At 39.2% G+C, this 57,323-nt stretch overlaps 4 protein-coding genes across 6 annotated transcripts; all 4 read right to left on the minus strand.

The window, feature by feature from the left end:
• Nucleotides 1–825: 825 nt before the first annotated feature.
• On the minus strand, nucleotides 826–1,759 carry LOC100994396 (olfactory receptor 143-like). Its single transcript, XM_008973358.2, is given in 2 exon segments — nucleotides 826–1,728; nucleotides 1,730–1,759. Coding segments are annotated over 2 exon segments (933 nt in total).
• A 4,584-nt stretch (nucleotides 1,760–6,343) lies between these two features.
• LOC100973530 (olfactory receptor 8B2-like) lies at nucleotides 6,344–8,450 on the minus strand. The gene is made up of 2 exons (XM_057299283.2): nucleotides 8,325–8,450; nucleotides 6,344–7,310 (listed from the first exon to the last, which is right to left on the minus strand). The coding sequence occupies exon 2, from the start codon at nucleotides 7,291–7,293 to the stop codon at nucleotides 6,352–6,354; it is 942 nt and encodes a 313-aa protein (XP_057155266.1). The 5' UTR covers nucleotides 7,294–7,310; nucleotides 8,325–8,450; the 3' UTR covers nucleotides 6,344–6,351.
• A 9,352-nt stretch (nucleotides 8,451–17,802) lies between these two features.
• LOC112441186 (olfactory receptor 8B3) lies at nucleotides 17,803–33,947 on the minus strand. 3 transcript variants are annotated; one of them, XM_055095021.3, is made up of 5 exons: nucleotides 33,895–33,947; nucleotides 30,875–31,011; nucleotides 30,128–30,259; nucleotides 22,636–22,765; nucleotides 17,803–21,316 (listed from the first exon to the last, which is right to left on the minus strand). In XM_055095021.3, exon 5 carries the CDS (start codon nucleotides 21,297–21,299, stop codon nucleotides 20,358–20,360), a length of 942 nt encoding a protein of 313 aa, XP_054950996.1. In that variant the 5' UTR covers nucleotides 21,300–21,316; nucleotides 22,636–22,765; nucleotides 30,128–30,259; nucleotides 30,875–31,011; nucleotides 33,895–33,947; the 3' UTR covers nucleotides 17,803–20,357. The 3 variants fall into 3 exon arrangements, with proteins under 3 accessions (XP_054950996.1, XP_034789832.1, XP_057155265.1); XM_034933941.4 differs by having other exon boundaries at nucleotides 27,699–30,259; XM_057299282.2 differs by lacking the exons at nucleotides 30,128–30,259; nucleotides 30,875–31,011; nucleotides 33,895–33,947 and having other exon boundaries at nucleotides 22,636–22,855.
• A 14,128-nt stretch (nucleotides 33,948–48,075) lies between these two features.
• LOC100994056 (olfactory receptor 8B4) lies at nucleotides 48,076–49,008 on the minus strand. The gene is given in 1 exon segment (XM_008973357.4): nucleotides 48,076–49,008. A coding segment is annotated over 1 exon segment (930 nt). The 5' UTR covers nucleotides 49,006–49,008.
• Between the last annotated feature and the right edge of the window lie 8,315 nt (nucleotides 49,009–57,323).

The raw sequence follows: 57,323 nt of genomic DNA on the forward strand, positions 1-57,323 counted from the left end.
TGGTATTGTTACTGGCTAATGTTGTGAAGTCCCAGGTTCTTGGTGCCATAAACAAAGAATTGGACATGACACACACGCAAATAGCAAAGCAGCAAATGGTTTATTAAGCACGGTATGATCCGCAATGGATCAGGCTGACCCACAAGTGGTATCAGCCCTGGTTTGTTACATTTCATGGCCTTTTACTTGTTTTTTTCCTCACTTGCTTAACCTCACCTTCTCTCCCGTAAATGAATTGCACATCCTTGCCTTTCCCTCATTGTGCCTTAACCTCACTTTATTTCTCATAAGCTAATTGCTCATCCTTGCTTAACCTTACTTTATCTATTCTGACCAAATTGCTCATCTTTACTTTTACTTCTCATGACCAAATTGCTACTACAAGTCCCTCCTACTTACTTCCCTTACATTGCGTGTTCCAACTCACTGCTTACTCCCTTATCTACTTGCTGCTTACGCCCTTACTTCAAATGTTCTATTGCTGCTGTCTTGCAGGTTTTGCTTTTGCTATTGCTTAAGCTAACCTACATCCAACAGGTCTTCTTCACCCCCGACTTCCTCTGCTATTCTCCTGCCTCAGTATGGGGAACAAAGCTCAGGCTTGGGCCACCTTGGGACTAAGGACAACTCTTCTGTCCAAGGATAGACCCACACAGTTACATTGCATAGTGAGAGAAGAAAGGCAGAAACCTTGCCAACACGACTTTAGAAAGAAAGATGGAGAGAAGGCAGAAAAGATTAGGAGGAAGCAGATGAGGAGGAGCAGGAAGAGGAGAGGAAGACTCAGCAATTGGAGAGGGGCTAAGGCAGCACCATTGGCTCTACTCAGTTTGTAATTTTATTTAGGGTTTCCTTTAGAGCAAGTTTGACATCCTTGTTCCTGAGGCTATAAATGAGGGGGTTCAGCATGGGTACCACATTCGTGTAAAACACTGAGAGAAACTTCCCCTGACCCATATACCAATCAGATGATAACTTAACATGAGTGATCAGCCCAAATTCATAGAATAGGCCAACAGTTATTATGTGGGAGCCACAGGTACCGATGGCTTTGAACCAACCCTCGGCTGAGGACATGTGAAGGATATTGAAAAGAATCAAAGCATAAGAGATTAAGATAATGAGGCTTGATACTATAACAACTGTGCCTACAATAACAGACATCACCAGCTCATTGGCATAGGTGCTGCTGCAGGAGAGCTGGAGCAGTGGGAAGATGTCACACATGTAATGGTTGATGACGTTGGAGTCACAAAAGATGAGCTTCATCATACACTCTGTGTGGACCATGGCCCCAGCAAACCCCATCACATATGAACCAAGCATCAGTAGAGAACAGATCTGAGGGGACATGGTGACCATGTACAGAAGGGGTTTGCAGATGGCCACATAGCGATCATAGGCCATGGCTGTCAGCACATAGCACTCAGAGTGGACAAAAAAGCAGAAGAAAAAGAGCTGAGTTATGCATCCTGGAAAGGAGATGATGTTCCTCTCTGAAATAAAGCTCATCAGCATTTTGGGGGTAAAGACAAATGAATAACAGAGATCAATGAAGGACAGATTGAAAAGGAAAAAATACATGGGAGTGTGAAGGTGTGAATTCAGGCAAATTAGATTAATTAAACTCAAGTTGCCCACCATGGTGGTCATATAGTTCACCAAGAACAGGAAAAACAGGGGCAATTAGATCTCAGGCTGGTCTGTTAATCCCAAAAGAATAAACTCTTGTCACTGAAGAGTCATTTTCCACAGCCATTAATTTGCTGGGTGTGATCTGTAGGAACAGGTGTAGAAAACATTAATAATGGATCCTCACTCTTTATCTCCAGAGGGAGAGCTGAATCTCCTGGTTTACAAACCCAGGGATGTCTGAAGACACATAGCAAGGCATCCAAGGCTTAATATTTTCTATGATGATACCTGAGAATTTCCTTTTCCTGCTCTTCTCCCCCATCATGTTTTGTGTCTGTCAGTGAGAATGCTGGTAGACCTCCCAATGTGTCTGCACATTATTCCCTCCCTTCTCCTCAAACTTCTCTAAGGATTAAAGCTGGAAAAAGCAATGAATTGATGGTATTCCCCCAGAATCTTTGATTTATATAGTTTTGAGTTTGAACGGAAATTATCAAGACAAAAGTGATTCAATGCTTACCTTTCTATCCTTGGAGGACTAACTGCTGCAGGACCTTCAGGGTCCTTCCTCCCCACTGTCCTGAGAGGGTCAAAGTTGCTGATGATGAAGGAGGTAATTGCCAACAGCACAGACCTCCATCTTCGACATGCTAGAAGAGGTATTCTAGGGAATATGCCATAATATCTGTCTGAGAATTTTCCCAGACGGTTCTCTCCTCCTGCATGCAGGAAAACAGCCACCTTATAGGAGCCTCCTAAAGTCAGATGACTCAAATAAAAATCTATTTCATGTCGCATAGTTCTGGGAAAGTTGATTAGAAGCACAAAAAATTATTATCTGTTTTATGATTTCCTCCCAAGTTTAATGAGCCCCTCAAGGGTAGATATTACCAAACCTGTGTTTACAACCTGTGTCACAGATCCAGCATTGGCTCCTTTGGGTCTCAGTGTTCCACTCAGTTCATAATTTGGCATCAAGAAGTCCTAATCCCCACTGCAGAAGGACGAGCTCCTCCCTTTGTAATCATTCCCTGGAGTCTATGCACAATTCTACAGGGGAAATGTCCAGGGCACAGTCACTTGCCATTTCTGCTACCTTCCTACAAGACCCCTGGATTGTGTTAATAAAATATTAGATCATACCCTTAACACTATACATGCTTGTGGATTCCACCTCAATAGAGATGTAGCAAAATGGTTGAGGGAATGGGAGCAGGCCCTCAAGTCAGGTTGAGTTTACATCCAGGCTTCTTAACTTTCTCTGAGACCTCAGACAAGTGATAGAACTTCTCTGCCCCTTATGTATGTATATTTGTATCTATATAACCTATGCATATCTACAAACTAAGGCTAATTTTAAAAAGCTATCTCATAGCGTTTTGTGGGAATTACATGAGTTAATTCACATAAAGTGTTAGAAATGTGCCTGACACATAATAAGAACCTGATAGGTGTTGGCACCCCTGCCCCTGTTACTCATCCATATATATAAAAATCAGGATTTATTGATCTTGGTACTTTTTACATTTTGCATAAGTTTTGGTTGTGGGGCTGTCCTGTGTAGCACAGGACTCATAGCACAGCATCCCTGACCTTACCCATTAGATGCCAGTGATAATCCCCCCACCATACAGACACACCAATCATTAAATCAAAATATTCTCCATTGTCGGACATCACCTGGGGAGCAACATTGCCCATATTTGAGAATCGCTGCTCTGTCTGTATAGCCTGGACTTCTGCCATAACTGTTTTTCGGAAAGTTCTACTTTATGTCTATTTATGTGTCTCAAGTTCAAAGTGCTCCAAATTGAATTCAGTGTTTTCTTAGGCTTCCCAGGGCTGCTCCTTCTCAGGTCATCATTTTATAAATTATTTTTACCACCGTCTGGGCATATAATCCACAAAGTAAACTTAAGCACCTCCTTCTCCCTTACTATCTCTTCCAGTCTCCAAGTCCCAGAGAATCCACCTCTTTGAATGATCTGGACTTTCTCTCAATTCTACAGCTTTCACAGTCCCTCTTCATCTCAAATTTGGATTACTCTAATGGTTTTCTAACTTAGACTCCTTAAAGGTGAGAATTTGGACCTTTCAGGTCTATCACCACCACTGAAAACACACACACACCTCCTCTTCCTGGCCCCCAGTACCAATTCCTACCAATAGGATTATAATTATAAATTCGGTTGTAACAGTATTCCTCTGTTACATTATTAAGCCTATTTTTAAACACTATTCACAAAAAATTCATCAAGTACTGTAATTGTTTGTCTTTTTTTCCTATAATTCCATATATTTTTTCTTATTTCTTTATATATTCTTACCCTTTTTTTTTTTTAAATCTCTTCTCAGTACATGCCGTCATGTAGATTCAACTTCATATTTTTTTATTTACTTTTTTTTTAGACACAGTCTCACTCTGTCACCCAGGCTGGAGTGCAGTGTTGTGATCTCACCTCCCTGCCACCTCCACCTCCCAGGTTCAAGTGATCCTCCTGCCTCAGCCTCCCACGTATCTGGTATTACAGGTGTGTGCCACCACACGCATCTAATTTTTGTATTTTTAGTGGAGACAGGGTTTCACCATGTTGGCCAGGCTAGTCTTGAACTCCTGACCTGAGGTTATCCACCCACCTTGGCCTTCCAAAGTGCTGGGATTACAGGCGTGAGTCTCTATTCTATCCCATGGACTTGTTCACCTGACTTTATAACAAAACCAATCTGCCTTGATTGTCACGGCCTTATACTAATTTTTAAAATCAGCTAATGTAAGTCTTCTTTGTCATTTAGGGTCCCTTAAGTAGGAGATGTCAAGAAATGATAAGACTTGCAACACATATTTTGTTATAAATGCCTATTAAGGATAAAACTGGAGGGAGCAAGAGTCAGCGATGAAGGCCTTAGACCAGGATGAAAGTCACCTACGAAAGGAGAAAAAAATGGAAAGATCGGGTAGGAAAATCTCAGACCATAGAGCAGTTCTAAAAAGTCTTGGTCAGGAGGATAGGAAGTCTCTAAACAAAGATTTCCTATCAGAAAAGACATATGTTAGATGGAAATTGCCAGCTCTCTTTAAGTCCCACCCACCCTGCTGAGTCATTGGCTCAGGACATCTCAGAGTAAGAATGGACTCTGCCTAAACACCATTGTGGATCCAAAGCAGTGCAGCTATAGACTTTCAGTCAGCTATGCACCCCACTGATGGGTCTCTTCATGGGGAGCTGAGCTGTTCTTCTCTGAGACTACCACACTCCACCTCCAAAAATATAAATTAAACCCCAAAGCTGTTCAGATTTATAATTGTCATTATTTTTGTATGTTATTAATTATTAATTAAAATAATACATTTATTATTGGTGTAAGAAGCAAGGTACTCCAATTCAGCCAGGCACAGTGGCTCACACCTGTAATCCCAGCACTTTGGGAGGATGAAGCAGGAAGATTGTTTGAGGCCAGGATTTAAATTTTTTTCTCCAAATATTTAAAAATTAGGGAGGCATGATGGTGTGTGCATGTACTCCCAGCTACACAGGATGCTGAAGAAGTCCTCTACCGCATGCTGTACACAAAAGTTAATCTAAAAATGGACCAAAACCATACACACACAAAAAAGCTTAAACTATAGGCTGAAGTGGAAGAATTACTTGAGCCCGGGAGTTGGAGGCTGCAGTAAGCTATGATCGAATCACTGCACTCCTATCTGGGTGACAACCTTTATATAAAATGTGTTTCATGTCTTATTGGTGAGATAAAGTTTAAGTAGGCTCACAAAATATTTGTAGAAATATAGTTTATTAACATTAATATACATTCCTTATGATAAACCACACTGGATAAGGAAAATGTTGTATAAAATATTTCTACTAACAATGTGCAGTATTTACCTATAATGAGTAAAAAATAACATTTACAGTAGGAACTACATGCTTTTTTTCAAAATTTTCAGTGCTGTTTTAGACAGTAATAAATGAGGTTTTATAATGTAAACTATATTCCCCCTTACTGGAATCCTGAGGTGCACATGTATTATTTCTCTAATCATCCTCTGTTAATGCTGCCTTTGGCAATAAAAGGTGGAGATACACATATTCTCTGCTGTATCAAATGGACTGGAATGATAGAGGTTCTCAAAAGCAAACGGCATGTGGTACAAATTTTGCCATTCTCAAAGGGAACAAGAAAAGTCAGAATAATAAAAGGCAAAATGGTGACAACATAGAACAAAAGGACAAGATCAAGGGGAACTGATTCTGCTTTAAATTACCTACCATTTGTAGTGGATATATTTCATCAAATCCAGCTGCCTATATCTGCAACAATGTTGATAAAAATAAGAATGCTTCTATCATATTTGGCACTTCTGTGTTTAGGTGAGAAAGCCATGACTTTGACATTTTTATAATTCATGAAATTTACCACATTTTTCCAATTAAGAATAGCCCAGGAGAGAGGAAAGGTAGAAAATGATGAAGAAAAATATCAGTGCATATGTTCCCTTTACAAATATGCCATGACCTCTTTAGTAATATTGCGAGAAGTGCCACAGATGCAATAACAAAAAAGAAGACACAAGATGATCTCATAAGAGAAATGATAAGACAAGTTTATTAAATCACACATAACACCATCTGTAGAAACAACAAAATCTCTTCATGAAAAACACTAATAAAAATTTGAAGCCCTTCAATTGTTTTACATCATTACTGCTTCTAATTAGAATATATTTCTTCTCTGAATTTTAATCAGACCTTTCCTCAGTGCAACTTTGACATCCTTGTTCCTCAAACTGTAGATGAGAGGATTGAGCATGGGCACCACATTAGTGTAGAAAACAGAAGAAACTTTTCCCTGCTCCATAGATCCAGAAGAATATTTAATATACATGAATGCCACTGACCCAAAAAACAGAGACAGAGCAATGACATGAGAGCTACAAGTACTGAAGGCTTTTGATCTTCCTTGAGTGGATTTGATATGAAGAATGCTAGTGACAATGAAAACATAAGAAATGAGGATGGTAAAACTGGGTACCGTGATATTAGTACCCACAACAATGAGAACAACCACCTCGTTGACATAGGTGCTGGTGCAGGAAAGCTGGAGGAGGGGGGGTATGTCACACAAGTAATGGTTGATGATATTAGCACTGCAGAAGGTGAGTCTAAGCATGCACCCGGTGTGGGCCGTGGCTCCAGCCAATCCCGTTATGTAAGCAGCAAAGGTGAGCATAGAACAGACCTGATGGGACATGGTGACCTTATACAGCAATGGATTACAGATGGCCACATAGCGATCATATGCCATTGAGGTCAACATGTAACATTCAGAGATGACGAAAAAGAGAAAGAAAAACAGCCGAGTCATGCACCCAACATAGGAGATAATATTCTTTTTTGACACAAAGTTCATTAGCATTTTGGGAGTGAAAACAGAGGAGTAACAGAGATCAATGAAGGAGAGATTGAAGAGGAAATAGTACATTGGTGTGTGGAGGTGAGAATTTAGACCGATAAGAGTGATCAAGCCAAGGTTGCCTACCATGGTGACAACGTAGATCACTAGGAACAGGAAAAAGAAGGGTTGCCGGAACTCTGGACGATCTGTTAATCCAGCAAGAATAAATTCAGTCACTAAGGAGTTGTTTCTAGCCAGCATTTTTTGTCTTCAAAAATCTGGGAAGACAAAAGAAAATTCTATTAGGAACACAGATTTCTTTTTACAAAATCTCGTTAATGAGGAGGGGACTCAGGCTGTAGGAATTTGGGTGAGTTCTTTGTTTCATGGGATCTGAATGTACTGAATGTACTGCCACTCCCACTCTTCAACATTTCAGTCACTGTCTTTTGACTGTACAGACTGAATGTGACAAACAATTGCTCCTGTCCTTACTAGAAGACAGAGAGGTGGAGTAGCTGAGGCACAGGCCTACCTGCTGTTGAGCTTGGGTTATATGGATGTGTCTCATCTCCCTCACTTCCATCTGTCCCTTCACTTCCTAGTTTCTACTTATGTTTCCATTATTCTACTAGACACTTCAATTTCCCTGTGATGACCACCAGGTAAGGGAGGATTCCTTTAGGGCGGAGACCATACTGATATTCTGTTTTCTAGACAGGGGTCTCCTATAGGGTTTCTAGATACCTTACTATAAGAATCCATGAAGTCACCGGGTGATAAAAGAAGACCCTTAGTAGTCGAGGCCTTATGATTCACCACATACAAATCACGTTAAGTGTTTCTACACATTCTCCTCTATTCCATCCTAGCTAGGCAGAGGATGAAGAAAGGAAGCTGAATGTGCTTTCACAGGTCATTGTAGGAAGGCATAAGAGAAACATAATTAATTTGGGTACAGTTATATTAGTTGTTAAGTTTGTAAAATTTTACCAAACTGGTATTTTTATGACACTTAAACTCTTCTATATGTATAGCACATGTCAATATATTTTTAATAAAGAGACAAATCTCCTTTCCTGGCATTCCTCTGTTCTGGATGTGTCACTTGGAACTGCTATTGCTATCCTGATACCAGGATGAGAATGAAGCCAACAGAGAGAACAGTGTGAGAAAAATGCAAGCCCGAGAGTCAGAGCTCCATACCACTAAGTTTCTTGCTATTGAATAAATACTTTTCCCCATTTTTCAGCAACATCCAGGAGAGAGAAATAGAAACTTGATTAACTCACCTTCCTTCCACTCAGAGAACTCAGTGCTGACCATTGATATGTGTTTCACCTCCACTGCCCTGGAGGTAGAACTGGTGGTGAAGGTATCTACGTTGACCACATGTAGTCAAAGAATCTTCTTCTTCCTTACCTGGCAAAAGCATTGAGCATAGATTTCAGAATCTGAATGTTCTGGGAATCATTCTGAGGTGTAGATCAAACTATTTATAAATTTGCCAAGAGGATTTGTTAGAAAATCGGACTTCACACCAGACCCACCATGTCTACCGTCATAGAGACATGGCATTTGCTCAAGGCTCATAATTCTTAGACCTGATTACATACCAACAGTAAGTCTCTCTCAGGACCTCCCCTACCATGACACACTCTGCAGGGAAGAAATTATATGCCTGTGTTTACAGCCTAACTTGTTGTTGTAGATGTAAACTTTTCATCAGGGATTATACAATCCACAGGGCATAGGAGAAAGAGCCTCTGCTGTCATGTATAAAGATGTAAACATAAAGATTGTCAGAATTTTTGCTAATTATAATTATCGGTAGTATTAGCTTTAACAAGTATGTATGTATAATTTAGTAAAGTTTATTGCTATGCTCATTTTTAATATTGTGAGTCCTTTTAAATAATCCATTTTTAGTTTTGCATACTTTGTAGGCAAAAAGAAAAGCAAAAGAATAAAGAAAAGGATACTTTTAATTGATTTCAGATTTTTTAAATAAAATTTTGTGTAACATAGAATGATCCTTTATTTCATCAAAATTTAATTATCTTGGGTTGCTATAACTCAACATGTCTTTGCCTTTAACAGGTTAAAATCAAATCTGTAAGAAAAATCACTAATCATGTGCCCTCATTTCAAGACAGTATGACTTCAGAATTTCCCTGTAGGTAGGAATTTGTGCTTGTGAGAAGGCATCTATATTTTTTACCTTTTTATTTTAAAATTATTAGAATCACAAGAAGTGGCAAAAGTATACGTAGATTCCCTTGGACACTTCACCCAGCTTCCTCACACAGAGACATCTTCCACAACTGTAGGACAATAGCAAAATCAGGAAACTGACATAGGTTCAATAATGTTAAAGAAACTACAGACCTTATTCAGCAATTTAACATGCGTGTGTGTGTGTGTGTGTGTGTGTGTGTGTGTGTGTGTGTGTAGATCTATGCAGTTGAATCCTATGTACCTATTTATGTAACGAAAACCTAAGTCAGGATACAGAATTCTTTCTTTTTTTTCTTTTTCTCTCTCTCTCATTTTTTTTTTTTAAAGACAGGGTCCTACTCTGTCACCCAGGCATGAGTGCAGTGGTGCAATCACAGCTCACTGCAGCCTCAACCTCCAGGACTCAATAGATTGTCCCACCTCAGCCTCCCAAGTAGCTGGCACTACAGGCACATGCCACCACACCTGGCTGATTTTTTAATTTTTTGTAGGGATAGGGGGTCTCACTATGTTACCCAGGCTGGTCTTGAACTCCTGGTCTCAAGAAACCCTCCTGCCTCAGCCTCCCAAAAGTGTTGGGATTATAGGCATGAACCACCATGCCTGGCCTCTAATTAATTCTTAAACAGACTTTTAAGCATTCCATTTGTTCCGCCCCATCCTCACTTCTTCCAGAAATATCTGCTGTCGTGAAATTGTGAGAATGTTGGAGACTGTGTGTAAATCAGGTGTGTTCTTGGTTTTCCCAGTTCTATCATAGTGTCAGATGTCGTAAGAATGCCAGTGCAGATACTGCTTGTTTATCTACTGTCTAATTTCCAAAATCTGGGAGTTGTTCTAATTCTACCTTTTTTTTTTTTTTTTGGTCCCTGGGAGCAAACACCATTTTTATTTTTATATATTTATTTATTTTTTTCCCTTCTGATTTGCTTCATTTTTTTATTTTATTATTATTATACTTTAAGTTTTAGGGTACGTGTGCACAATGTGCAGGTTAGTTACATATGTATACATGTGCCATGCTGGTGTGCTGCACCCATTAACTCGTCATTTAGCATTAGGTATATCTCCTAAAGCTATCCCTCCCCCCTCCCCCCACCCCACAACAGTCCCCAGAGCGTGATGTTCCCCTTCCTGTGTCCATGTGTTCTCATTGTTCAATTCCCACCTATGAGTGAGAATACGCAGTGTTTGGTTTTTTGTTCTTGCGATAGTTTACTGAGAATGGTGATTTCCAATTTCATCCATGTCCCTACAAAGGACATGAACTCATCATTTTTTATGGCTGCATAGTATTCCATGGTGTACATGTGCCACATTTTCTTAATCCAGTCTATCATTGTTGGACATTTGGGTTGGTTCCAAGTCTTTGCTATTCTGAATAGTGCCGCAATAAACATACGTGTGCATGTGTCTTTATAGCAGCATGATTTATAGCCCTTCGGGTATATACCCAGTAATGGGATGGCTGGGTCAAATGGTATTTCTAGTTCTAGATCCCTGAGGAATGGCCACACTGACTTCCACAATGGTTGAACTAGTTTACAGTCCCACCAACAGTGTAAAAGTGTTCCTATTTCTCCACATCCTCTCCAGCACCTGTTGTTTCCTGACTTTTTAATGATTGCCATTCTAAGTGGTGTGAGATGGTATCTCATTGTGGTTTTGATTTGCATTTCTCTGATCGCCAGTGATGATGAACGTTTTTTCATGTGTCTTGGCTGCATAAATGTCTTCTTTTGAGAAGTGTCCATTCATATCCTTTGCCCACTTTTTGATGGGGTTGTTGGTTTTTTTCTTGTAAATTTGTTTGAGTTCATTGTAGATTCTGGATATTAGCCCTTTGTCACATGAGGGTTGTGAAAATTTTCTCCCATTTTGTAGGTTGCCTGTTCATTCTGATGGTAGTTTCTTTTGTTGTGCAGAAGCTCTTTCATTTAATTAGATCCCATTTGTCAATTTTGGCTTTTGTTGCCATTGCTTTTGGTGTTTTAGACATGAAGTCCTTGCCCATGCCTATGTCCTGAATGGTAATGCCTAGGTTTTCTTCTAGGGTTTTTATGGTTTTAGGTCTATGTTTAAGTCTTTAATCCATCTTGAATTAATTTTTGTATAAGGTGTAAGGAAGGGATTCAGTTTCAGCTTTCTACATATGGCTAGCCAGTTTTCCCAGCACCATTTATTAAATAGGGAATCCTTTCCCCATTGCTTGTTTTTCTCAGGTTTGTCAAAGATCAGATAGTTGTAGATATGCAGTGTTATTTCTGAGGGCTCTGTTCTGTTCCATTGATCTATATCTCTGTTTTGGTACCAGTACCATGCTGTTTTGGTGACTGTAGCCTTGTAGTATAGTTTGAAGTCAGGTAGCGTGATGCCTCCAGCTTTGTTCTTTTGGCTTAGGATTGACTTGGTGATGCGGGCTCTTTTTTGGTTCCATGTGAACTTTAAAGTAGTTTTTTCCAATTCTGTGAAGAAAGTCATTGGTAGCTTGATGGGGATGGCATTGAATCTATAAATTACCTTGGGCAGTATGGCCATTTTCACGATATTGATTCTTCCTACCCATGAGCATGGAATGTTCTTCCATTTGTTTGTATCCTCTTTTATTTCATTGAGCAGTGGTTTGTAGTTCTCCTTGAAGAGGTCCTTCACATCCCTTGTAAGGTGGATTCCTAGGTATTTTATTCTCTTTGAAGCAATTGTGAATGGGAGTTCACTCATGATTTGGCTCTCTGTTTGTCTGTTATTGGTGTATAAGAATGCTTGTGATTTTTGTACAATGATTTTGTATCCTGAGACTTTGCTGAAGTTGCTTATCAGCTTAAGGAGATTTTGGGCTGAGACAATGGGGTTTTCTAGATATACAATCATGTCATCTGCAAACAGGGACAATTTGACTTCCTCTTTTCCTAATTGCATACCCTTTATTTCCTTCTCCTGCCTAATTGCCCTGGCCAGAACTTGCAGCACTATGTTGAATAGGATTGGTGAGAGAGGGCATCCCTGTCTTGTGCCAGTTTTCAAAGGGAATGCTTCCAGTTTTTGCCCATTCAGTATGATATTGGCTGTGGGTTTGTCATAGATAGCTCTTATTATTTTGAGATACGTCCCATCAATACCTAATTTATTGAGAGTTTTTAGCATGAAGGGTTGTTGAATTTTGTCAAAGGCCTTTTCTGCATCTATTGAGATAATCATGTGGTTTTTGTCTTTGGTTCTGTTTATATGCTGGATTACATTTATTGATTTGTGTATGTTGAACCAGCCTTGCATCCCAGGGATGAAGCCCACTTGATCATGGTGGATAAGCTTTTTGATGTGCTGCTGGATTTGGTTTGCCAGTATTTTATTGAGGATTTTTCCATCAATGATCCTCAAGGATATTGGTCTAAAATTCTCTTTTTTGGTTGTGTCTCTGCCAGGCGTTGGTATCAGGATGATGCTGGCCTCATAAAATGAGTTAGGGAGGATTCCCTCTTTTTCTATTGATTGGAATAATTTCAGAAGGAATGGTACCAGTTCCTCCTTGTACCTCTGGTAGAATTCGGCTGTGAATCCATCTGGTCCTGGACTCTTTTTGGTTGGTAAGCTATTGATTACCTCAATTTCAGATCCTGTTATTGGTCTATTCAGAGATTCAACTTCTTCCTGGTTTAGTCTTGGGAGAGTGTATGTGTCGAGGAATTTATCCATTTCTTCTAGATTTTCTAGTTTATTTGCGTAGAGGTGTTTGTAGTATTCTCTGATGGTAGTTTGTATTTCTGTGGGATCAGTGGTGATATCCCCTTTATCATTTTTATTGCATCTATTTGATTCTTCTCTCTTTTTTTCTTTATTAGTCTTGCTAGTGGTCTATCAATTTTATTGATCCTTTCAAAAAACCAGCTCCTGGATTCATTAATTTTTAGAAGGGTTTTTTTTTTGTCTGTATTTCCTTCAGTTCTGCTCTGATTTATTTCTTGCCTTCTGCTAGCTTTTGAATGTGTTTGCTCTTGCTTTTCTAGTTCCTTTAATTGTGATGTTAGGGTGTCAATTTTGGATCTTATTAGCTGATTTTAAAAATTAGCATAAGGCTGTGATAATCAAGACAGATTAGTTTAGTTATAAAGACAGGTGAACAAGTCTATGAGATAGAATAGCAGATTCAGAAACAGCCTCACTCACGCGGTCAATTGATTGTTGACCAAGGAACAGTGTAATTCCATTGAGAAAGAAAAGGCTTTGAAGCAATTGTTGCTGGATGTACCGCCTATCCATAAGGAAAACACCGAACCTTGACCTCTACCTCACACTATACACAAAACTTAATCTAAAAATGGACCAAAACCATTCACAAAAAAGCTTAAACTATGGATCTTCTAGAAGAAAACATATGAAATTGTGTTGGTGCAGGCATAGATTTCTTAGCATTATTCTATAAAGCACTAAGCCCCAAAGGAAAAAAAAAACAAATAAACTTAATTAAAATGAGATTATCTATTTATCAGAAAAGTTCTCATAGGCAAACACAGGCTAGAAAAATATTTGTAACTATATATTCAATAAAGTATTGTGTCCACATATATATCTCAACTCATTACTTAAAATATATATCAAAAAAGACCATTTAATAAACAGACAAATGATTCAAATGACATATCTGAAAGCAAGCTTTCGGGTCTCAAGCCAAGGACGGCTTTGAATATGGCCCAACACAAATTCGTAAACTTTCTTAAAACATTATGCTATTTTTTGGTGACTTTTTAAAGGCTGATCCGCTATCATTGGTGCTAGTGTATTTTATGTGTGGCCTAAGATAATTCTTCTTCTTCCAATGTGGCCCAGGGAAGCCAAAAGATTGGACACCCCTGTCCTAAAGGAAGACATGCAAATCAATAAACACCTGCCAATGTGCTTAATTTGTTGTAATCTCTTAGAAGTATAGTGAATAGCTGGATAGCACTCCCTTACCAGCTGTTCCATCCCCCCTCATTGCATTGCCTGGAATTTGTGCCTATCCTCTTTCACTACATTACCTACACTTTGTCCCAGTCAAGCATTTATCAGGCCTTCTGGTTGGTCTCCTTCCTTGTTAGTCCCAGCAATCTCTGAGTGGAGCCTCTACTTGAGAGGGCCAAGCACCAGCTGTGGGGTATTTCCATACCTCAATTAATTCAAGCGCCAATCCTACAGGGCTTCTCTGACATTTGAGAATCTGGTTATGCATCCCCTTTCTATTTTTCCACGAGTTCTGGGAGTGGTAGCTATTTTCCACACTTTATTAGTCTTCCTATTTTCTCTGTGCCAACGTTTTGCTCTTTCCCCCTTCCAATATCTGTATAACTAATTCTCTGTTTAAATATCCTCTTTAGGAAATGCATAGCATACTACTGGCTTTTTTTGGCAGGATCTTTTCTGATACATGGAACACACTGTATGTGATTTTTATGGACTCTTTTGTCCATGTCATAGACTATAAACTTGTCCAGTTAGCACATGCCAAACCCTCGTGTCAGAGCTGTCCAACTTCCTGATTAGTCTGGAATATTAACGTAACTATAGTTTTTCTCTGCCAAAATGATTTTTAACAATCAATTTTTACCCCTGAAGTTATAATTAAACCTAGGAGTTCTGGGGGGCTCCTTTTCAAAAACTGCATGTGAGAGCCCATCTAAGATTAAAACCCTGGTAGAATTAAGCAGGAAAAAAGTGAGAAGAGACACACCCACTCATGATATGACTTGATTCTACTTTGTCCAGCATACAAGAAGTCATCCACATCCTTGACTTACCAGTTTTACACACATTTTTGGTGTAGGCTGTCTTATTCCTATCACTTAAATGGAAAGAACCCCAATGTACTTTGTAAAGATTGCATAGTAGCACATTCTACATTGTATAACACAATTCTGCATAGTGTAGTCATTAAATAAAGCAATTTTCCATTCCTAGATACCAAGTATAAAACTTGCTCCACCAGTATGCATTTTGACCTTGAAACAACTGATTATCCCTCTTAGTTTTGGATTTCTTATATGTGAGATAGGGGTGTCTGGTTCAGAGGGTGATCATAAGGGTGATATGAGAGAAGGTAGATAAAGAATTTAGGCTGGGCGTAGTGGCTTATACCTATAATCCCAGCACCTTGGGAGGTGGAGGCAGGCGGATCATGAGGTCAAGAGATTGAGACCATCCTGTCCAACATGGTGAAACCCCGTCTCTACTAAAAATACTAAAATTAGCCAGGCATGGCGGCACGCACCTGTAATCCCAGCTACTTGGGAGGCTGAGGGAGAAGAATCACTTGAACCCAGGAGGTGGAGTTGCAGTGAGCCGAGATCACTCCACTGCACTCCAGCCTGGAGACAGAGCGAGACTCCATCTCAAAAAAAAAAAAAAAAAAAAAAAAAAAAAAAAAAGAATTTCGCACTCTGATTGGCAAACAATAACTAAAGGAGGTACAAGTTTCAATTTTAATTTCCTGGGTTATATTTCCGATTAGACTGAGGAATCCTATGGGCAGGGCCTACTTTCTGTGTTCACAGTAATTATAACCTAAATGCAAAAAAGAAGGTCATTTGATGAAATAAATCAGTAGAATCTCTAAAATAAAGATAATTTATGGGATTTCAGGCCTCATGCATCATCAACTCTCAGCAGAATACATCTGGTCAAGTCCTGGGAGCTTGAACTGCCAATCTCCAGGCTCCTGTAAGCTTGGTGTGCTCCTAGGCATTGTTCTAGAAATGCAACTGGAGGACTCTGGTTAAAGATGGCAGTCTTAATGTCAATGCATTGTCTGTATTCTTTGCCCAAAGTCACTAATGTGATAGAAAAGGGATTTAAAACAAACCCACGGCCAATATCATACTGAATGGACAAAAACTGGAAGCATTCCCTTTGAAAACTGGCACAAGACAGGGATGCCCTCTCTCACCACTCCTATTCAACATAGTGTTGGAAGTTCTGGCCAGGGCAATTAGGCAGGAGAAGGAAATAAAGGGTATGCAATTAGGAAAAGAGGAAGTCAAATTGTCCCTGTTTGCAGATGACATGATTGTATATCTAGAAAACCCCATTGTCTCAGCCCAAAATCTCCTTAAGCTGAAAAGCAACTTCAGCAAAGTCTCAGGATACAAAATCAATGTACAAAAATCACAAGCATTCTTATACATCAATAACAGACAAACAGAGAGCCAAATCATGAGTGAACTCCCATTCACAATTGCTTCAAAGAGAATAAAATACCTAGGAATCCAACTTACAAGGGATGTGAAGGACCTCTTCAAGGAGAACTACAAACCACTGCTCAATGAAATAAAAGAGGATACAAACAAATGGAAGAACATTCCATGCTCATGGGTAGGAAGAATCAATATCGTGAAAATGGCCATACTGCCCAAGGTAATTTATAGATTCAATGCCATCCCCATCAAGCTACCAATGACTTTCTTCACAGAATTGGAAAAAACTAAAGTTCACATGGAACCAAAAAAGAGCCCGCATCACCAAGTCAATCCTAAGCCAAAAGAACAAAGCTGGAGGCATCACGCTACCTGACTTCAAACTATACTACAAGGCTACAGTCACCAAAACAGCATGGTACTGGTACCAAAACGGAGATATAGATCAATGGAACAGAACAGAGCCCTCAGAAATAACGCCACATATCTACAACTATCTGATCTTTGACAAACCTGAGAAAAACAAGCAATGGGGAAAGGATTCCCTATTTAATAAATGGTGCTGGGAAAACTGGCTAGCCATATGTAGAAAGCTGAAACTGGATCCCTTCCTTACACCTTATACAAAAATTAATTCAAGATGGATTAAAGACTTAAACATAGACCTAAAACCATAAAAACCCTAGAAGAAAACCTAGGCATTACCATTCAGGACATAGGCATGGGCAAGGACTTCATGTCTAAAACACCAAAAGCAATGGCAACAAAAGCCAAAATTGACAAATGGGATCTAATTAAACGAAAGAGCTTCTGCACAACAAAAGAAACTACCATCAGAATGAACAGGCAACCTACAAAATGGGAGAAAATTTTCACAACCCTCATGTGACAAAGGGCTAATATCCAGAATCTACAATGAACTCAAACAAATTTACAAGAAAAAAACCAACAACCCCATCAAAAAGTGGGCAAAGGATATGAATGGACACTTCTCAAAAGAAGACATTTATGCAGCCAAGACACATGAAAAAACGTTCATCATCACTGGCGATCAGAGAAATGCAAATCAAAACCACAATGAGATACCATCTCACACCACTTAGAATGGCAATCATTAAAAAGTCAGGAAACAACAGGTGCTGGAGAGGATGTGGAGAAATAGGAACACTTTTACACTGTTGGTGGGACTGTAAACTAGTTCAACCATTGTGGAAGTCAGTGTGGCGATTCCTCAGGGATCTAGAACTGGAAATACCATTTGACCCAGCCATCCCATTTCTGGGTATATACCCAAAGGACTGTAAATCATGCTGCTATAAAGACACATGCACACGTATGTTTATTGCGGCACTATTCAGAATAGCAAAGACTTGGAACCAACCCAAATGTCCAACAATGATAGACTGGATTAAGAAAATGTGGCACATGTACACCATGGAATACTATGCAGCCATAAAAAATGATGAGTTCATGTCCTTTGTAGGGACATGGATGAAATTGGAAATCATCATTCTCAGTAAACTATCGCAAGAACAAAAAACCAAACACCGCATATTCTCACTCATAGATGGGAATGGAACAATGAGAACACATGGACACAAGAAGGGGAACATCACGCTCTGGGGACTGTTGTGGGGTGGGGGGAGGGGGGAGGGTTAGCACAAGATATACTTAATGCTAAATGACGAGTTAATGGGTGCAGCACACCAGCATGTCACATGTATACATATGTAACTAACCTGCACATTGTGCACATGTACCCTGAAACTTAAAGTATAATAATAATAAAAAGAAAGAAAGAAAGAAAGAAAATCAGCTAATATAAGTCTGCTTTGTCATTTAGGGTCCCCTTAGAAGGAGATGTCAAGAAATAGACTTGCAACACATTTTTTGTTATAAATGCCTGTTAAGGATAAAACTGAAGGGAGCAAGAGTCAGTGATGAAGGTCTCAGACCAGGATGAAGGCCTCAGCCGGGATGAAAGGAGAAAGAAATGGAAAGTTCGGGTAGGAAAATCTCAGACCATAGAGCAGTTCTAAAAAGTCTTGGTCAGGAGGATAGGAAGTCTCTAAGCAAAGATTTCCTATCAGAAAAGATACATGTTAGATGGAAATTGGCCAGCTCTCTTTAAGTCCCACCCACCCTGCTGAGTCATTGGCTCAGGACATCTCAGAGTAAGAATGTACTCTGCCTAAACACCATGGTGGATCCAAGGAAGTGCAACTATAGACTTTCAGTCAGCCATGCACCCCACTGATGGGTCTCTTCATGGGGAGCTGAGCTGTTCTTCTCTGGGGCTACCACAGTCCACCTCCAAAAATATAAATTAACCCCCAAATTTGTTCAGATATATAATTGTCATTATTTTTATATGTTATTAATTATTACTTAAAGTAATACATTTATTATTGGTGTTAAGCAAGATACTCCAATTCAGCCAGGCACAGTGGCTCACACCTGTAATCCCAGCACTTTGGGAGGATGAAGCAGGAAGATTGTTTGAGGCCAGGATTTAAATTTTTTTCTCCAAATATTTAAAAATTAGGGAGGCATGATGGTGTGTGCATGTACTCCCAGCTACACAGGATGCTGAAGAAGTCCTCTACCTCATGCTATACACAAAAGTTAATCTAAAAATGGACCAAAACCATACAAAAAAAAAGCTTAAACTATAGGCTGATGTAGAAGAACCACTTGAGCCTAGGAGGTGGAAGCTGCAATGAGCTATGATTGAACCACTGCATTCCTGCCTAGGTGACAGAGTGAGATCCTGTCTCAAAAAAAAGACAAAAAACAAAACAAAACAAAACAAAAAAACTTCAATTCAACAACTATTTCTTGATTTTACAATATATCTGACATTTTAAATACATGAACAGGAAAAGAATTCGACAAAATAAAGGAATTATGAGAAATAACCTTTATATAAAATGTGTTTCACGTCTTGTTGGTGAGATGATAAAGTTTAAGTAGGCTCATAAAATATTTGTAGAAATATAGTTTATTAAAATTAATATACATTTTTTCATGACAAACCACATTGGATAAGTAACCATTGTGTAAAATATTTCTGCTAACTTAATGTGCAGTATTTACCTATAACGAGTAAAAAAATAACATTTACAGTAGGAACTACACGCTTTTTTCAAAATTTTCAATGCTGTTTTAGATAGCAATGAATGAAAGTTTTATAATGTAAACAATGGACCCACTTATTGGAATCCTGAGGTGCACATGTATTATTTCTCTAATCATCCTCTGTAAATGCTGCCTTTGGCAATAAAAGGTGGAGATACACATATTCTCTGCTGTATCAAATGCACTGGACTGATAGAGGTTCTCAGAAGCAAACGGCATGTGGTACAAATTTTGCCATTCTCAAAGGGAACAAGAAAAGTCAGAATAATAAAAGGCAAAATGGTGATAATACAGAACAAAAGGACAAGATCAAGGGGCGCTCATTCTGCTTTAAATTACCTACCATTTGTAGTGGATATATTTCATCAAATCCAGCTGCCTATATCTGTAACAATGTTGATAAAAATAAGAATGCTTCTATCATATTTGGCACTTCTGAGTTTAGGTGAGAAAGCCGTGACTTTGACATCTTTATAATTCATGAAATTTACCATATATGTCCAATTAAGAATAGCCCAGGAGAGAGGAAGGATATAAAATGATGATGAAAAATATCAGTGCATATGTTCCTTTTACAAAGATGCCATGACCTATTTAGTAAAATTGTGAGAAGTGCCAGAGATGCAAAACCAAAAAAAGAGACAAGATGATTTCATAAGAGAAATGATAAGACAAGTTTATTAAATCACACATAACACCATCTGTAGAAGCAACAAAATCTCTTCATGGAACACACTAATAAAAATTTAAAGTTCTTCAATCGTTTTACATTATTACTGCTTCTAATTAGAATATATTTCTTCTCTGAATTTTAATCAGAGCTTTCCTCAGTGCAACTTTGACATCCTTGTTCCTCAAACTGTAGATGAGAGGATTGAGCATGGGCACCACATTAATGTAGAAAACAGAAGAAACTTTTCCCTGCTCCATAGATCCAGAAGAATATTTAATATACATGAATGCCGCTGACCCAAAAAACAGAGACAGAGCAATGACATGAGAGCTACAAGTACTGAAGGCTTTTGATCTTCCTTGAGTGGATTTGATATGAAGAATGCTAGTGACAATGAAAACATAAGAAATGAGGATGGTAAAACTGGGTACCATGATATTAATACCCACAACAATGAGAACAACCACCTCGTTGACATAGGTGCTGGTGCAGGAAAGCTGGAGGAGGGGGAGTATGTCACACAAGTAATGGTTGATGATATTAGCACTGCAGAAGGTGAGTCTAAGCATGCACCCGGTGTGGGCCGTGGCTCCAGCCAATCCCATTATGTAAGCAGCAAAAGTGAGCATAGAACAGACCTGATGGGACATGGTGACCTTATACAGCAATGGATTACAGATGGCCACATAGCGATCATATGCCATTGAGGTCAACATGTAGCATTCAGAGATGACAAAAAAGAGAAAGAAAAACAGCTGAGTCATGCACCCAACATAGGAGATAATATTCTTTTTTGATACAAAGTTCATTAGCATTTTGGGAGTGAAAACAGAGGAGTAACAGAGATCAATGAAGGAGAGACTGAAGAGGAAATAGTACATTGGTGTGTGGAGGTGAGAATTTAGACCGAAAAGAGTGATCAAGCCAAGGTTGCCTACCATGGTGACAATGTAGATCACTAGAAACAGGAAAAAGAGGGGTTGCCGGAACTCTGGACGATCTGTTAATCCAGCAAGAATGAACTCAGTCACTAAGGAGTTGTTTCTAGCCAGCATTTTTTGTCTTCAAAAATCTGGAGGACAAAAGAAAATTCCATTAATAACAAACACAGCTTTCTTCTTACAAACTCTCATTCACGAGGAGGCGACTCAGGCTGTAGGAATTTGAGTGAGTTCCTCTTTGTTTCATGGGGTCTGAATGTACTGCCACACCCATTCCTCAACATTTCAGTCACTGTCTTTTGTCTGTACAGACTGAATGTGACAAACAATTGCTCCTTTTCTTACTAGAAGACAGAGAGGTGGAGTAGCTGAGGCACAGGCGTACCTGCTGTTGAGCTTGGGTTATGTGGATGTGTCTCATCTCCCTCGCTTCCATCTGGCCCTTCACTTCCTAGTTTCTTTTTTTTTTTTTTAAGATGGAGTTTCACGCTTGTTGCCCTGGCTGGAGTGCAATGGTGGGATCTCGGCTCACTGCAACCTCTGCCTCCCGGGTTCAAGAGATTCTCCTGTCCAGCCTCCCAGGTAGCTGGGATTACAGGCACATGCCACGATCCCAGCTAATTTTTGTATTTTTAGTAGAGACAGTGTTTCATGATATTGGTCTGGCTGGTCTCAAACTCCTGACCTCAGATGATCCACCTGCCTCAGCCTCCCAAAGTGCTGGAATTACAGGTGTGAACCACCGAGCCTGGCCACTTCCTAGTTTCTACTTATGTTTCCATTATTCTACTAGACACTTCAGTTTCCTTGTGATGACCACCAGGTAAGGGAGGATTCCTTTAGGGCAGAGACCATAACGATATTCTGTTTCCTAGACAGGGGTCTCCTATAGGGTTTCTAGATACCTTACTATAAGAATCCATGAAGTCACCAGGTGATAACAGAAGACCCTTAGTAGTCAAAGCCTTATGATTCACCACATACAAATCACATAAGTGTTTCTACACATTCTCCTCTATTCCATCCTAGCTAGACAGAGGATGAAGAAAGGAAGCTGAATGTGCTTTCACAGGTCTTTGTAGGAAGGCATAAGAGAAACATAATTAATTTGGGTACAGTTATATTAGTTGTTAAGTTTGTAAAATTTTACCAAACTGGTATTTTTATGACCCTTAAACTCTTCTATATGTATAGCACATGTCAATATATTTTTTAATAAAGAGACAAATCTCCTTTCCTGGCATTCCTCTGTTCTGGATGTGTCACTTGGAACTGCTATTGCTATCTTGATACCAGGCTAAGAATGAAGCCAACAGAGAGAACAGTGTGAGAAAAATGCAAGCCCGAGAGTCAGAGCTCCATACCACTAAGTTTCTTGCTATTGAATAAATACTTTTCCCCATTTTTCAGCAACATCCAGGAAAGAGAAATAGAAACTTGATTAACTCACCTTCCTTCCACTCAGAGAACTCAGTGCTGACCATTGATATGTGTTTCACCTCCACTGCCCTGGAGGAAGAAATGGCTGTGAAGGTATCTATGTTGATCAGATGTAGTCACAGAATCTTCTTCTCCCTTACCTGGCAAAAGCATTGAGCATAGATCTCAGAATCTGAATGTTCTGGGAATCATTTTGTGGTGTAGATCAAACTATTATTTATAAATTTGCCAAGAGGGTTTGTTGGAAAACTGCACTTCAAACCAGAGCTACCATGTCATAGAGCACATGGCATTTGCTCAAGGCTTACAATTCTTTTGGACCTGATTACATATCCCGCAGTAAGTCTCTCTCAGGACCTCCCCTACCATGACACACTCTGCAGGGAAGAAATTGTATGCCTGTGTTTACAGCCTAATTTGTTGTAGTAGAGGTAAACTTCTCATCAGGGATTATACAATCCACAGGGCATAGGAGAAAGAGCATCTGCTCTCATGTGTAAAGATGTAAATGTAATGATTGTCAGAATTTTTGCTAATTATAATCCTAGGTAGTATATTAGCTTTAACAGGAATGTAAGTATAATTTAGTGAAGTTTATTGTTATGCTCATTTTTAATATTGTGAGTCCTTTTAAATAATCTTTCAAATAATCCATTTTTACTTTTGCATACTTCATAGGCATAAAGAAAAGGGATACTTTTAATTGATTTCAGATTTTTTAATAAAAATTTTGTGTAACATAGAATTATCCTTTATTTCATAAAAATGTATTTACCTTGGGTTGCTCTAACTCAACATGTCTTTGTCTTTCATGTTAAAATCAAATCCGTAAGAAAAATCACTATTCATGGGCCCTTATTTCAAGACAGTGTGACTTTAGAATTTCTCTGTAGGTAGGAATTTGTGCTTCTGAGAAGGCATCTATTTTTTTACCTTTTTATTTTAAAATTACTAGAATCACAAGAAGTGGCAAAAGTCATACGTAGATTCCCTTGAACTCTTTACCCAGTTTCCTCACATGGAGATGTCTTCCACGACTATAGGACAATAGCAAAACCAGGAAATTGATGTAGGTTCAATAATGTTAACGAAACTACAGACCTTATTCACTAGTTTAACATGCTCGTATGTATGTGTGTGCAAATCTATGCAATTCTATCCCACGTACATATTTATGTAACCACCACCTAAGTCAGGATACAGAATTCTCTTTTTTTTTTTTTTTTTGAGACTGTGTCCTGCTTTGCTGCAATCACAGCTTACTGCAGCCTCAACCTCCCAGGTTCAATAGATCTTCCCACCTTAGCCTCCCAAGTAGCTGGGACTACAGGCACATGCCACCACCATTGGATAATTTTTGTATTTTTTATAGAGACAGGATTTCATCATATTGCCCAGGCTGGTCTTGAACTCCTGGGATCAAGTAATCCACCTGCCTTGGCCTCCCAAAGTGGTGGGACTACAGGAGTGAGTCACCATACCCAGCCAAAAATATCCATCTTAAAAGAGATGTATAAACTTTTGTTTTCTTATTTTTTATTAGTAATTATTATATGTATTTATGGGATAAAATGTGGTGTTTTGATAAATGTATACATCATGAAATTATTAAATTAAGATCATTAACACACCTATCAACTCACATACTGATTTTCTGTAGTGCAAACACTTAAAATCTACTCCCTTAGCAATTTTGAAATATATATTGCATTATTATTAACTATACTCTCCAGTCAGTGCAATAGATTCCAAAAACATATACCTCCTTTCTAATTAAAACTTCGCACCCTTTGACCAACATCTCATTCCCCTCACCCCCAGCCTCTGGTAACAACCATTTTGTTCTTTTTCTTTTTCTTTTTTTTTTTTTTTTGAGACGGAGTCTCGCTCTGTCGCCCAGGCTGGAGTGCAGTGGCGCGATCTCGGCTCACTGCAAGCTCCGCCTCCCGGGTTCACGCCATTCTCCTGCCTCAGCCTCCCGAGTAGCTGGGACTACAGGCGCCCGCTACCACGCCCGGCTAATTTTTTGTATTTTTAGTAGAGACGGGGTTTCACCGTGTTAGCCAGGATGGTCTCGATCTCCTGACCTCGTGATCCGCCCGCCTCGGCCTCCCAAAGTGCTGGGATTACAGGCGTGAGCCACCGCGCCCGGCCTTTTTCTTTTTATTATACTTATTTATTTAAAAATATTTGAGACCAGGTCTCACTCTATCACCCTGGCTGGAGTACAGTGGCACGATCTTGGCTCACGGAAACCTTGGCCTCCTGGACTCAAGCAATCCTCTCACCTCTGCCTCCTGAGTAGCTGAGAGTACAGGCGCCTGCTATCACACCCAGCTAATCTTTTTTTATTTTTGTAGAGACAGGGTCTCACTGTTTTACAGGCTGGTCTCGAACTCCTGGGCTCAAACAATCCTCCTACCTTGGCCTCCCAAGGTGTAATCTCCCAAGGTGTAATCTCTCACACCTGGGATTACAGATGTGAGCCATCACACCCAGCGTAATTTTAAAATTTCTATAATTTTATAAGATAATATTCCAAAAATATATATATTCATAGTTATTAATGAAAATTTGTACTTTCTTTTGGAACATAAATTCTTTACATCAGGCTTTGTGCTAGAAATAGCTATTTGCAATGCTTTTTCCAGAATTTTTAATGAGTGTATCTCTAATTTCTTTTACAGTCACTGTTTTAGTTCACATTGACCTGCTATAAGAGAATACCTAAGACTGGGTAATTTATACAGAATTTTCTTGGCTAATGATTCTGGAGGTTGGGAAATCCAAGATTGAGGTGTCAGCATCTTGCAAGAGCCTTCTTGCTGTATTATCACATAGGGGAAATGCAAAGAGACAGAGAGAGAGAGAGAGAGAGAGAGAGAGAGAGAGAGAGACTGGAGCTGAACTCATCCTTTTGTAAGGAACCTACTCTTGCTATAAAGGCATTAATTCATGAGGGGAGAACCCTCATGGCCTAATCACCTCTTACAGGTCTCGTCTCTTAATACTGCTACAATGGCAATTAAATTTCAAGATGCATTTGGGAGGGGACAAACAATCAAAACACAGCAATCATCATCAATGAGAAATTATATATGAAAAGTGGTAAGAGTTTTCAATAATTTGTACCACCATTTAAAACTTTGCTATTGAAATCAGATTTTAAAAATATAAGAGTTTTTTTTCCTTTCATTGGTGTATTTAATGTTGAATCAGTTTGGAATCAATTTCACTTTTTATTTCAAATATTACAAAATAACAAAGAAGCTCTAATTTGCAGAAAGTGTATGCATTGTTAGAGTAACCACATTGCAACCAGCTTAGATGCCACCAAAAGGCTCCATCAGCTGCTGTAAGAGAATATATGGAGAGAAGTATCTGATCTGGGATACTTGGACAGAAGTATCTGATCTAGGGCTTCTGCTTGGAGCAGTGGCCCTAGGATTTCAGGCCTGGTCTCCCACCACCACAGAAGGCAGCACCTAAGGCTGAGCACTGTGCTTCTTGGGCACCCAAAACATAAGCTCCACCAGCAGCTCCATAGGCCTCTTGTCCACAATGGTCTCTGTCCTTCTCTCCATGTGACAGCTGTAGCTGGTGTCCAGGTGGTGAAGTGCCTCTTTGGTCAGGCTGTGAAATAGAACAGTGAGTACCTGACTTGGCCAACTGTTCTTGCATCTAGGCAAAGCATACCATCAGATACTCTCCACTCTTGCCCTCCTGACAGCATCTTTTTAGGCTCTGTAGCCTCTGTGCCTTTCGCATGTATTCTTATAGGGCTTCTACATGAATAAAACTTTCTTCCAATTAAAATTGTATTTATATAGCTGGTATAACAGAAGGATAACAAAGATGTACAACAGTACCCATATCTTCAAGAAAGTCACCAATTTGCAGATACAATACTTCCAAATATCCACAAGTTGGTTTTAAAAATGCTTCACATTCTGAAATAGTTCTTCAAATCTCGAATTATATTAGTTTTTAAACCTACGTTTGAATGTTTAATCAATTCAGTTTTATGTAAATTATAGCTTTAATTTTAAAAATTGAAAATTTTTGCCAGGATGATGAAAAGAAGAGTGGGCCTGTAAAATAAGTCTGTTGATTCACAGCAGAGCCAGGCATTTTGCTGACTTATCCTCCACCAGGGGGTGCTGGTGACGCGGATATCATATTCAGACTGCACGGTGCATGCCAAACCTGCGACTCATATTTTACTTTTGTTTGTAGCCATGGATGCTGCACATCTTTGTTTGTCTTTCGTAAAATGTGAAGTTTTTTAAAGATGTGCTCTTGAGCAAAACTTAGATCAAACCATTTTAAGCTATTTAATCAGGCATCTTAATGGATGTAGGCGAGAAAATGATAGAGGCAGACATGAGGCCTTCAGATTTCTGCATGGTAGAGTAAGAGCTTTAAACAAATCCATTACAATAAGGTAAGTTTACCTAATAAACGTATATAAATGATGCTTCTTTTTTTTTTTTTTTAATTGATCATTCTTGGGTGTTTCTCGCAGATGGGGATTTGGCAGGGTCATAGGACAATAGTGGAGGGAAGGTCAGCAGATAAACAAGTGAACAAAGGTCTCTGGTTTTCCTAGGCAGAGGACCCTGCGGCCTTCCGCAGTGTTTGTGTCCCTGGGTACTTGAGATTAGGGAGTGGCGATGACTCTTAATGAGCATGCTGCCTTCAAGCATCTGTTTAACAAAGCACATCTTGCACCGCCCTTAATCCATTTAACCCTGAGTGGACACAGCACATGTTTCAGAGAGCACAGGGTTTGGGGTAAGGTCATAGATCAACAGCATCCCAAGGCAGAAGAATTTTGCTTAGTACAGAACAAAATGGAGTCTCCCATGTCTACTTCTTTCTACACAGACACAGCAACAATCCGATTTCTCTATCTTTTCCCCACATTTCCCCCTTTTCTATTGGACAAAACCACCATCGTCATCATGGCCCATTCTCAATGAGCTGTTGGGTACACCTCCCAGATGGGGCGGCTGCCGGGCGGAGGGACTCCTCACTTCTCAGATGGGGCGGCCGGGCAGAGACGCTCCTCACCTCCCAGATGGGGTCGCGGCCGGGCAGAGGCGCTCCTCACATCCCAGACGGGGCGGCGGGGTAGAGGCGCTCCCCACATCTCAGACGATGGGCGGCCGGGCAGAGACGATCCTCACTTCCTAGACGTGATGGCGGCCGGGAAGAGGCGCTCCTCACTTCCCAGACTGGGCAGCCAGGCAGAGGTGCTCCTCACATCCCAGACGATGGGTGGCCAGGCAGAGACGCTCTTCACTTCCCAGACGGGGTGGCGGCCGGGCAAAGGCTGCAATCTCGGCACTTTGGGAGGCCAAGGCAGGCGGCTGGGAGGTGGAGGTTGTAGCGAGCTGAGATCACGCCACTGCACTCCAGCCTGGGCAACATTGAGCACTGAGTGAGCGAGACTCCGTCTGCTATCCCGGCACCTTGGGAGGCTGAGGCTGGCAGATCACTCACGGTTAGGAGCTGGAGACCAGCCCGGCCAACACAGCGAAACCCCGTCTCCACCAAAAAAATACAAAAACCAGTCAGGCGTGGCGGCGCGCGCCTGCAATCGCAGGCACTCAGCAGGCTGAGGCAGGAGAATCAGGCAGGGAGGTTGCAGTGAGCAGAGATGGCGGCAGCACAGTCCAGCTTCGGCTCGGCATCAGAGGGAGACCGTGGAAAGAGAGGGAGAGGGAGACCGTGGGGAGAGGGAGAGGGAGACCATGGGGAGAGGGAGAGGGAGAGGGAGAGGGTGCTTCATTCTTATAGCAATTTTTTTAGTCAGATGTAAGTAAAGATCTTAACTGGTATAAATACGTTCTATAGCTGTTCTTATAAAGCAGTGTTTTCAACTTTTTCAGAAGGTAGTAGTATCTTCTGACAAAGATAAAAATTGCACACATAGGTAAGCTCATTCTCCAGAATCAGATATATCCTTTAAGGAGCATTTTTCCTTGAACCATTTGAGAAGTAGAAATGGACGGAGAAAATTTTTCTTTTGAGTAACCCACAAAACATGAAGATTTTGTAAAGATCCATTTTCTATGATTTGTGATATAAATAACTTATTTTTTTCTGTTTCCAAATATAAAAACATATTATAATATGTAACAGACTTTTTAAAGTACATGTGCAATTCTAGAGAGTGTGTCTTGCTTCGCTAAGGAACCTTGTCCCAAAGCTCTGCAGCCTCACTATCTCTGGAAATAATCGCTGTAATACAAGAATATGATTAAATGTTTATTTGTAGTAGATCCTGTTTATCCCATTCTAAAATCAAACCTTTCTAGGGCCATGTGCATTTTCTAGTTTCACATCAACGACTAGTCCATTATTTCTCGGCTACAAGCATCTTGGCTGAGAACATTATTCCCACAATGACCCCATTTTTAGGTTCTTTGACAAAGATGCAAAAGAAATATAGCTACGTTGGCCATCCCACAAAGGAGATGATGTTCCTCTCTGAGATAAAGCCCATTGGAATTTTTGTGGTACAGACAAATGAATAGCAGACATCAATGAAGGATAGAGTGAAGAGGAAAAAGTGTGTAGGGGTATGAAGGTGAGAATTTAGGGACATAAAATTATGTTCAAATTCTCCCCACAGGGACCACATTAAGAATAAAACACTGGGGCAGTGGGAGTTTGTTAATCTCACAAGGATAAATTCAGTCACCGAAGAGTTATTTTCCACTGCCATTCATTTCATGGTATGATCTATAAGAACAGGGGCAGACAGTAGCATTAATGACAGATTCTCCCTTTTTGTCCCTAGAGGGAGAGCTGGATCTGCTGGATTGTCAGCTCAGGGTTGTCTAAAGACTTAAAGCAAGTGATCCAAGGAGGAAGAGTCCCTAAGGAGGTCCCCAAGACCTGAAATTCCAGATTGTCCTTCCCTCTTCTCTCCCTCCCCCAAGTCAGTTTTTGTAGGTCTCTAACCAGAGAAAACTGCTTGTAGACCTTCTGCGGTTTCAGCACTTCCTCCCTCCAACCAGGGCTGTCTCCAGAGTATTCCCCTAGAATCTTTGATTTATGGGTTTGGAAGGAAATTGGCAAGACAAAGATGATTTAGACATTCGTCGTTGTTTTTCCTAGAGACCCTACCAGTGCTCAACCTCGAGGGCCCTTCTTTCCCACTCTCTTGAAGGGGGCAAATCTGATGATGCAGCAGGCAAGAGCCATCAGCACAGTCTTCAGTCTCTGACAAGCTGTAAGAGTTCTTTGGAGAATTTTCCATGACTTCTATTTGAAAACTTGCCCAGAAGGCCCTCTTCACAAGCAAGCAGTAAAACAACTTTAGAAGCCTAAATGGCTTGAATGGGAATTTGTTTCACGCCCTACAGCTCTGGAGAAAGTGATTCAAAGCCCAGAGAATGATTCTTTCCATTGCAATTTCCTCTAAAGTTCGATGAGCCTCTTAAAGGTTTGCATTACTGAGCCTGTGTGTACATCCTGTGTCATAGACCTACCTTTGGATCCTTCTGTACTCAGCGTTCTTACTTAGTTTATAATTTCATGTCAGGAAATCCAATCTCCAATGCAGAAGAGCGAATGCTCCCTTTGTCACTTCCTTCATTTTCCCCTGGAGTCTATGCACAGTGCTACAAAAGGAAAGTCCAGGGATACAGTCACTTGCCATTTCTACTTTCCTACATGCCTTTGGGATTGTGTTAGTAAAATCGTAGATTATAGCTTTGACACCATATGTGATTGTGGATTTCTCCTCTATAAAGATATTTGTAGCAAAGTAGCTAAGTCTTTGTAGCTACTTTGTAGCTAAGTCAGACTGCCTCAATTTAAATCTAGACTATTTCTGCACTTCCCAACTGTGAGATTTTAGATCTTATGTAACTTCTTTGACCCTTGTTTCCTCCTCTGTAAAATGAGAATAGTAATTGATTGCCGTGGGGGTTAAATGATTTAGTACATGGAAAGTATTAGAACACTGCCTGGAATATGAAAAGAGTCTGGTAATTGTTTGTTCTCCTTCTCCTCATTCATATTCGCCTATATATATAAAACGTGAACCTTTTCCCTGCGTGCTCCCTGAACACTTTTATTTTATGTGTATTTATGTGCCCCAAGTTCAAAGTGTCCCAAACTGCAATCAGCATTTTCTTATGATTTCCAGAACCACTCCTTCTCTGTTCATTATTGTCTAAATTATTTTCATGACCACCCAGGTTACTAAATTTAAGCATCTCCTCCTCACTCACCTTCTTCATCCAGGCTTCATGTCCCAGAGAAGCTATCTCTTCGAAATCTTGCTCTGGTCTTTCCTCTCTAATACATTGCTTTCGTAAGCCTCTCTTCACCTCCTGACTGGATTACACTTGATTTTCTAATGTGGGTTCTTATGGAATAAAAGAATTTGTTCTTTGTAACCTCCTTCTCACCACACACACACACACACACACACACACACAAAATCTTATCCTTGTAATATGGCTTATAATAATTATAAATTTGGTTAGATAAATATTCAGTAGTTGCATTATTAACACAATTTTAAACACTATTTACAGATAATAGATCAGATACCAGAATCATTTTTATTTTATTTCTTTTTCATTTTCCATGAAGCAAATGTTTTTGGGGGCTCTCATTTGCTTTGATAGTCTATGATTTCCTTGAATTATCCTCATGACCTCTTCTCCATTTGTATATATCTTTTCTCACTATATACAGTTGTAGCCATATGATGTTAGCTGATATTTCAAAAATTTCATCTTCTCAAAAATGTCATCCTAAGAAACTTGTGATCTACTACCAGATCACAAGTTTAATGGGATGTCCTCTAGCTTTGTTGAAAATCTAACATTTTGAGATCTCTTGTCACCATCTTTCTGGGAATTCTCTTCACCTCATACCTGTGTTAGGTAACCTGTTTTCTAGATTCTATGTTTTCCTGTTCTCTCTCCATTTTTAAAGTGAACTTCATTATTTAGAATAGTTTTAGATTTATAGAAAAATTGAGAACGTAGTACAGAGAGTTCTCATATACTCCACTCTCACGTCCCCTAATATTAAATCTTACCTTAGTATGGTACACTTATTACAATTAATAAACCAATGTGTTACATTATCATTAATTAAAGTCTGTATTTATATAGCCTCAGTGTTCACCTAATGTCATTTTTCTGTGCCAGGTCATCCAGGTTACCCCATTACATTTAATTTTCAGTTCTCCTTACATTCCTCTCAACTGTAATAGTTTTCTTCCTCATTTTGATTGAAAATTTTTCTATTAATTTCCAGAGAAAATGTACATGGAATACAAATTTTATAGAAATTGCCTGTCTGAAATTGCCTCTTTTTTGCCTTCTTCTTTGATTGGCAGTGGTAGGGTTTAACTTCCAGTTTAAAAGTTAATTTAAACCTCCAGTTTAAAACTTAATTTTTCTGAGAATTTTGAACATACTGATACAATATGTGTACTGGAATTGCATTAAATCTATAGATCTAATAGACGGACATGTTAATAACATTGTATCTTCCATTCCATGAATATCATGTATCTTGCGTTTATTTATATTATTTTTCTTTCTCAGAGCAAGGTTTTAAAGTTTTCAGTTTAGACATTTGCACCTCTTTCATTAAATTTATTCCTAAGTTAGTTTGGGATGCTATTATAAATGATGTATGTATTAATGTAACTTTCCAAATTTTTGTGGCCAGTATATAGAAACACAGTTGATTTATGTTTAATGACCTTGTATCCTGAGACCTGAATTCATTTTTTAGCTCTGGTATTTTTGTTTTGTAATTTTTAAAATAATTTTCTGCATAAGCAATTATTTTAGGTGAACAACGCTTATTTATCCTCTTCCTTTTCAATCCATTGGCATTTTATTTCATTTTTCTGTCATATTTCAACAAGCTAGGCTCTTCACCAAACATAGAGGAGAGAGAATAATCTTAGTTTGTTTCCAGTCTTTTGGGGAAAGTACTCAGTCTTCAACCATTAACTATGATGTAAGATGTAGTTTTTTAATAAGTTTCTTTTGCTAAATTGAGAACATTCTCTCCTGTCCTATTTTTCTGAAAATTTTATTGTAAGTGGCTCTTTCCATGGCTGAGAGTAATAAAGGTGGAGACACATGTTCATAAGGAGCAGAATGGGGTCTTCTTGTCTATAGGTGAAGAAATCTGTCTAAGAAAAAGCCACATAGAACCAAGCACATCAGAAAAATTGAAAAAGAGGCACAATCCTTGTGACCCCTTGGATCCAGACAAATCTGAAGCAAAATGTGTCCCTAGGAGGCAGGACTCGACTCCGTCTACTATTTTAGGGAGCTGCCCTTTATATAAATTGAAGACTGGCTGAAGCAGGAAAGAGGCACGGAAGGAGCCTCCCCATAAGACATGTCCACCAGTGCCATGAAAATTTACCATTACCATGGCAACACTCAATGTCACCACCCCTTTTCTAGAAATTTCTGAATAACTTGTCTCTTAATTTGCATGCAATTAAAAGTCGGTATAAATAGGACTGCAGAACAACCTCTGAGCTGCTGCACAGTGCACACTGCCCCTGAGAGGAGCAGTACCTCTGCTGCTGCCATACATTGCCACTTCAATAAAAGCTGCTGTCTATTACCACTGGCTCATCTCAGAATTCTTTTCTGAGAGAAGCCAAGAATTCTCCCAGGTTAAGCCCCAATGTAGGGGCTCGCCTGCCCTGCATTACTTGGACTTTCCCATTAAATGAACTTTTTTGTTTAAACTGATTTGGCTCAGGTTTGTTAAATCTGAGTTACCGAAAGTAATTACTGAAAAGCAATCACTTCGAATGAAAAGGCTCTTAATATATGGCACTATTGTACCTTGTACAAATTTCTGTGGCAGCGCTTACTTCCATTTTTATGTATAGCACTGTAACAGAGATAAATTTTACATTAAGAAAGATCTGTGTTTGAATCCTGGCTCTGCCACTAGTTTTTGCAACTTGGGCAAAAGCATTTAAACTAAGCCTTGGTTGATTCCTGTGTAAAACAGAGATACTTGTGTAGAGATTTTAAAAGGTAAGTTAATAAAAGAGCTTAGCATTGTTAACACCAGTTACCCATTAGTTGTGCAATTCTCAGTTTCTTCTGTTGCTTCTTCAATTAGGCCAAAGGGCAAATCTGTATCTTATCTCTTTTTGTGTTCAGAGAATCTTCATACTGAAATCCTCTACAGATGTTTATTTGATGAAATGAATAAGTAAACCTTCCAAAATAATCAGATAACTTACTTGTGGAGTTTAGATCTCAAGGATCCTTTATCTAAGCAAAGGTATATCAGCTCAGGAGAGGAGTGTTTTTGCCAATAGATAGAATTGTGCAGGCTTTGTGTGCTCACAGACATCACCTTAGAGACTTAGCCAGAGGACTTTGGGTTAGAGAAATACAGTTGAACTCATCCATTTTAACCACTGCTACTTTCTGAAAGCCCACTAAAATGTTAATGAAGGCATTACAAGGCAGAAGAACAAGCATGTTTCATTAACTTACTGGGACAAGAACACAGGGGAAAGACAGCAGGAAAAAAAAAAATCAGAAAGCTGGAAGGCACAGTGATAATCAGTAACTGACTCGGTGGTCCCCAGAAAGCTGAATTCAGAGCTCCGTAGTGGAAGCAAATATCCAGATTACGCCATAGCGTGTCTCACGTGCTCAGTAATGTGGCGGCACAGCTCACCTCTGAAAGTAGGGGTGATGGTGAGCATAAAAACAGGAGGGCGGCTTGAAAGTCTGTTACAGAAGTAGGCAGATCCCCAGATTCTCTCTTCTACTCAGTGCATCCAGAAGAGTGATCCTCCTACACCCCAGTAGAAGACTGGAGGTTTATTCTGCAGAGATGAAAAATGCAACATCTCTAGAATAGAAGGCACTTGAGTGTGGAGAAGTACTATACTAAAACTGAGGGAAATAATTGGCAGTTCACATACTGAATGTTACTGTATCATTGAAATATGAGTATAAAATAAAGACACTTTCCGACATGCCAGGTGTGGTCAAGGCATACAAAGTATGGACAGGCTAGATGTCCCACAAACTCATTTTATCTTCTTCCTGATCACAAAACTAGAATACTTTTCGCAGAGTCTCTTTTGCTTAAGTACAGCCATAACTGAGTTCTAGCCATGGAGCATAAGCAAAAGTTAAGTGTGTCCGTTCCAAACCCACAAAAACTTCACTTCCATCATCTCTCACGATGCTCCCTCTTTGGCCTCACTGATGCAGAAGAGCATGTGTTAGAGATGACATAGCAACATGAGAAAAGGGTCTTGGGTCCAAGTTTATTACTTTATGGAGCTGCCCTCCATTTAGAAAAACTTATTTTAAACTTTATATGAGTAACATGGAAACTTTTATTATATTTAAGTTACGTATATTTGCTTTCGAACACCAAGTTTTGTAAGTATGGAAAGATGATTTAAACAACAGAGAGAGTGTTAAGATGAATTTATTATAAGTACATAGAAAATTGAATGAAAAACCAAAACCATTATTTATTCTAGAAAGAACAAAGGTAGTGAAAGAAAAATGATCATAGCACATTACAGTACTTATATAAGCAAAGCATTTACATTCTTATAATTATGTAAACACTGAATATGAATCCAACTACAAAAAATAAACTGTATTGGGAGGATAAAGAGAACAGAAAGTATATTTGTGTTGAAGGGAGGTAAAAAATGAAGTTAATTCTGATATCCTAAACTGAAAACCAGTTGACTTTTTATTTAGGCCTAACACTGAAAAATCAAGAAGCAACTGCATATATTTAGTGATAGGGTGATAAAGACCAGAAAAAAAAAGCCAAGATCTGTTTTTAATAGGACCATAGAAAATGATAAATAAGATTGAATTCTTGCCCCTAGCTTCATTTCATTAGTTTCATTTCTTATGCCCTGATCCTCTTCGATATCCTCCACATCTCATCAGCTGAAAGTGTTCAGCACCTGTAGTTCCCACACGGTAATTTTTGCTGTGGTCTATGATTCTACATTATTCACACGTCTCAAAACCTTTCCTGCTGATTCTTTGAGCCAGGGGAAATTTTTTACTCTGGTTTTTTATATCTCTTGCTATCATGAACATGTTCTCATTTCAGTAGATATTTTTCTTGAGGAAAGCACTGTTTAGGATGCCACACGTTCTCTTTTCCGTCTTAGGCTTTTCACCGCTGTTTCTTCCTTGGATGTTGTTTCCCCTGGAAAGCTTTCTTTTACCACATTCTCTTATCACCACCACCACCTCTGCCTAAATTTAGCTCCATATATATATATACACACACACATATATATTTATATATATATTTATATATATATATTTAGAATTAATATATTCTGTAAGGAAAATACAGCTTCTTAGTATTGTGGGGTTTTTTTTAAATGATTTAAGTCCATAATGCAATGATATGGTTCAAAATTCAAAAGATTCAAAAAGGATATGCAGAGGAAAGTCTCCTTTATACCCCTGTCTCTCAGCCATCTAGCTGTCCTCCCTGGAGGCAACCAGTGCTACCAGTTACTATCAATGCTATCAGTGATATTTTATTCATATACAGTCCTATGTTGCTTAGAGACTAGGACTATATTCTGAGAAATGTGTTGTTAGGTGATTTTGTGGTTATGCAAACATCACAGAGTGAATTTACACAAACCTAAATCATACAGCCTGCCACACACCTAGGCTACATGGTACAGCCTCTTACTCCTAGGCTACAAACTCCTACAGCATGTGACTGTACTTTGTACTGTAGGCAATTGTAACACAATGGTAAGTATTGCTGTATCTAAACATATCCAATCATAGAAAACGTACAGTAAAAATATGGTATAAAAGATTAAAAATGGTACACTTGTATAGGGTACTTACCATGAATGGAGCTTGTGGGACTGGAAGTTGCTCTGGGTGAGTCAGTGAGTGAGTGGCGGGTGAACGTGGAGGTCTAGTACATTACTCTACACTACTGTAGACTTTATAAACACTCTACACTTAGGCTACACTAAATTTATCTTAAAATATTTTTCTTTCTTCAATAATAAATTAACTTTAGGTTACTGTAACATTTTTACTTTATAAATGCTTTTGTTAGAAACTAAGACACAAATGCACATGTTAATCTAGGCTTACACAGGGTCAGGATCATCAATATTACTGTCTTCCACCTCCACATCTTGTTTCATTGAATGGTTTTCAGGGACAATAACATATGGAGCTGTCATCTCCTATGGTAACAATGCGGTCTTTTGGAATCCCTTAATACATAAACCAGTAACAGTCATTCATTAGTAAGTATTATGTACTGTACATAATAATATGTGCTATCCTTTGATATGACTGGCAGCACAGTTGGTTTGTTTACACCAGGATCACTACAAATATGTGGGTAATGCATTGTGCTATGTCTTTACCTTTTGATGGCTATGACATTGCTAGGGGATAGGAGTTTTTCAGCTCCATTATAATCTTAGGGGACTACCATCATATGTGCAATCTGTCATCAACCAAAACATCATTATGCAGTGCATAACTGCATAATGAAATTCACATGCATTTTCCCACAAATTTTACACAAATAGTAGTATACTGTATGCACTGTTTTTCAACTCGCTTTTAATTTCCTATCTATCACTTCTTGAGAAACGACTGAAGAATGAGTAAGACTTAGGACCCAGGAAGAGTAGATTCAGAAGAGTAGTAAAGAGGAGTCCCAGATACCTGTGCAGTCACCATATGGACCAGCCAGGCTAGACTGGAACAGTGGTGTAAGAGAGATTTTTCCACTTAACAATATCTTTTGGAGATTATTTCATACATAAAGGTAGTCTTCATTTTTTTTACACCTAGATAGCAGTTTTTGTACAGATATCTGAAAATCTATTTGATCTGTCCCTCTTTGATGAATAATCAAAGGACTATCTCAGTCCTTTGTTATTAACTGAGGTTAATCTCAGTCCTTTGTTATTATTTTTTAATGTAATGAGTAAACCAATATATAAATCATTAGGCATATGTATATGGTTTCCTCTCTGTCCAAATCCATACACCTGTTCCTTTCCTTTATGCTTTGACTCTGGGGATATACTTTTCTTTATGATGCTGGAGCTGAGCCTCTGGAGATTAGATTTCTACTTTGCCAGACAGCTTAGTATTCAGTTCCACCAATACTCAATGCTTCCACCAGAAATAAAAAGCACCTAGAAGTATGAAAACAAATGAAATATCAGTTAGGGAGAAATGACCTGAATCCTTGATATGATTTAATCAAATGCAATGAAAGACAGCAAGAACAACACCCCCAAATGTTACAGTTGATATTATGTAAATAAGCCATAGGTTATAACCAGAGTTAAAAATGTCAGTCAGCTGTATGAGCTTGTGTCTTCTGGGTGAAATCCTCCATTCAGTGTCATGTTGGAGGGACTCAACACCCATCTTCCCACTGCAGAAACCATGTAGGAGAGAAGGTCCCTCCCCATACCACCTGGCAGCCAGAAAACAGGCACCTTGACCTAGGTCAGCAGTATCTAGGTGCATGCTCCCACCTGAGAAATTAATCTACAATGATACAAACAAATGGAACCATTGGGAACCATTTGCATGGCTTCAGCAGGATCCAAGGATAGTGTGAGATGTATGGAGCAGGGGTGTGGCATTTTGGCCAGACTGTTCTTGCTGAAATATGTCCTGGTCTTGGCCTCTGGGGTTGTCTTGGTTCTTACAGTTCTGCAAGTATGGTTTTACAACCCACTCCAAATTACTTTACATCCCCAATATTCTTTCCATCAACTCCTAGAGTTACTTTCTGTTACTTGTCAGAATAAGCTCGGATGCTCTGTGAGAACTGGGAAGATGTCTGCACTGTTCAGTGTGATATCCCCAGTGCCAAATGCAGGGCCTAGTACATTGTTGGTGCTCACTTCAACAATGTTTTTTTACACAGATAAATGAAAAGAAAGAAAAGGAATAAAATCACTCACCGTCCAAGAAGCGGCAGATTAGCATGGGAAGTGGGAAATGAGGGGCCAAAAATGTGGAATTCTGTGTCAGGAGCCGGTAACAGAGCCTTGGGGAATGTGTCCGTATTCCCACGTACTGTTCTTGAGTCCAGGAGAGAGAGGGCAGCAGGCTGAGCTGTCAGAAACGCCAGGGAATGAGCATTGAGCCCCTTTCTCCCCTCTCCCCCTTCAGAGCAGTCTACATCCTCTGACTCTGGGGGAAGGAGGAGGCTGCAGGAGAAAGTCAGTGGATGCCTGGAAGACTAGGGCACTGCCGGTGAGGCAACTGGTTCCTGAGCACAATCAGATGTTTTTGGAGACTCGGAAATTATTAAAGGGACATCAGAGGAGTTGGATTCCTGCATTACTTAGTGGGAGCACAGGTAGATGAAAATTACCTATTTTAATGAATCATCTGTGGTTTTAATATCTTGGGATTAGAGGTTAAACACTCCTGCAAACACTAGTGCAAACACTCCTGTGCCTGGTGAAATATATCTTAAAACATCTCTGTCAGATGATCATTCAGCTTTTGCCTGGATATTTCTAGTCATGATAACTCGAAGGAAGTGTCATTTCCAATCCTTAGAGTATAAATATCATAGATCGGACAAAGATACCTTTCCTAGACTCTATTAACTCATCAATGACTTATAAAACCCACTAAACCCTTCAAAATGTTGCAAATCAGTAAAACAGCAATTGCTTTTAATTCGCAAAATCCTTATATTCCTGTGGGAGATACAGATCATAATTTAAAAGTGCATGACAGTCTTCTTGCCACCAAGAAATTAATTATTATGGAGAGACAAGTTTTCTAATCACATTGTTATTAGAAGAGCAGTGCATACAGTATGTTGAAAACACCTATATTTGTCTTACAAAAAGTTATATGTTTTAATTTTATAATGCTTATAAAATTGTAATGTGCTTTTTAAAATATACTTTTTTAAAATGCCTGGCCAGTACAAGAAAGAAAACAACCAGAGGAAAAAAAATTGACACCGAAGCAGGCAATTCACTTAAGTAGCCACTAGGTTGTGCTGGTGATTCAGTAACGTTGCTTAAACCAAAAAAAAAAAAAAAAATTTTTTTTGTTTGAGATTTCGTTTTTCACATCTTTCTCGGGCCCCTAACATGTATAGCCATGGATTTTACATAACTCCTTACATGAAAATTTAAACTCCTTGTTAAAACGTAAACTTTTTAAAAAAGCTGTCCATTAGAACAAAATTTAAACAGGTTGAGTATATTTAATTTGCAAAACGTGTTAAGCACTTTCTATATTGTACAAAGGAGAAGAATGGCTAAGATATGACAATTACAGTATAAATCATATACACAAATATAAGCAAGTAATTCCAATAGAATAGATCACTGTAATGCTAGCTCTAAGTATTTTTGTTGTTGTTTTGCTTACTGCTCTATTCCAAGACGTAGAACATATTAGGAGCACAATAAATGTTTGCTGAATGAGTGAATGGTTAGGTGAATTCATTATTATACAATAGCTGTATAGTCTATGGTCTAAATGTATTCCTATAAAACAGTGTTTATAATCATCTTAAAATCATTTGATAAAAATATAAACTTTACAAATCTCCAAGACTGTATATCCCAAATAAATAATAGCCTTACTCTCAACTCATTGGAATAAATGATGTTAAGAAGATAGTATCTAGCTTTTGTGTGTTTTCACCAGAACGATTTGTATTACTAAGTTGTATTACAAAATTGTTTGTACTTATTTCAATATATAAAGTAACATGATAACGTCTTTTATTTTACACAATGTTTCTAAAGAGTGACACATTCCCAGAATGAGGTTGGCTTCATTGTGAGAGCTATTGTTGAAAACAAATCATGATTAAATGTTTCTTTATAGCAAACCTTATTCATCCAGCCCTGGGGACAAACTCTTTAAGGATACCTGCATGTGTCCACTTTGGCGTCTAAATCCACACAGATTATTTCTCACATATAGGGATTTGGAACACCATTTCTGTGATCACTCTTTCTTTCATGTTGATTGCCAGTCATTTCTCCAGATTGCCATTCTCTACTTCTCTATTTCTCTGTTTCATACTATTTCTTTCCACTCGTTTCTGGAATGCAATGTGTCTTGGTGCAAAAAAAAAAAAAAAAGCACAGAAGTTGGAGCCAGATAAAGAAGGGTTTAAAAATGGAATCTGCCACCTTCTGGGGACCTTCAGCTGATTCCTTAATTCTGAATATCAATTTACTCCTCTGTAAAAGATGACAGCCAGCAGAACGCATGTTATTTCTGCCTCTTAAGAAGCACGACAAGTGGGAGCTACATGGAAAGGTATTCAATCCACTCCACACAGTTTCAGGATTAAAAGATCGTTTGTGCTAGGAAACTGTTTGCAGTTAAGAAAACAAAGAAACTTCATTCTGTAGGTAGCCCTTTTGTCCTTAGCTAAAGATAGTATGCTGTGTTTTTTACTCTATCAATTATGGAGCCCAGAATATTTATCCAAAATTTGGAAATAGCTGGAAGATAAAAGAAGCTATAAATACACATGAACAAGGCAGTAACAATGTTATGCTACACCTAGTACAGCATATTTTTGTATTAGTAATAAATATAAAAAATAAAATTCTGTGAATTTTTCTCAAAGACGAAGAGTACTTTGATGAATGTCATAGATCCGTAGAAATAAAAGGAAAAAGAGCCAAGAAAGTTTTTAGCACTAGGTTAGAAAAGAAAAAAAAAAAAGAGGTACAAACTTCAAATTAGTTCTATCAAGTACTTTTTTTTTTTTTTTTTTTTTTTTTTTTTGAGATGGAGTCTGGCTCTGTCACCCAGGCTGGAGTGCAGTGGAGCGATCTTGGCTCACTGCAAGCTCTGCCCCCCAGGTTCACGCCATTCTCCAGCCTCAGCCTCCCCAGTAGCTGGGACTACAGGCGCCCGCCACCACTCCCGGCTAATTTTTTTTGTATTTTTAGTAGAGACGGGGGTTTCACCGTGTTAGCCAGGATGGTCTCGATCTCCTGACCTCGTGATCTGCCAGCCTCGGCCTCTCAAAGTACTGGGATTACAGGCGTGAGCCACCGTGCCAGGCCAAGTCCTATTTTATAAAGCAAATTTAATCAATAATGGGTGATAAATTTGAATAAATATCTTTTTAGCATGTATGGAAATGATCACTTGATTTTTATCCTCAGCTGTATTTTAAAATATGTTATATTAGTAGATTTCCTAATGTTGAAGCGTCCATGCATCTATGGAATAAATCCCACCTGGATATGATTACTCTTTTTTCTGCTGCTAAATGTTTGCTAATATTTTATTCAGTACTTTGTGGTGATATTCCAAAGTAATATTTGTCTGTGATTTTCTTTTTGTGTATGCAGTCTTCTCAAATTTTGCATCAGTGTTGTGCTCACTTTGTAAAAATGACTTTGGAGGGAGTTTTTCTTCTGTTTTAAGCTCTGAACCAGTTTAAATACTATTGCAATTATCTCTTCTGTGGTAGACTTCTCCTGTGAAACCACCTGGGAAAGTAATTTTTGTGATGTAACTCTGACAACTTTTTCCATTGCTTCTATGGAACTGACTCTTTGGATTTTCTATCTGATCGAGAATTCATTTTCTTTAATTATATTTTGCTAGAAAATAGTCCATTTCATTCAGGCCTTTTATTTCACTTGACCAATGCTCAAAAATGTCATTATTTTAATGTCCTCTATTTCTATGGTTTTCTCTCTTTGTAGTTTCTTATTTGTTCTTTCTTCTTTTTCTCTGAATTAGGATAGACAGCACCTGATATATATTACTAATGTTGAAAGAACAAGCTCTTGATTGTATTTATTATCTCTACTGTTTTTTTCTAATTCAATATTTTCTGATTTTAATTTTATTAATTCCTACTCTGTTTTCTTTTAATTTTACTACCCATAAGTTAATTGTTTATCTATCTTTATTGCTTGTTTAATATAATATTTAAAATTATTTTTCTGTTTTAGCTGTATACTATCTCATAAATTATAAAAGGTTACATTTTCATAGCTTTTTTCTAGGCATTCTGCAATTTTATATTTTTTCTTTGACCTACAAGTAGCTTAAAAGAAAATGTTAAATATCAAAGTAATAAAGTATTTTTGCTTTCTAATTACATAATTATGCTTTAGTTTTATTGCATGATGATCAAAGAACATTGATGGGACTATTTTTAATATATCAAATTTATTGAAGTTTGCTTTTGTGACCTAATATTCACTCTTCATGTGACTGTTTTTTGACCCTTTGATTAAAAGGTATGTTTTTAATATCTAGGACACAGAACTACACATACACACACACACACACACACACACACATACACATAAAAAATTGGATGTTTATATAGAAAAAACTAATTTATGTAAGTAATTAGATTTATCTCTCTATTATCTTCTTGACATTTTCTACATCTTTTATCTTTTTCTATAAACCTGCTTTATCAGAGACTAAAAGCTGTAATTTAAAGTTCCCTTCCAATAATGTTAATTTCTCTTATAACTCCTGATGTTCTACTATGTGGTGCATAGAGAGTCATAACCATTACATATTTATTGTAAATTATATCCTATACCATTATAACGCTTTTGCATTTAACATTTTTTGACTGAATTTCCATTCTGACTGAAAGTCAGCCTGTTTGTTTGCTTGTTTGTTTATATTTACCTGTTATATCTTTAGTCACCATTTTATTTTCAATCTTTCTGAATCACCTGGTTATAGATGGGTTTCTCATATGCCACATAGAGTTGTATTCTGCTCTTTGATCCAGTCTGACTCGTGTTCTTTTAACGAAGAAGTTAGAACATTTACCTTTTTTCATTTGACAGACAAAATTGTGTGTATTTATCATGTACAGCATGATGTTTTGAAGTACATTTACAATGTAGAATGGCTAAATCTAGCTAGTTAACAAATACATTGCCTGACATGGGTGTCATTTAATACACAGTACTCCGTTATTCTTAGGGGATATATTCTAAGTCTCCAGTAGATACCTGAAATCACAGATAGTACCAAACCCTATTTGCCATCAACTGGAACACCATTTTCTGTTCATGTCTTCCACATGCTATTCTGTGAAATTGTGAGTCACCTAGCCTAAATTTTCCTGTCAAATTTCCCTATTAGCTGACAATGAGCCCTCCTTCCATGGCCCTTGTATTTTACTCATGGTTCTCCAGAGAGAAAGAATCAACTGGATTAGATAGCTCAGAGATATAAATATAGATTAGATATAGATATAGATAGATAGATGAGAGGGGATTTATTAGGGAAAATGGCTCAAATGATTATGGAGGCTGAGAATTTCTATGACAAGCTGTCTGCAAGCTGGAGATTCTGAGATGTCAGCAGTGTGGATCAGTCCAAGTGTGAAAACCTCAGAACCAGGAAAGCCAATGGGTTAACTCTCAGTCCAAGCCCAAAGACCTGAGAATCCAGGGACCACTGGAGTTTGTCCTGGAGTCCCAAAGCCAAAGAGTTTGCAGTTCTGATATCCAAGGACTGGAGAACAGTTTCCCAGCTCCAAGAGAGAGAGGAGATCCTTTTCTCTGCGTTTTCTGTTCTGTCTGGGCCCCCAGCCGACTGAATGATGCCCACTCACATTGAGGGCAGGTTTTCCCCACTGGGTCCACTGACTCACATGCCAGCCTCCTCTGGCAACACCCTCACACTCACACACCCAGCAGTTCCCTAGGTGTTCCTTAATTCAGTCAAGTTGACACCTAAAATTAACGAGTAGAGCCCTATTTGAGTTGCACTTTGTGTCCTCTCAGACACTATTTTTCATATGGTTTCCAATAACCCACTACCAGAGCAAGAGGGGTCATTTCAAATCATAAGAAAATGAGAGCTTCAATTACCAGAAGTCCTTGTGCTAAAAGTGCAGAGACAGCTCTAATGTGGGAAATTTGGCAATATTAATCACTCACTCCCCCTTTCCTGTGGGTCTAATTAGTGAGAATGACTGGAGCCAAAAGAGGATGAAAATACCATTGCATCTTTATTCATAGCCATGCTGAAGAGGCAAAGATGTCAGGACTCGCACTTCCCTCTCAGAACCCGGACTCTAACTTAACCCAGTAGGAGACAGGAGTAGAGGTTAGGATTGAAATAGCACAGATTCTGGCTTGTCCTCACCATGAGCTTGCCTTACGTTAGTACCAATAGTTTGGTGATGAAGACACCGGGCACATTTCCATCAATGACCAACTTGTCAGTCTTTTTCAATCTTACCTGTCCAATTAATCTAACCTTCGCTCATAGAGTGGACCAAGTAAGAAAGCAAAAATATGGATAGAGTGTATTCACTTCTAAATTGTTGCCTCCTGGCAAGTGGTATTCTATCCTTTGGTGGATACTGCTAGTTGTCTGCACAATAGCCATGTTAGCACCTTCTTCCTTAGCAACAAAATTCTGCTGTTTAAGGATGATAATGCTATCAAGTGAAATGCTAAGTTTCTCAGCCTCCTTTGCAGGTAGGGATGGCTAATAACTTGTCAGTAGCAGTCATACGTTAAATAGGTAAAGTACCCATTTGCTTATGCTCACCCCTGTGTCTTCCTGCTGCTTGAAATATGGACAAAATCTTAAGAGCTCTAGTGGCCATCTGGAAATCATGATGCATTATTGAGAATGAAATCTCTAGCTAGAAAGAAGAGAAAAAAGATGGAGAGAGAGACTGAGTGCTTGATGACTCAGCACTGTCAAATCAGTGCTGGACTGCCCACCTCTGGATGCCGTTTATGTTGGAGGACAATAAACACTTATATGTTTCAGCCACTGCAGTCAGACTTTGGTTACCAGCAGCTGAAGTGGTTTGTAAATGATACATTTCTGCTGTGGAAGTGTGAGGGGAGAAAGGGCGCTATGCATCTGAGCTAAGAGTTAACGCCGAGTCTGCCACGGACATCCTCTCATCTGCCTCTTGAGCACAGGGAAACCACGTCCTTTTCCTTCCAAAGATCCACTGGAAGTTCTCCTTGTACTCTTGCTCTTCCTACTTGGAGGGTCACTTACCTATATTCTCCCACCTGGTTAGAAATGTGAGAGACAACAGTTTACTCCTCCTGATACTCCAAAACTATGTCATCACTTAATCGTTAAACAATTCTATTTGAACATCAATGTTAATAAGACTTGTGTGTTTCCAGTTTACAACTGATTACAGATTCTGATTGTAGCTCAGGGTCAGAGTTATAGATTTGAAAGTCACCATCAAATGCGTGGTTGTTGAAGTCACCTGAGTCAGAGAAATGCCTCAGGAAGAGCCTAGAAGAGAAGGAGACCAAGAACTGAACCTAGAGGAATCTCAACCTTAAGGATGCTTCCTAAAGAGAAAAAAGTAGCCTTGCTAGAAATTAAAACGTCGTGACGTGAGGAGATGATGGAGTCGTGGTCTTGTGACAGAAGGACTCATTTAGGACAGATCTGACACTCAGTTTCAACTTACTTCTCTGTTACTGTAATGCAACAGCCCTCAACCCTCCTTCTATTTGTTTAACACTGTGAGAACAAACAATTCCTTAATGTCAACCCAAAACAATATGCAAGATGACCCATCCTTGGTTTGAGACAGAAGTGCAGGCCTTCTGAATTTATTTAATGTTGCATTTTCTGTGGAAGCAATAGATGCTCTTATTTGGCTGTTACAAGAGCCAAGAAAAGTCTCTCTGAGTTTTTGTCGTGTCAGATCCTCAGTCACAAAGGAACTTCTTTCCAAAAGATCCAAGCCAGTGTCTCATTAAGTCAAACATACTTTCACGGCTACTCACCCCAGTGCCAATATGGAGTGAATGCAGGGAAAGTTATTCTTGGACTTTGATGCATTGATTACATAATTGTTCCTTTCCATTCATATCCTATGCCCTGACTTAGTTCTTGTTCCCGCTCATTTATACCAATGGTAATTGTTTTTTTTCTTTATCCATATCAAAGTAGATTTACTTTTGTCCTTCCTTATTCTTGATTCTTTTCTAATATCCCAAGACCCCCATGGACCTAGACACAGACAGTCCACTGGAGGGTGGGATTCAGCAAGGCCCAGAGGACTGACCAGCAGTGGTTGAGTAAGGTATTAAATCAATTCCAATGAATGAATTAATATATTTAAGGTACCTCAAATGGTGCACAAACACATAGTGCAAGTTCAGTAACTGTTAAGTGTCATTATTATCATAATCAAAGCATAATCCAAGTATCAGAGTTTTTCTCCTCCAAAGATCTTCTTCCTCTAGCAGATTTGGAGAAGATAGATAGAGTTTGTCTCACGTCTCCTGTTGGTCAGCCCTGTGCTGCAGTTGCTTCTCTGCCTTGCTCTAAGCTCTCCCTCAGAATGTCTCCTGGCCACGAGCTAGAGCACTGAACTCTTCAATGTAGAACAGCAGAACCTTTAGCAGAGTAATACAGAGTGGTCTTTGGCACTCAAAATCCAGATCCCTTCCAGGCTCCCTGAGAGTGGGACGTGTAATATGACTCCTCTTTCTTTCCGATTCTATATTGATTAACTGTAATACACATACAGACACACACACACACACACACATATAAACATGCACACACGTTGTCAGAACTGTAAAATCTAAATCCACTTTAAAGAATAAGCAATCTTCCTAAAATCCAGTAGTGTGCTCAGTATCTCCAGAGCAAGGCAGAGGCCACATTTTACAGATCATGCAAATCCGTGGAGTTCTTCCTTGTTTCTTCTTCCAGCCTGAGTCTCTGGAGCCTAAGAAATTGGCCCAATTACACAGGATCACTTACCCCTGATTACCATTCCAAGGCCCAGAAGCTTTAGAACTTTGAAATAAAAGATTTGGATTTGATTTATCCTTACAGAGCAGATCATAGAAAATTCTTGTGTGAGGGCTTCTTTTATGTACATACATGTATATGAAAAGGAGGGTTTATGATCTTCCTGACCAAGCAACCTCCTGAAGAGCTGGATATATAATCATATTAGCACTGGCACCAAGGTATCTACCATTGATCTTTAATAAGTCTGCTTATGTAACTAAAGAGAAAACACTCCTCAACCTTTATACCACCACCTGCCCCTTGTTCCAGCCAGAAACGTTCTTGCTCAGAAAAACCCATTTAGCCTACCAAGAAAAGAATGGAAGGCATGGAGCCTCATCTTACTCATCTCTTGGGCCTAATACAGAGTTCAGTAAACAAAAGGCATTTCATAGACGCTAACTTGCATACAATGAGCCAATTTAATTGTTGCAAAATAATATAGTCCTCAAGGAGAGTATAGGAAAGAGATTTCCAATTTTTAAAAGTGGAGAGGAGACCTTCTTTGAGGAAAAATATTAAAATTCCTCCACCTATAAATAGAAAGACACTTGAGTATCATGCTTACCGAGAATCGGTTGCCAGTGATATGAAGAGACCCATTAGAAGAGCACTCTCTTCAGGGTTTTGCCCAGGGCAAGTTTAACATCCTTATTCCTCAAACTGTAGATCAAAGGGTTAAGCATGGGAACCATATTGGTGTAAAAGACTGAGGCAAATCTTCCATGGTTCGTAGAGCCAGGAAAAGATGTTGTTAAGTAGGTGAATGTCCCTGACCCCAAAAACAGAGCAACAGCAATTATGTGGGAGCCACATGTGCTAAAGGCTTTGGATCTGCCCTCTGCAGAAGGAATACGGAGGATGTTGGAGAGTATCAAAGCGTAAGAGATGACGATGCTTATGCTGGATAGCATGATGATTACTCCAACAACAATGAAAAATACCAGCTCATTGACATGGGTGCTGGTGCAGGAGAGCTGCAAGAGGGGGAGAACTTCACACAGATAATGGTCAATGACGTTGGAATCACAGAAGGTCAGTCACAGCATGCTTCCAGTGTGGGCCATGGCCCCAGCAAACCCTACCACATAGGAACCAAACATCAGCAGAAAGCAGACCCTTGGGGACATGGTGACCATGTAGAGCAGGGGGTTGCAGATGGCCACATAGCGATCATAGGCCATTGATACCAACACATAGCACTCAGAATTGACAAAGAAACAGAAGAAAAATAGCTGAGTCATACATCCCACATAAGAGATGATACTTTCTGAAACAAAGTCATTCAGCATTTTGGGGGTAAACACACAGGAATAACAGAGATCTATAAAGGACAAGTTGAAGAGGAAAAAGTACATGGGGGTGTGAAGGCTAGGATTTATCCCAATTAAGGTGATCAAGCCCAAGTTGCCCACCACAGTGAACACATAGATCCCTAAGAATAGAAGGAAAAGAGGGAGCTGGAGCTCTGGCTGTTCTGATAATCCCACAAGGATAAACTCAGTCACTGAGGAGCTGTTTCTCAGAGTCATTCTCTCTTGGCGAGTTGTCTGGGGAAGCAGAGGGCAAAACACAAAGAGTCATGACAGGCACAAGCATGGCTAAGGGAAGAAGACTCTAGCGGACCAGCCAGTGTGCAGATGCCCTCTCTTCCATCCTCCCTCATCTACACACCTCCCCACCCTGAGGTATTGACAACGTGTCTGTGAGAGGATCTCAGCTCTGCTGGGCCGATCATGAATTCAAGCTAGCATCTGTTACCATGGACAGCAAGAATTCCGTCTCTGCTTGAGAGATGACGAGGGAGACAACACACCTGAATTGGCTGCCCAGGGACTCTCAGAAAGACACCCTGAGAACCAAGAGTACAACCTGGGCCGCTGCCTCAAGAGCTGAGAGACCAGAGCTCTCAAGGTCACCAGGATGCCCTCCCATTCTCTGCCTCCGTCTCCCAACTAGATAGTGGATTTCCATCTGGAGAGAAAGCCTAGAGTGTTCCCTGCTGGCTCTTTACATCCCACCCGCCTCCTCGAAGACCCTCCATTCCATGTCACCTCAGGGTCAGTGTTGAGAGCAGAGACGGGATCCATACTTCCCAGAGCCCTTGGTTGTGGGTTTCAAAGAGACCATCAGGAAAGACAGGATTCAGACCTTCACCTTCCTTCTCCCGGGCCCCACTCAGTGCTGGGCCTTATGCCATCTCTTTTTCCATTAGCCAGAAAGAGAAAATGGTGCTGCTTGTGCAAAAAGCACACAGCCTTGCGTATTACCTCTTTTGACTCCCTTGGTGCTGAGAATCAGAGCTTTTACAGACCCCAGGCTCCAAGGTGCTCAAGGAATAGACCATGGTTTCTGTTTGTGGATTTTCCCAGGTGGTCTTGGCAACTTCAGGAAAAAAAACTAGGAACTCTCATTTTGACCAGAACCCCAGCTGTCATATCGCAGAGGAATTTAAGCTGCTTGACGATCTCAGGGACCTGATTAGACACAGTTTCCCCTGGGAATTTCTCCAAGATCTGTCTCTATAGGGAAGGAATTGCACTGTCTTTGTTTACAGCCTGGATAACGGTGCTTACCTAGCATCTTGGGAGTGGGAGTTCCACTCAAACTTTCCCTCTACTCCAGGGATTTCATGTTATTCAGTGCTGAGTTTGGGGACTCATTTTTTCCTTTCTCATTAACTCTCAGAGCCTAAGCTTGGATTTAAGAGTGAATAGCCCCAACCTAAGCCACCATCTCCAAATCTTCACAGGGAGCTATGAGAGTAGGACCCCTCAGAAAAGGTCAGATCAGATCTACAGAGAGCACCTCAGATAAAAGGCTTCTTGGACCATGCACTGCTCAGAACAGAAACCACACCACCTCCACCACAAACACCACCTACTCGCAGCTCTAATAAGGGCCGCAGACAGGCCTTTACTATATATGAAGAGATTAAAATATCACAACACATATGCTAGAAAGCACACACTAACACACACACACACACACACACACACACACACACACCCCTACACAGAGTTACTCTCTAGGCATGCAGGCTTAAGGTATAATGGGAGATGGATGTAATGGTCTAATCCTGCCATTATTCAGATGACAAAGCTGCTCTCCATATGATCTGCTAGATGAATATTTTAAGAAAAATTCAAAGACATGGGAGCATCTGCATTTGTAAGTTTCACTAAGGCTACCTAAAATAATCCCAGTTCGCCTGGGACAGTCCTGACTTACACTCATTATCTCTGTATAATTATTAATAGCATACCCTTTCACTCTCAGAAGTGTCTGGACTTGGACAACAAATTGTGTATACTAACTAAAAATAAGTAGGCATATTTACCTAAAGACATGCCAAGATTGTGCACTGCAGCGTTGTCCTTAACAGCCACAAACTGAAATCACCCCATCTGTCAGCCAACTGTAGACCGGATAATAAATGGTAGGATGTTAATAAAATAAAATTCCATATAGCCATGAAAGATAATGACATAGATAAATGTCACAAACCAGTAGGGAGTGAAAGGAGCCAAGCACAGAAGAGGGTATATTTTACGATTTCATTTATATACAGTTTAGAAACAAGGAAGCTAATCTATGGTGCTAGAAGTCACACAGCAGTTCCTCTTGGCTGGGCAGGCAGGGGCTAGTGACTGGAGAAGGATGTGAAGGGTGCTTTAGGGTTGCTGGCAATGTCTGGTTCTGACAGGGGTGCTGGTGACACAGATGTATGCAGTTAGCAAAAATTCATCGAGCTCTATCCTTATGTTACACTTAAATAAAAAGTTTATTTAAAACGTAAGTGGAGAACAAAAAATAAATCATCCTACCAAATTAGTTTAAGACAAAAATTACTCAACAGCTTTGAGCTATAATTCCCCCATTTGTAAAATGGATATTTACTGCCCTGACAACTCAATATAGTAGAACGTGCAAGAAAAATAACACCGTTTATGTCTCTTTTCCATCTTATGTCACTTAAAATAAAAAACCATTTTTTAATATAAAGGGAAGAAATCAAGAGAAAAGAGAATTAATGCATATGGAGCAACTACAGAGTGCCTGGCCTTATGCTGGATGTTTTCTGATGTAATATGTTGTTTATAACAACTATACAATGTGTATGTGTGTGGCAGATTGTATTTCCCAAGTATGACTATACTGGTGCACACACACATACACAGTCACGCATGTATACCTTACGTCCCACATGCTCTTGATATAATAGGACTGAAACTCCTCCAATCAAAAGATGAGGCCTATATGCCCTAATTTTGCCTCTAGGCAGGGACTTGGGATTTTTCCAATCACTAGAGTATGGTGGAAGTGACGCTATGTGACTTTCAAGATTGGGTCATAAAAGGGTAGAGCTTCCACGAGGCATGCATTCTCTCTCTCTCTATATATATATATTCTCCCTCTCTCTATCTCTCCCCTCTCCCCAAACCTCTTTTGACATCCCTTAACCTTCAGGAAAGTCATGTTAAAACCCTCTGGCCTTGTCGCAAGATAAAATCACATAATTACATGCCATGGGAACTTAACTCTTGTTTATGTCACTTACCCTATAGGAAAATTGCTCTCATTATACAGTACATTATTTCACTTAAAGTTGTGGTTTCCAAGCACCTACCAAAAATTTTGAGTGCAGATTTACCGTACACTATAAGGTAGCAAGTGTGTGGTCATTTGTCCAGTGTTGAGGGGCAGGAGCCCCTTAGGACCTACATGCCAGTGAGTGGACACTTGGAAAATCACTCAAGGGAAATAGCCAGGGGACTCACCAGAACAGGTCTGGATCACTTGGCCCAATTCTCCCACACTACCAAGGAAGTCTCCTTCCAGTTCCATATTTGAATAATGTTTATGAGGTTTACTTTTATGAAGAAAACAAGCATTGCTATTTAGTACACATAATTCCTTACCCATTGCATTTTCCCATCCTGAATGGCAGTTTATTAGGTATGCAGCAATGATCTAACAATGGAAGAGAGAATCTTCTGTTCATTAGAGTAGACGTCAATTTATTAATCATCCAACAAATATTTATTAAAGCTAGTTATTTCCAGTAATATTGCAAAAGCTATTGTATTAGTCAGGGTTCTCTAGAGGGACAGAACTAATGTGATACATAGAGAGAGGCGTTTGTTAAGTATTAATTCACATGATCACAAGGTCCCACAATAGGCTGTCTGCAGGCAGAGGAGCAAGGAGAGCCAGTCCAAGTCCCAAAACTGAGAAACTTGGAGTCCAATGTTCGAAGGAAGGAAGCATCCAGCATGGGAGAAAGGTGTAGGCTGGGAGGCTAGACCAGTCTCTCTCCTACATTTTTCTGCCTGCTTATATTCTAGTCTCGACAGCAGCTGATTAGATTGTGCCCACCCAGATTAAGGGTGGGTCTGCCTTTCCTAGCCCACTGACTCAAACATTAATCTCCTTTGGCAACACCCTCACAGACACACCCAGGATCAATACTTTGTATCCTTCAATCTAATCAAGTTGACAGTATTCAGCATCACAGTTATATTCAGAAAGAGTTCTTGGGATAAAAACAAAAACCAAGAATTCTGGACAGAATATTAAAAGCATCTATTTGTTCATATTTGAGCTGCCAAAAACTAAGTAAAAATCTGCGAGAGCAAAAGAGAAGAAGTAAGAAAGTAAGACTTCAGAGGGATGCACAAACCCTAGAGCTAGAGTTTGCCTTTGGGGAACTAGCGGATTCCTGGAGGGTCAGAGCTGGGGTTTAATGAGTTAGCTATGCAGGAGATAAAAAGATAAAGCCTGGAACTTTAAGCAGGTTGGAAGTTTGGAACCATGACTGACATAATTCTGACTCCTCAGGAAAAAAAAATTCTCCATGGCTAACTTGGAGAAAAAATGCCCACAGTAGGAGCAGGCCTAGAAATGTGACCGACTTGGCCTTGGCTCTAGAATGGCAGAAAAACAGACAAAATAGCCTCTGACAATTTCTAATCACCTCTGTGTTTCAAGTAAAAAATTCATATTACAAATATGACAATAACAAAAAGTTCTTTCTGGAGAATAAAACTTAAATCCAGATATGAAATTATTTCCCCAGATAAATATCCAAGGATCATGAGCTCATGATGAAAATTTTAAACAAACACAAAATAATCCACCATCAATAAGACTCACCAGGAATGATAAAACACAATTTATGTACCTAGCCAAACCTGCAAAATTACTAGCTTATCAGGGACAGAAAACAAAATAGATGCATACAATATGTTTTTAAAAATTAAAAATTAAAAAGCAAACTGAAAGTATAATGAAGGAACCATCAAAACTGAAAGAACCCCCCAAACTTTAAAGAATCAAATAGAATTTTTAGAAATGAAAATATGATGATTAAAATTGGGACCTCTATGAATATGTTAGAGAGCTTATGTTAGACACAAGTGAAGAGAAAATAAGTAAACTGGAAGGTAGATCTGAAGAAATTGTCTGGAAAAGTCAACATCAGTGTGGGAGAGACTATGAATTAGAAATACAATTTAAGAGATGTAGAAATAGGAAGTTCCAATGTGTGTGTGTGTGTGTGTGTGTGTGTGGTATACACACAAGCATTTAAAATAATTTAAACCCCGTGTTTTGCTCTAAAAACAAGGCAACAATGAAAACAGACACAACCCCTTAACTTTCAAACATATAATCTAGATGGAGAAAGCTAGAAGAAACAGATACTGACACATAATTAGAAATACAGTAAGTGTGCCAGGAAGAGGCTATAGAGTTCTATGAAAACATTTAAAGTGGGCCCTACCAAGTCTTCAAAGTCAGAGAAGGCCTCCCTAAAGAAGTGAAATTCAGTTTTAAAGCTAAATTTAAGTAGACATTTAAAAATATATAGCTGTTTGTTTGTGACTGTCCAGCACTGGAATTCCTTCCAAATTGAGGACTCTGCCCCTGTGTGAGCCTTGGCTGAAGCAAGGACCCAGCCTCCTTCTGTGAAAGCACCTCAGAGAACATCAGAGCTAGCTCAGCCAGTCAGATATTCCCAGGCAGAACTCTTCAGTTTGGGGTGAATGACAGAAAAAAAAAACAGGAGCAATTTATATTTCATTTTTGCAAAATCAAAAACAAAAATCTACCAATCAATAAAAATGTTAGGTACTAGTGGTGCCAACATGAACAATCGGTGCAGCCTAACCAGATAGTTGTGTGGTATAACTTGGCTGAGATTCCACCTGTCTGGCTCCAAAAACTAGTTCCCTAGCCTGTTCTAAGATTCTATGAACTACCCCATTTATTGCTAATGAGCTCCCTTTTTTGCTAAAGTTAACCAGAATCAACTGCTTCTTGCAGCTAAGATCACTGTCTACTGAAATAGGGACTGGTGGCTAAGGGGTCTGTGGGAAAGGAGTAGAGACAGGGAAAGCATCGCAGGCTGTGGGGCAATTTTTTCATCTCCCTATGTCGGGATAAGCACACTCCCCACAATCATCTGCACAGAGTGTGACAAACCCTCCTCAAAGTTTTGGTCTATTTTTAATGATTTTCCCCTTCCAGGGATATGTTTGGATGTGGTTTGGAAAATAAAGTAAACAAGCATCCCAGTTTCCAAAGACTGCTATTCTTCATACTCTTGCAAGAAAGTTCTTAAAACCTTTGATTCTTCAATGATTCCTTTTTTTCTAAATAAGCTAAATTATGCTTGTCAGTGGAATGAATATAAGCTTCTTTGCTGGCTAAACAGAAATGCATTTAACGAATTATCTGGCCAGGTTTTTTAATGGAATGTGGGCTATATGTAAATAAAATAAAAAGATGATGTTCAACATCTAATGCAGATCATGGCTCAATAACTACTTTTATTAATGAATAATAACTAGTGTAAGTTTGCATTAGTCAATGTTATGATGGTGTTCTGCTTTTTCATATGCTCTACATTCACTTTTTTGGCTTGGAGATCCTTTATAAAATCAATACCTGGAATAACTTTTCGCACATCTTGTAAAATTTGGAGAACAATTTTGCTCTTAAAAATTATTATAAGCCATTATAGAAAGTATATCTTTAATTTTATAACAGGTTGTTTTATACTAAATCTTTATTCAGAACATCTCCAGTTATTATATTGTTACTATGGAAATTCACAATCTGCTTTATGACATAGTTTTAGAAATGTATTGCTATTAGTCTTGAATAACAAGTAGAAGGTTACCAGCAGAGAAAATCAGGAAAGCATTCTGAGCAAAAGGAACCACAAAAGGAAACGGAAAAGGTTATAAAGGAAAAAAACACTGCAAATTTTAGGAGTGCCAAGTGACATAGAGAACAGAACAGCTGTATACAGGGCAAGGAGGGGTTGGAAACTGTGGACCGGGTTAATGATGAGAAATGTAGAAAGAAAATAAAATGTCAGTACCTTCCAGATTCGTTTCGTTATGCTAAGGGGAAAAGTTAAGCCCTGAAAGCTGACTCACTCATGTTAACATGACTGTTTTTCTTCTCTGCTGCATGACTGTTGCTTTCTGACTTTTGTGTTGAGATGTTATACAGTAACTAAACTCCCTGTTCTTTATTCAAACTAGACTAAATGACACTGGAAATAGAGACCCTTGTGACTGTTACCTCTTTACAATAACATGTAAAAAAATCCCCTTAGAGTGGAACCAATAGTAGTCAATCAAATCTTATATCTGTATGTTGCCTTTGCATGGAAAGTGTAACCTATTCAGCACCTCCGTTTTCTTCTGCATGAATTATCCTTATTTTTCACCACAGCAGGAGCACAGATCACCATTCTTTGGTGTAGCTCTGCTCCCTGGACCATGCCCTCATACTTTCCATTTTAATGAGCTTTCCTTAAATTAGATTCTGACCCTTTTGATTATCTTAGGTTGACATAATTAATCATATCCCTTTCTGTCTGAGTCCAGAATCAATTGAAAAAATACAGACAGCAGTCACACAGGAAAAAAAATGCCAGCTTTATTGCTGATAAAGTTAATTGGAAAACCCAGCTTGGATGTGCAATAGGACCTTGTAATTCTCTCAATGCACACCATAGATTAAACTTGTGAATTTAGGTCTAAACTGAGCTGGACAACAGTTGTCTTCACTACAAAGGAGAAAGGTTTCAAATGCAAGAGATTATTGGGGGCCCTGAGAACATACCTATCCAACTAGGAAAAAAAAAGGGAAAGGGTCTGTAGGAAGAAGGCTGGGCCACCCTGAACCACAAGTCCATTCTCCCAATTTCTCATCAGTCCTATAAATCACTCCTCTCCCTCAGCAGCTTCCTGATTTACCTTCTGGGACAGAAAGCCCCGCATGCTGTAGAGAATGCGAGGTGCAAAGCATAAAGGAGACCAGAATCACAGTTTGGGCCCAGATCTGTTGTTACCACCATTTGGACTTGACTGTGGTCAATGGTGAGCAAGATGGGAGAGTGCTGACATCACCAAGCTGGCCTTCTGGCTTTTAGAAATGAGACAGATGGGACTGGAGACAAGAAACCCGAACTAGAATGGTGCAAGGGATATGCAGAATTTGACACCTCAGGATAAGAAAGGGAAAGCTACTTTTAGAATTTAGAAAAGGAATTTAGGATCATCAGATGAAATGTCACTGTTACAAAGTTCTTTGCAAAGAAGGAAACTATGCTTTCTGTGAGGCAAATAGAAACATTTGTCTTTCTACTGACCTGATAGCTATAAACACAACAAAGTAAAAACCATAATTTTGGTATATATATTTAATAATACAGAAAGCTGTTTACAACATTTTACATAATGAAAATAAAATTGCGGGTCAGGTGCAGTTGCTAATGCCTATAATCCCAACACTTTCAGAGACCAAGGCGAGAGGATCACTTGAGGCCCAG

This window comes from Pan paniscus, chromosome 9, assembly GCF_029289425.2.
Source record: "Pan paniscus chromosome 9, NHGRI_mPanPan1-v2.0_pri, whole genome shotgun sequence".
NCBI classification, from domain to species: domain Eukaryota; kingdom Metazoa; phylum Chordata; class Mammalia; order Primates; family Hominidae; genus Pan; species Pan paniscus.

Excerpts from the sequence above, each read along its gene's own strand:
- LOC112441186 (XM_055095021.3), bottom strand. The coding sequence starts at position 21,299 with ATGCTGGCTAGAAACAACTCCTTAGTGACTGAGTTCATTCTTGCTGGA.
- LOC100973530 (XM_057299283.2), bottom strand. The coding sequence starts at position 7,293 with ATGCTGGCTAGAAACAACTCCTTAGTGACTGAATTTATTCTTGCTGGA.